We start from the raw sequence: 60,948 nt of genomic DNA, 5'->3' as shown, positions 1-60,948 counted from the left end.
AGCATTCCGAGCATTCCTCGACATACATACACGAGCGGCGGCGGCGGCGGCGCGCGCGCACGCCGTAACAACGACGCGTCCGCACGGCGACTATACGACGAGCGGAATGCATATAATAATAATAATAATAATAATAATAATAGTAATAACAGTAATAATAATAATAATTTCGTGTAAGCCAACGATCGGCCGCCGGTTCGGCGATACACGCGCGGGATCCGGTTTTCCTGTCGGGTCGCGTCGCTCTTGTACCACCGCGCGGATAACCCGTAGGTACGTGGTATTTTCATACGGACACATAACACATTATTCGTTCGCTTGCACACGCACACGCGTAGGTACACGCCGAAGCGGTCTTCTATACCAGTGGTTCCTCGGCGGGTTCCTACTCGTCCGCCACGCCGGCGTGCAACACGAAACGCGCACGGGGGCGCCGATATATTTTTATCATCATCGTACCGGCCGCGGTCGCTGGTGTCTTGTGCGCGCGTGCGATCGTCGTCTCGTCTGCCGCTCGCGAGTCCGACGACGGAAAACCTATAGAAAAGGTCGCGGGTTAATAAAGTCAATAACACCACGTCTCGCGCAGTGCTTCTGGCCGTTCGTCCGTCGTTACTTGTTCCGTTCGGGACGAGTTGGAACATTTTTCGACCGACGGTTAAACGAACGGTCACACGCGCAAACGGTCTCCCGTCGAATGACGGAAACGTGAGAGATTTTCCCGTAAGACATTGTTCAGAAGTAACGAGTGAAAAAAACGTCGAACATTGTGTTCAACTCCTGTTCCACCGAAACGACACGGCTGTCACCGGCTGCCGACACCGCTGCCTTGGAAAAAAAAAAACAACATACATATATATATCTTATCGAGAACGGTTTTTATGTTTCCCTTGTTTTCGTTAGTGATAATAATTGTAATAATATAGTGTAATGGAAAAATGAAAAAAGGTCGTCGAGGAAAATAATAAAATATATATTTATTTACGATTGCTTTCGAACATTTGTGTTAATTAACCGTGCAGTTATTTTTCGACTAGTTTTAATTATCTACTCGTGGTGGGGGGGACATCGGAATGTTGTAGCAATATGGCGGCGGCCATGATAATGGCTCACTCGACAACGTAGACTCTTTGTTTTCGTTTCTGATACATTACAATATTATTATTATACCTTAAAATATTATTAATTTATTTATTTTTCCACCGTGTCTCGAACTCGACGTACGCGATATCGGTCCGCGCTCTCGCGTATGTGACGTGCGTGCGTATGTGTGTGTGTGTGCGTGTGTGCGCCTTTGCTTTGAAGATATCAGATAAGGATAACGCGCCTGGGATCGCCGTTCGTCCGTTCTAAATGTGCGGAAAGTGCCGCGAGCCCTGTGTTCTACACCGTCCAAAGGCTCTTGTTGGTCGCGTGCACCCGAAAACGGGATAGAAATGACGTGCCGCCGGTTCTAAGGTCAGTATACCGCAAATTTCCGCGTACCCGTTGACCACCGTCCACGTTACCCTTGTGTTGAGCCCAGTGTTTGTCTCTTAAAATTCTTCTCGTGGCATTCAGACAGCCTCACACCTTGTAGTAGCTAACGGTTCTTGTCGCATAAGTGTTGCGCTTGATCGTTGGTATCTTACCACCAATTATACCAATCGACTTCCGAGTTAATTGACCAGCTGTCATTTGTCAGCAAAGACAGGACGGTCAGCTATAGGTTTGGTCAGTCCAGTCATCGTGTATGTCATAACACAGTATATAATATGTTCATTGGTATACATCACTGTAAGTTGCTTTATTACATAGGATTGATTTTCATGTTCCTTTGTCGTTCAAAAATATCTGTTAACAATGTTGATGTTTATACCTTATGAAATAGAAATCTAAATCCTAAATTTATTATTAAAAATAATTATCAGCATTTTATGTAATACAGTTTTCTCATTTTATATTATTTTTCTGTTATTTGACCATTTTGTCTATTTTCTTAACATCTGTTGCTTTATCAATTTTCTATTTGTTCTTAGAAATAACTAATTTCTATAATATTTCTCATAACAGCAATATCATTTTGACAATTAATCTGTTGATTATTTTATTTTTGACATAAAGTTTATTGTTATTCTAAATTTCATTATTGTAGCTGTGTTGATGAAGTATTTGATAATCAGTTAGTACATTAGGTAAATAGTTAGGGTTTCTTTTCAATGCATTTATACCACAATTACAAATGTACAGTACATGTACAATGTTAGTTTTAATTAAAACTCTTCATACTTTTTTACTTTTTTAATTTATTGTTACTTTAAATTCTTTGGTTTCATACCTAATTTGTTCTGTATAAAAATGTCTCATGTAAAATTAATATTTTTTTTAAACTTATCTTCTCAGTGCTCAGTTTGTATTTTATAGTCTTGCATAACTTAAGGTGGCATTTATAGTGTGTTGTGAACAATTTTTAATTTTTAATAGTATTAGTCTCTAAATATTTATTTATTACTTAATCATTAATTTTATTTATAATATAAATTAAATTAGTTTTAGTTTAAGTTCCTAAACTACGATTTTTAATTGAATTTTTTGTGAATAGTATTCATGTAGCATTTTTTTTTTCGTGTCAGGCATCATATATTTAAAATTAAAATAAATAAGTAATTTATAAAACAAAACTAAATAATTAATATCAAATAAGTAAAATACACGTAATAGTAACACACTAAAATGATGGTAACAAGTATTGCATGTGTACATTGCATAATAATTATATTTTTTCTTTTGTCCAGTATATGGTTGTATTTACCTCCTTGTTGCTTATCATAAAATCCTCTTATGTATATGGACTTGGCCCTCCTGGGCAAACAAGTAGGTGTGACATTGTCTGCTCTTGTCCACATATACAATTTATGTCTTGATCTCCATATCCCCATTTTCTCATATTTTCTTTTGTCTGTCCTACACCAACACACAGTCTGTTTGGTGTCTTCCATACTGGCCATTTTAGGTTGTTACCAGGAGGTAGTCTTTCTGATGGTTCCATCTATCTTTTACCGTTGGTGTAAGTTATCAGTTTTTTCCACTCACATATCCTGCTTAGTAAGGGTGTTTCTGTTAGCTCTTCAGTTACTTTTAGGAAAGATTTTCTTGATTTCAGACGGGAAGTGAGGTCATTTTGGCCATACATAGGATGCCTTATGTCTGTTTTTTGTTTACCGCGTTCAATTCTAGAGGTTAGATAAGTAAAGTAACAAATTTATTAGATAAGTAGTTTTTTTCTATAATTAATGATTTTATATTTTAATACAGCATTGGATTTTTCTTCAATGTTTATCAGATATGAGCTTTAGAATAAAAGGATACATTTTGAGTATTGATAATCAAATGTTATTTGATTTTATAAGCTGATTCAACAATTATTGCCATTAATTATGATATTATCAACAATGGATTGATAGTTTAATTCTAGGTTTTAAGTAATTTCTTATAGTATATAAAATACATTTAACTGAATATTCTAATAGGTATAGGTAATTATTACAATTATTTTGTGTATTTTGATTAAATTATTAAATAATTGGATTTTATGTTTCAGGAATTATTATTTTTATTTGTAAAGGATCAGAGTACTTATATAAATTTAAGTAACTACATTACTTCAATGTCAACAATGTGATTGGTATCCAAACTGATCCATGTTCCAGCGCATATTGCGTACTATATGTGCGATGTGTGTGAGTGTGTAGTCTGTGTATCCTCGGCCCCCAGTTAGCCATGGGCCGCCCGAGGAAGCTGTCGCCAGTATGAATTCTGCGGCGCCTGCATCGGGCAAACCATCTACCCGATCATCATCGTCGGGCTACCGCCAGAAGGCATTGGCCGAAATCCGCAACTCATTATTGCCCTTCGCTAATATTGGTGGCTGCGACAGCAGCGCTGCCAGCTGTGTGTCAAGCATCTCTAGTGCTTCTGGATCAGCCACTTCTGGTATTGGGTCTGTGTCTGGTTTAAGTTCTCTTTCAAACAATTGTGTTGATAAAGAGCTCAACGCTTTACGACAGACACTTACTCAATTAATCGCGATGGGTTATACAGAAGTAAGAACTATTTTTATTATCCAATAGTGAAGTGTAATTGAGCAAATTGACAAATTCCATAAAATAATTAAATACTAAATTAATAACCGTACAAATTTCAATGTAATATATTGTCATTTTTGTGGCGTTACAATGTTATTTAAATAACATTAGACATAAATTTTAATTTAATTGGACAAAGTCATTTTGTTTTTAATGACACCTTGCCATTGGTATTATCTACATAATAAGTTAGAATATTATAAAATATTTTGATATATTATTCTATATACATACTTAATATATATGTTGTATAAACATAGTGTTATCATAATTTTCATTAAAAGAATATCTGTATTGTGAACTGTGATAAAATAATTTTATTATAACAATATTAATCACAAAATAATTAGATTTTTTTTCTTTTGTAGCAATTGGTTTGATGACTAGTTAGCGATTAGTTTCTTACTTTAAATTTCATATTATTCAGAACGATAAAAGATTTTTACTGCTGGTTTCAAAATTTTGTATTTATTGATACTTGTTATTTGACATTTCCATGTCCTGTTATGTAAGAATCCTTATAACGTTTATAAGAATTTATTGGGTACTATCTATCTATGTAAAAAAAAAAAAAAATTCATTTTTCATTTTTTTCATAAACCTTTTGATATAATTAATATTTTAACTTGTACTTAAATTTTAATTTTAGCCGCTCAAATGTTATTTATTATTTTTTTAAGTCTTATTTATAGTGGGTCATTATTTCTTAGTTTATTAAATAGTATGTATCTATATTTTTATAAGATTTTAAAAACATTAAATTAAATTTATATAAAATAATTAAGTGTGTCACTGAACTCTTATATCATGTCAGGAAACGTATTGGCATTGTTATATTCTTTAAAAATAATTGCAATGTATAATACTAAACATTTAATAGATATCCATTTTGTGAAAACTATGATTACAATATGCAGATATAACACATATATATATATGTATGGATAGATTAATTTATAAATTCAAATATGTAATTTAAGAACTATATTATGGTACAGAAGTATTAAAATCTATTAATTGATTTAAATACTTAATTTATAGATGTATATTATTTATATTATTGCATATCTATATTCAATAGCTATATTTTTGTCTTGTATAAATATATATTTTTTTTGGGATGCCGTGGCACGATCGTAATTGTTGACTTAGTTCGGCACGACCGATCACGGTTTGAATATGTCAGTATCCAAAATATGGTAAGAAATGATTTAGTTATAAATTAGAGTGATCCTACTCTTGTTAAATCTAATTACCCGAATGTTGATGAATGATGAATATTCTTTAATTTTAAACTAACCCAAATAAAAGTGAGTGTCAATATAGAGGAAAAACTTTATTGGTTTAAAAGATTATTATAAAATAACCTAGCTGATAAAAAGTAAATAAAATGTTGATGAATGGGGAACAAAGTATTAATTAGTTATTCTGAGTCATAAATAATACCAGTCAAATTGAAATATAAGGTTAGATTAAGAGGTAGGCAGTAATTTATCAATTTAAATATAAGGCTGTATAAAAAGAAATGAACAAAGAGTATAAATCATGTATGTACTCAAATGGTTGTATGATGTGACTATAACTAATTGAAGAGTGAATGTATTAAAATATATTTTGGGTAATTGTTAATAAAATAAAATGAGAGAATAGGTTAAAATATTATGAAGGAAATATTATATATTGGTTATATTATGAAGGAAATTATAAAGATATTGTTAATGTAACTATAAAAATTAGGGTAGGAGAAAAATAGAAGAGAAAGATGGTTAAATGTACTTAAGAGTTTTGTAAGACAATTTGTATATATATTAATGTAGGAGATCCAAGACATTAGTATATGGAAAACCATGATGACTGACCCCAAACAGTTAAGGATCAACTAACTTGTTTTAAATAATTAAAATATACATTTATATAAAAAAATTTTCTTCTATTTTTATTACTATTTAATGTTTATTAAATATATTTATAAAGTAATATATTTTTATAAGTGGTTTAAACAATTTCCAAAAAAAAAAAAAAATTCATCAAATTAACAATACTTTCATCATATTTTATTAAGAATCATTTAGCATATTAATTTGAAATGGCTTAATAATGAAATGCAGAGAAATATCTTAGGCAATTAATATGTTATGTGTAGAATATATATTATAAAACAATAGTTATTTATTTTAATTTATCGTTTTATTTTTTAACACAATACCCTGGATATACACATATTTTATTTAAAAGCCTTCATTAATCACTTAGTTATTTATTGCTTTAATTGTATAAACAAAACTGGTAATAAATATAAATTGAATATATTATATTTTAAATTCTTGCATATTTTCCCATGATTTTATATTCATAAGAAAAAAAAACACTTAAAATACCTTTTTTACTTTATATTTTTATTAAATTTATAAATATCCAAGTTATGTAATGTTAATAAAAAATATGTATAAGTACATACATTTTATAATTAAAACCATGTGTATGATATATGACCAGTTACTGTTTATATCACTTGAAACTAATTTAACTATTATTTTCCTTAAAATTAATTATTTCTTGTAGAAACCTATTATATTATCAATTTTATATATGTCTTTGTTAACAAATAAAATTAAAAATATTATCCAGTAGTTTAAAAATAAATTAAATATTTATTCTTTAATAGTATAATTTTTATTTCAATTTAATTTGTCTTTTATATTTTATAAGAGTTAAATACAAGAGTTAGGTACAATATAAGAGGTAAATAGATGAAATGCATTCATAACTAACCCAATTATTAACAATTGATATATATTTGATTTTATTTAGGATTTTTTAAAAAAATTAAATAGAATCTGAATAGATATAAAGTAATATATATAATAAAGTTTTAAGTTTTAATTAAGTAAAATAAGTTTAAACTACTTATTAAGCTTATTGCTATATTATTTACTGTTACCTAAAATTATAGTTTATTTTGAATGATCATTGTTTATTCTTTGTTTGGGCATTATCAAATTGTCTACGTTGTTTCATTTTGTTGATATTTATATTACATACATAAATGTTATTTTATAATCTATAAAAAAATTTAAACTTGTTAAACCAGTTTATTATTTTGACAAAAAATGAAAAATATTTATGTTGTCTGGTAAAAATTAAATTGTTTAATTTGTCTGTTTCTTGTAAAGCTTAACTATTTTTTTTGTCTAAAAATTATAAGAATGTAAAAAGTAATTTAATCTCCTAATTTATTTTAATTCAATATGAAACTTAATATATCTAGATGTATTTCTCAATTTTAGTAACCACTGTTGCATGAACACATGTCTCTGGAATGTGAGATTCAATAAAAAGGTGTCAGTGGCCTTGTTCTGTGCCTCTAGGGTGAAGTCTGAGGCCTTTCAAACAAATAAGAAAATAAAAATAAATAATTTTAATAAATAACATTCTTACTGAATATCTTCCAATAATATCGTAAAAATAATACTTCTTTCATTTTTGTGATTTCTAGACAATCATTTTTAATAATTCTTTGTCGTGTCGCATAGGAAATTTAATATCTGAAGACTTCATCTATTTTATTTTCTAATTATACTACTTATAATTTATATTTACTTTAAATTTAAAGACTATTAGTTTTCACATTTTAAGTAGATATTTAATATATTTAGTATATACTTTTATTGCTGATAGTCCAATGATTTTTGCAAGTAATGTCATTTATTTCGTTTAATTCGCTCTTTTATTAATTTTATTAGGTCATAATATTTATTCCTACTTATGCTAAAATTATTTAAAGTAAAAACATGTATTTTATTAATAATTAGAACAATCATTTTTTCTATTATTTATAATATTATGTACCTAACTTTTGTTAACACTTGATTTGAACTTTTTAATTCGAACCATGCCAATTGTTACAACTTTTAAGCTGGATGCGATTTTCGTTATAAAATACTGGTATCATAAAAATCGCAGATTTATTATTACAATATAGTTTGCATAAACGCATTACAAATTATGCACTTAGTGATAAATACAAATGGATAAACCCCGTTAAGACAAACAGGTTTTCTTGATTATTTTAAGAAGATAGGAAAACATTTTGTTATAGTTCAGGTTTTGTGTCTGTATTAAGGAACCGTAGTGAGGTAATTGAGACCTGCGTTTCCCATGAATTTGTACTTCGTGGAAGTATATTGTGTATGTTGTATGCGCGGATTTTGTGATTGATCGAGTAAGAAGGACAGATGAAACCGGTCCGTGTAATTACACCAGTGTAGACACGTTTTTCGATATTAATTGCATTTGATTATAAAGATACATTTGTCCGTGTGTGCGAAATTGGGTATTTGGGTACGCTCGTGACTATAATGCTTGGCTATTATTACTAGAGAGGAATTTCAATCTTGCTTATTACTTATTAATTATTATGCGTTATGTTGTGCTAAAATGAACAAAAATGATGTTGATTAAAATTTAAAATAAGTTTTCTAGTTCAATTAGAGAGACCTACCCAATATTATTGTGCTACTTTCACTAGACTTAGCTTGTTCATTAAATCTATTCGGTCAGATGAACTCCTGAACATTGCATGAACAAAACAAAATTTGAACTATTTTCATTAAATTGTTATATTTTAAATGCCATGTTATCGTTAGACATAAAACCGTTTAATATTTACTTTTCTATTTTGTTATTGACTTAATATTATAGATTTTTCGATTTTAATTTATAAATTAAGATGTATAAATTGTCATTTCACACTGTTAAATAATAATTTTTTTACGTATTTTATAACGTTATAATAATTTTTCTCATTTGTTTTTAGTATTTACAGAAATAATATATTTATTAGCTTCTTTTATCTTTTACCGACCATGTAAGAATGCAATTGCTATCCAAGTACCAGTTGTTACATGACAATAACACATTTTCTTTCACCTCGAAACATTATAAAAAATGCCATTGGTTGACAGTTACACTAAATTAGATAAAAATACAGGCTCCAGTTTTATTTTCACTCGTTATTTTTGTCACAATTTTATGAAGTAGGTATTTGGTAACATTTTCGAATGGGGAACTTATTATTTAGATCCTTTTATTCTTTTTTTTTTTTATTATTAAATAACTTAAAACATAATTTTGTTGTAGAGTGAAATTTATTTTTGATGGATCCTGTTTAAAACGGAATTTGATAAATGTACTAATTTCCTTTGTCTTAATAAACTGTGAATAGTTACTGTAACCTTTTACTGCGAAAATGTGTGAATATTTTTAAAAATTATTCCAATAAATGAGTCTTAAAAAAGTTTCACAGTATGTAGACATTTCAATGTTAAGAATCTGATTTTGGCAAATATTTCATGAAAAATATTAAATATTAAATAATATAAAATAAATATAATAATAATATAAATTTTATCGTATTCTAAATGTTGAAACATATTTTGTTGAAGTTTGTAATGGTTATTTATATATGTTATGTTATATTCTATTTTTTTTTTTTTTTTTTTAATCGAACCCCGAAAATATTTGATTGAATCTGTTATGTGTAGCACAATTAGGATTATGTAATAGAAACAAGTATTTTAATCAAGCATGAAGTAATATGGTTACCTTAGGTTAGGTATTGTAGTCTAATACATTAATAATGAAAACGTCTTGAGTATTCTTTATGCACTTTTATATCAGTGTTGTTGCGTTTCGAGTATATTGTATAATATAATGTAAAATACAATTATCGTTTGACAATAACTAACAAAATATAATATATTTATTATTTAAAATAATAAATCATTTTATGAGGATGTCAAAGCATCTTTTATTATCTATCTGGCTCATTTGTTTTGTTCCCTATTGAAACATTTACTTACAATGGTAGTTTATTAATTTTAAATTATTTTAGTATAGAATCAGTTTATTTTAATAAAAAAATTACAAAAAAATTTCAAGGTTATCACATATATCATTTTTTAAACTTTTTACTCTAATTTAAATTTTCTTTAAACTGAATTTGAATGGCACTATGGAAATAATATTGATATAAATTCCCGTAAAAATGTTGATTTCTGTAATTTTTTAATGAGCAATTTCACATTATTTTTCATTTTCTTTATTTATTTTACATATTTTTTTATAATATGACAATGATTATTTAAAACCCGGTTTTTGAAAATCTATATTTTCTAGGTAAATATTGTGTAAGGATAAGAAATAAATTATTTATAGTATAGCAAATATTATTTAACATTTATTTTTGTTTATTAATTTTAATGGTAGTGATTAATGATTAATTAAATTAGTTAATATTAATTGCTTAGTATTTTTTTGTTAGTAAAATATTTTCGTGATACTTTTAGCTATTGGTCAATTTGTTGTTTCTCATATATTACTTAAGGTAGATCAATTAGTCTACATATTGTTACACTAATGATCAGTGGTCAATCTTGTTCTGGGGGAGGGAAGGGTTAACAAAAATAAATAATCGTTATCTTTTTTTTTTCGTTGCACAGATAAATAACTGCTATAAATAGATATTATTTTATACAACTTTTTTTACCAATTTACAGTTTACTTTAACATTACAGTAAATTAATAGCTATTGGAATATAAAAACAGCATAGTTAACAAAACTTCTAATACCTATCAATATAATTATTTAATTATCATAATATTTGTATAGTTGTATATTTTTAGTTTAAAGCGTAAAAATAAAACTACGAATATATTATACGTCATCAATAATAAAAGAATTTTTTTTTTGGCCCTAGGGAGGGTTTGAACCCGGACCCCTCCCCCGTATTTACGCCACTACTAATGAATACCACGTACCTTACATTTTACATAAAATTAGTTTTTGGTATCAAAATATTTGTTATCTCCTTGCGCACAAAATTTATTATGACTTAAAATATAACCTAAAATAAATTATTTCCCCTCTAAATTGGATACATTATTTAGTATTTTTATAAATGTTAACCGCGTTAAAGTTAAAGCACTGCTCATTAGCATGTGTCTCACAAAATCTTAAGTAAATACTAAGTAACTACACTAAATTTTAAACAGCAACCAAATTTAAAAAAATGTATTAAAATAATGTTAAATAATCATAACATAAATTTAAACTTGATAATAATATGAGATGTATAATATTTATTAATATTTATTCAGTTTTTTCACTTTCCTAAACAATAAGTGAAATGTAGATATGTGGTATTGTCATTAGTGTAACAATTTGTTTTTATAAGAATCATTAACATTTTTATGTTTGGTTATGGTTGTGAAAATAAAAACAAAATATTAAATAGTAGTTTTTATAAAATAATTTTATTTTATATTTCAATTAATTTATTTAAAATTTTTAATAACTGAATTTTAGAATTTGACTGAAGTGAGAGATTTGAAAAATTGTTTTTCAACAAAATCAATACATGTAGATATAATTTTATATTTAACAAAGATTGTACTTGAAAATAACATTTTTTTAATTTTATATAATATAGCAAACATTTAATTAATGGTGATTAGTAACATTTATTAACAATTGTAGTAAATAAAACCAGATAAGTTCTCATTGCAAGAATTGCTATCAATTATTGAAACTTAATGTCTTTTTAAATTTATAATGTGACTTACAATATGTAAAAAATAAAATAGTAATTAATGTGCCTAATATGTTTTAATTGTTTACTACATAAAAAAAACTTGATATATTTTTTAGGAAGCATCATTACGAGCACTTAAAGTATCTGGTGGACGATGTGAGGGTGCTTTAGATTTTTTAGCTAAACAGCAACAATGTGATCTATCAAATGGATGTAGCAAATCTTCGTCGGGTAATATTTTTATTATTTATAAACATTATTCAAAGTGTAGATTCTGAAATATGTTTATTATTGTATTGCAGGATTATGTAGTAGTAATAAATTAATCAGGAAATCGAGTTTAGAAAGAAGTGGAGTGGGGCCAAGAAGTAGTCCTGGCCAAGACAGTGGTGCAGGAAGCTCAAGGTCAGATAGCCCAAGACAACCTGATCTAGTCATCCACTCTCATCCTCCTTTATCTCGTCAATATTCTCCTTCTGCATATTCAGAAACTCCTCCTCCTCCTCCACCTAGGAATAATAGTACACCTCCACCTCCTCATGTGCCAACACACATGCAACAGTTGCTTAAGCGTATGTCACCAGCACCTGCTGTTCCTTCTCGTCCACCTGCACCTACACCAGGGACTTCATGTAGTTCTAATCAAAGAGGTACTTCACCTATGGTAGTTCAAAATGGTCCACAAGCACAGCAACAATTATCTCAACAAATGCAAGCCTTAAGTATGACTACTGCTGAACCTCCACCACCTTATCCATTAGTTGGAGCACCTCCACCGCCACCTTCATATTCTGCTTCAATTCAAGAATACCGAAAATCGCCATCCTCTGGAGTGTTTTCAAATACAGGGTCATCTAGTCCTGTATCTGGTTCAACAAATGGAAGTGTAACATCTTTAACTCGACCTACACCTCTGCAAGCTTGGGGAGCTAGACAAACTAAAACTCAGTCGCCAATTATAATGCAATCAGTAAGAAGTACTTTAGTTCAGAAACCTGTACTTCAAACTGCTGTTGCCCCACAATCTCCAGCACCTACTTCTCCTTCACCAGTTCCACCACCATCTTATGCATCATCTATTCAACAAAAACAACAGGCCCAAAAAGCAGTTCAACAACCTCAGCAAGCATCATTATCATCACCTCCATCAGTTGTACCAACAACTGAACCTCCTAGCTATGCAAGTACAATGCAAGCTTTGGCTGCTCAAAGAGTTATTACCAATCCACTGCCACCTCCACCACCATATGCTGAAGACCATCCTCATAGAAAACCTACTCCTCCATTACCACCTATACCATCGTCATCTATTGCTAAAAATAAAATTATGAATTGTAATAATCACCATCATCACTTTAATAATAATAACAATAGCATTACTAATGGACATGATGAAGAAGATGATAATCAGTCTAAGATTGATCATCAATCGCCTATACCTGAACGTAAACATATTAGTAAAGAGAAAGAAGAAGAAAGACGTGAGTGTAAAGTAAAAAATTATTCACCTCAAGCATTTAAATTTTTTATGGAACAACATGTAGAAAATGTCATTAAGTCTCATAAACAAAGAGTATTTAGACGCGTTCAATTAGAGACAGAAATGGCTAAAATAGGTTTGAGCGAGGAAGCTCAATGCCAAATGAGGAAAATGTTGTCACAAAAAGAATCAAATTACATACGACTAAAAAGAGCTAAAATGGACAAATCAATGTTTACAAAAATTAAACCTATTGGGGTTGGAGCTTTTGGTGAAGTTACATTAGTTAGGAAAATTGATACAAACCATTTATATGCCATGAAAACCTTGAAAAAAGCTCATGTACTTAAACGTAATCAAGTTGCTCATGTAAAAGCTGAAAGAGACATACTAGCAGAAGCTGACAATGAATGGGTTGTTAAACTTTATTATTCATTTCAAGATAAAGATAATTTATACTTTGTTATGGATTATATACCTGGTGGAGATTTGATGTCATTGTTAATTAAATTGGGAATATTTGAAGAACATTTGGCTAGGTAAATATTTTGCCACATAATTTTTATTTTTAATTCAATATTAAAACTGTTTTTAGATTTTACATTGCTGAACTGACTTGTGCTGTGGAAAGTGTTCATAAAATGGGTTTTATTCATAGAGATATTAAACCAGATAATATATTGATTGATAGAGATGGTCACATTAAACTTACAGACTTTGGATTATGTACTGGGTTCAGATGGACTCATAATTCAAAATATTATCAAGATGGTAAAATTAAAAATATTCTATTTGTTTTAATTACTAAATTTTAATGTACAAATTTATTCTAGGCGAACACTGTAGACAAGACTCTATGGGTGGTGAAGAGTGGGGTGTAAATGGTGCAGAATGTCGCTGTCACCAGTTAAAACCTTTAGAGAGGCGACGTCGACGAGAGCATCAAAGGTGTGAAGCTCACTCATTAGTTGGCACACCCAATTATATTGCTCCAGAAGTATTGCTTCGGACAGGTTACACACAATTGTGTGACTGGTGGAGTGTAGGAGTCATTCTTTATGAAATGTTAGTTGGATCACCTCCTTTTCTTGCCAATACTCCCGCAGAGACTCAGTATAAGGTACACTATTATTTGTTGATATATCGAAATTATATTTCTTATAATTATTATGATTAATTATTTGCAGGTTATAAATTGGGAAAATACTTTACAAGTACCACAATCCGCCAATCTTTCTCCAGAAGGTGCTGATCTTATTTTAAAGTTATGTACTTGTAAAGAACGACGTTTAGGTAAAAATGCCGATGAAGTCAAAGCACATTCATTCTTTGAAAATCTAGATTTTGAGAGAGGAATGAGACGTCATAATCCTCCACATGTACCACGCATACAGTTTTCAACTGATACATCAAATTTTGATCCAATTGATCCAGAACGGCTTCAAAATTCAGATTCGTCTGATTCTGATAATCGTATGTCTGATTCGGATGGTAATCGACCATTCCACGGATTTTTTGAGTTTACATTTAGACGTTTTTTTGATGATGGTGGTGGACCATCTTTCCCCACAAGAATTAGTCTTGATGATAATGATGGGCAGGGAGCTGTATATGTTTGATTTTAGTAAATTCTGTGATGTTTGAACTAGGTTTATGTGTGGACATAAATGAATGTTTAATTCAAGCAATTTTCATAGTTTTAATTAAGCATTCATAGTGTATAAACAATTATTTTGCTATAAAAAAAGTAATGTTGTAAGTGTGAGTACAAGGAAAACTAGAAATAAGGTGATAAAATACTACAAGCGAAAGCATAAAGTTGTTTATTAAACAATAAGATTGTATTTGAGACATCTGACAGATACTGAAAATAGCTTGTTATCAGCTTTTTTTTTTTTGCATCACATTTCTCTGTGGCAGCAAGCTCAGTTTATGGCATTTATGCCGTCCTTAGAATATAAGCCTTACTTAGTTACCAAAATGTTCTTCGTATTCTAATAATTTTAGTTCTCTGCTGTTCATAAATTACATCTTTCATTTTTTTAACACCCTCATTTTCTGTTGTATTTATTCTTTTAAAATTAAACTATTTTTAAGTTAACTATATAATTTAATGTGTACCTACAACTACCTTATTATTATGTTTTAATTTGTTTTTCTTTTATTCGTAACCAAAAAGAAAAATGAACCAACTATTTTGATATGGGCTGTGCAAAATTACAGGGATTTAATTTGCTAAACTTATTTAACATACGAATTTATCAAATATATTATCATTTATATTATATATTCAAATAAATATTCTAGGCAGTTACCAACTTAAATTAAAAAAAAAATAAATAAAAGAATTAACGTAATTTGTAATTTTAAACATTTTAAGATACCTGCTCTCTTTATTTCTCTCTTATTATTATAACTACTACTATTATTATTATTTTGTTTGTTTGTTTTAATGATCTAGTTGAATTTGCTCATTTCAATAATGTTTCGGCGTCATTTTAGTTGACTTGTTTGTCAATCGTCTGTGATATACGATTATTTAGAGAAATAAAATCTAAAAATAATTCGACTGAAATGACGCCAGGCTTGTTTATTAAAGATCTGCTTAGTGTTTTTTTTTTTTTATTATTATTCATACATAATATTAAATTCATATTATATTATATTTCTCATGTGTATTGTACAAGTTGACTTACTGTCTTATACTTTTATCACAATGTATATTTTTATTATTATTATTTTTTTTTAGGAAAAAGTGATATGTAAACATAAATGTAATGTATATTTTTTTATTACAAAAAGTCATCAACAAATTTTTTTGAATTTTTACTGACCCTATATGGTTCTCATTTGCCTTTTTGCTACCATTTTTGTTCTTTTTCTTTTTTAACCCTTTGAGTCACACATAAAAATTTTTTTAATCAATTTTTTACTATTGAAATATTAAAGTACAATTTATTTATATTACGAAAAAAAAATTAAAAACAATTCTTTATTGTTATAGGTTTTAGAAGAGTGGTGGTTTTAACATTAAATCATAATACAGGTTCTACGTAACAAATTAATATTAAAAATAATTATTAAATATTTGAAAGTTATTATGATATAACTACTTATTGTAATACTTTGAAACAATTTTTGTGTGGAGTTAACCTAAAGCGGCATTGCATGAGGTACAATCCCATTTTGATCTATGTGGATTAGCAGCCTTTGTGCTGCAATTGTTGCAATTGCTTGATGCACTTGACTGTTGCATGTGGGCTGCATTGGAATAACGTTTCTTTAATGGAATGTTTGGTTTTAATCAGGGCTTAAAACCGTTCCTAATAAAGTTGGTAATCGGCTTCGATAGGAGCCAAAATTTCTTTAAAACCGGTAACCAGGTATCGTTTAATTTTGGTATTATGGTAACCGGTAACCGTTTCTTTAAGGATATTTCAAAAACTATAATAACCGTTAAGCCGGGTTCACACTACACCGTGGTGACGTGTATTTTACCAGATCGTGTGCTTTGAAAATGTGTGATACCAATATATATCTTATGGTGATGCTATTAAATTTTGGTTACATATCATAGCAGTTTTTTATTAGATATGGAATATTTTCATAAGTTTCAAAAAATAATAACTAGGGCTCGGGACTTCTAGGAACTTGCATGTTTTTAAATAATTATCAAAAATATAGCTAAGTAATATATAAATTTGTTTCAAAGCAATACAAGTTTATATTTAAAATTTATAGTTGCATATTTTGCATATTTGACCATTTTTCATTTTATAAATGCATATTTGACAATTATTCATATGAAGGAGTAAGTTTTTAAATTTTATAAAAAAAATAATATGATTTATTTCTTCATATATCACGTGATTTGGACATCAAAGTGTCTTATTGGTGCACTAATTGAATGCATTAAAATAATTAAAACTATAAAAAACGTATACATTCTGCAAAAAATGGAGAATCTGCACAAGCTAAGGCTAACTACAAAAAATTTCGAACATTTTAAATGGAAAAATGAATCTATGGATAGATTGCCTGCAGATAGTAGTGACCAACGATTTTTTAAGTTTGCACCAATAAGTTCCGTAGACGTGTAACGTTCCTTTTCTAAATATAAAATTATTTTAGCTGATAACAGGCAGTCATTTAAATTTTCCAACTTAAGAAAATATCTTATAGTCCAATGTAATGCTCAAGGTTAGAAGAATTATAACTATATTAAAAATAAAAAAAATGTTTTCAATTTAATTTATTTTTAAAACTATTTTAAGTATTTTGTTTTAGATAAAAACTCAATGTAAGATGAAAAAACATTTGAAAAAAAGAAAAAATTATCTCAGATCATCATATCTATCATATATAAAAATATTATTAAATTTATTACTAATAAAATTTTTTTATTTAATTAATTATTACAAATATAATTTTTTTAAATACATATTTTAATAGCATATTTATTGATTCTTTAGGGCATAAATGCATACATATTTTAAGGTTTTTTAAGGGCATGAAGTCCCTAGCCCTAATAATAACTGATGAATATTAAATTATATAGTAGACAGTACGTATTATATTATTATTAGGGCTCCGAGCTTAATGAACTTAAAAAATACTAAATATGCATGCACTTATGCGCTTACAAAAGTACAAATATGCTTCATAAATAAAGCTACTTTATTAAATATACTCGTACATAACAGTACAAATGTTGTTACTATATTATACTAGGCTAAATATAATATCTAGGTATAAATATATAAGATAGAATAAAATAAAATAAAATAAATAGTTTGAAATTTAAAATTTTCTTTCAAAATGTTCCCAATAGGTTTTTCATAGTGTTATGAAAATAATGCAAATGCAACAACTTCCGAGCCCTTTGTTATTATCAAAGCTCGGAACTTATAGTACTTAAAATCATTAAAATAAGCAATTAAAAAAGAGCTTAAAAACATCATAAGCACTAAAATAAGCATTTAAAAAAATTTAAATTTTTATTAAAAAAAAAAAAAACTATAAAATTCTAACTAATAAATTAAACAAAATAAAAATAAATCTTCACTTTCAAGACTTAAAGGATTTTATGGATTTTCTAAGGGATTTTTCTGAAAAACAAAATGTTAACTGTCCTTTTTGTTTTTGATCATTCTGACGTTTGGCACTATTTTCAGCATTTGAATATCTTTGTTACCCTACAATGATGCCTTGGACGGCGACAAACTACGTGACAACGTAGATAAGATAAGAATTATTTTTAATTTTAATTCTATCAAAAAAGACTGCAGGAGAATACTATAAAAACGTAAAAAAATTGGTCAAATAAGCAAAAATAATCAGAAAAACTGAAAATAAGCATTTTTTTGAAAAATTGCTGAAAAAATCAAAAAAAGGCACTTTCAAATTTCATAATTGTACGTGTTATAACTTGACATACACTTCTATAGCACTCTGCTTCACTTTAAGTCAATCCATAAAAATAAGCAAATGCTTTAACTCTGTTTTCGCTGCGACAGATCTTACGATTTATGCAGTTTTCTGGCGCAACTTGCGCAGATGATAGACAGGATCGGGATAACCAACTTATAAATACAGATTAATTGGACACTGAAAATTAATAATATGTTATACAAAAAAATATAATTATATAAATCAAATCAACTGCCAACTGACGTCACCGCACTTTCCGGAACACCGTCACCCCGCACTTCCCGGTTGATCCGCCGCACCACAATAACAACCACCGTACGACGTCGGGGAGTTCGGCACGGAACACGGCCAAATCTTTCTCAAAGCCAATATGAGGACGGCATACAGCTCAAAACAGCTTCCTCGTGGTAGGAAGGACGCATCTGGTTGATCCCCCACGTCTCAAACGTGCGATGACTGGCGACACACACGTGGTTCGGCCAATACAATGGGAATACCTGTCGTCGCGCCTTTCACACTACTGACGCGAACAAAATGACACACGTACGCAAAATTACACCAATAAAAAAGAGTTATAAAAAAGAGGAACGTCGTTCGCGAAAGTTCGGATTGTACCCGTGACAAGCACCTGGGGCAGAACGGTCGTTAACGCTCGACAGTCGCGAGACCCGATCTCCATGCAGGTGGAAAAACGACAGCACCGAGGCGACACGCAGTCTCGCCAGCCGTCCCAAGAACGGCGATCGGGCGGCGGGCAGCTTCTAGAAAATCCTGCGCCCGAAGCGCCATCGTGTAGACCGGTTGCCGCATTTCAATAGGCGCGAAAAACTGGTGTCGCGCGTCAACATCCTCCCCCCGTGAGGCTTGGCGTCACTGGACTGATCATGGATACGTCAACGCGTGGTGGCGATAGGTTTGTGCGAGGTGAAGAAGTGAACAATGTGCGCTACAATGTGATACCAAAAAAAAAAAAAATTTTTACGTTATCAAAATAAATAACAAAATAAACATCTGGAGACAATATAAATTACGATGGAGATCAATAATAATACAAAAATATCATAATAACAACACTTAGTAAGGAACATATGGTGTGGTGATGTTGTATATAAAAAAAATAAGAACAAGTACTAAAGAAAATAAATAAATAAAAGAGGGACTAGTTTGACCACCGGTTAACTAATTAACCCAGTACTGGTCAATACCTTGACGACACGTACTATATTATCATCCCCCGGTAACACCTCCATTACACGACCAAGCCGCCACATTAGTGGAGCACTGTTATTATCTATGATTACTACCATATCGTTGACGTTTAAATTAGGCACGTTGTGAGTCCACTTAGGTCGTTCCTGAAGCGTGGTCAAGTACTCGGCTGACCAACGCCGCCAAAAAGCCTGGTGACGTTGGTCGAGCAGTTTCCACCTATCCCGGAGGTTACGTTTTTCATCGGGACGCGATCACGGCGGTACGGCTAACAATGGCTGGCCGATCAAAAAATGCCCCGGCGTCAAACACTCAAGGTCGTGGGGGTCGGTAGACGTGGGAGTTAGTGGCCGAGAGTTCAACACGGCCTCTATGCGTGTTAGTACGGTGGTAAACTCCTCGTATGTAAGCGAATGAACGCCGATCACCCGGGTCAACAACCTTTTTGTTGAACGAACCGCCGCCTCCCACAAACCCCCGAAGTGCGGGGCGCTTGGCGGATTAAAATGCCATTCGCAAGCGTTGCGCGCATTGGCTTAGGCTACTTTACCATCTGCATTATTAATCAGCGAGTGTAACTGTTTATTGGCCCCAATAAAATTCGTCCCGCAATCGGTGTATACATCAGTGGGCCACCCCCGCCGGGTGACAAAACGGTCGAACACGGCCAGAAACGCGTTCGTCGACAAGTCGGACACCACCTCTAAATGCACGGCCTTAACGGTGAAACAAACGAATACGGATATGTATATTTTGACAATGCGGGATTTTCGAAGTCCAAGTTCGCGCATTTGCAACGGTCCGGCGAAATCAATGCCAACATGGGTAAAAGGCCTACACTGCTGAACGCGCGAGGCGGGCAAATCTGCCATAAAGGGGTGAACTGGTTTTGCGTTTAATCGCACACACACCGTACAACATGATACTATTTTATACAACACCAACCTGATCGAAAAGATCCAATACTGTCGTAGTATGAGCGCCGCCATTACCCGTGGTCCCGCGTGACATGTTATACGATGCCATCTTTCACCTATTAATCTAGCTAAGTGTGACTTTTTAGCCAATAGTATAGGGTGCTTACACTCGTACGTTAACATTGAATGTTTCAAGCGACCGCCTACCCGAATCACCGAGTCGCTATCAATAAAAGGTGACAATTTGGAAAAGGACCTAGACGACACGCGCGCGGTATGTGACAGCTCACGGCGCAGTACGGCAAAATGAACGCGTTGCGATTCTAATATGATAATACGGGTGGCGAAGTCAAGCTCCGACTTAGATAGGTATACGGATAAATTCGGAACACGACCGTCGTTCGAATCGGGTAGATTATTGGGTGGAAACAGACATGAAGTACGATTACGAAGTACGCGAAACCGACTAAAGGTACGGTTTCCTATCTGCGGCTGGCCGCAACTACTGAACGCTGCGTGCCGACTGGTTTCCTATATGCGACTTTACTTTGCGGCTGGTGTATAATAGTTCATTTTATTCCAATATTTAGTAGTGTGCAGACGTGTTTAGCAACAAAACCACCATGCATTATAGAAGAAAATATATAATAATAATAACAAATGTTGTACAATTTTTCCAAAAAACCGCAGTTTTTGATTAGGTACCTAATCAATACATCGCCGGGAATAATATATTTGTCCATCTCGGTCAAAATAGAAGTAAAATTGCGATGAATATCGAATTTATATAATTATACATTCTTAATTTTCATTCCAATTAAGTTGTATAAAAATAAATTATTCTACGATAATTAATATCATAAAGTTTTCCATGTAAACAATAAGTAAAAGTAAACGTAAGGATGCGTGACGTTAATTGCTTTGTTTACTTAGCAATCATAAAGACAGGACGTGTATTTTTTCGACACGACACTACTTGTTTTATCCTCTTCATTGCAATACATGTGGTAAATAATATATATTATCATATGAATCATATGAACTACAATTGAGTCTTCGACTGAAAAAAACCTACAAGGTACGTTTGTATATTCATAAAGAAACCTAACTTAGCATCCGTATTTTATTGATAGCGCACAATAAGAATTCCTTCCAAAACTATTTGTAATATAAACGGTTCAACGTTAAAATATCTCTGTCAAAATATATCCAACACAAAATATCTCTGGTAACAATATCTCCATCAAAATATCTCCGGTAATAATATATCTGGTACAAATAATTTTAAGAGAAAACAATGAATATTTTTAATGTAGATATTATACAACAGCATATTAGTAAAATATAATATAACAAGTATTGATAATATATATACCGAATGAGAGAATTTCTAAGAGAAATTTAGAAATGTATTATGTTTTTAATTATAAATCTTTCGAGGTTGTTTCGTGAAGGAAAATTATCGTTTATCTACATAGGTTTGCCGATAAAGACGAGTTGAATTTAACAATATTGTCAACATTTTAAAACAGTAAGAAGCGTGAGAAAATTTTTAATTTATAATAAATAATAATAAATGTTACTTAATTAATGCATAATTGTGAGATAATTTAATTTTACATTTATAATAAATAATAATAATTATAATAATCAAATCTGAAATATTTTTTGTGGAGAAATTTCATATCGGAGATATTGTTAACGGAAATATTTTTAACGGAGATATTTTGACGGAGACATTTTGTCGGAGATATTATTACCGGAGATATTTTGATGGGACACCATATTCAAAATATGCATAGATGAAAATTAACGAAAAGTAAACGTATAATTATTTATTTATAATTATATCTAATTGTATAAAACATGTCTATACACAATGGTAATTTTTTGAAGTATTTGAAAAAAGTTGCGATTTTTTTTTTTTGCTCGTCATGAGTTCGACCCAATTGATAACAGTGGTTGTGGCAATTGCTGTTTTATCAAAGAAAAATACTATATAACGTTTGGTTTGGACTAAAGAGTGGCTGTCAAAAAGAGAACAATTTTCTCATATCAATGTATTAAACGAGCTGAAGATTGGTTTAATTAGATTCCGGAGATTGGTTTAATTATTTCAGAATGGATTAGCTTACTCATGGTAAAAAAAAAATAATTTATTTTTCTAGTCTGCTTATTTGTTAGAAAATTTGCCTATAATAATAATATTAACAATTTAGGAAATAGGAACTAATATAGGAACATAAATATTAGATATTAGAATATTTTTTGTCCAATCACTTAGGTATATAAAAATTAAATTTTAAAAATATCTTACCATAATGGAATTTTTAGACGTCTTAGATTTGTCAAATTAAAATAAAACAAATTTAATGGAATACAAATGTCAAATATAAATGAATAAACGAGTAGTAAATAAAATAGTGAGAAACCAACGAGCAACGACCAACTATTTACTAATAAGTTATTAGTAATAACTATTAGTTTTACACAGTAAGGTGCTTGTGTCAAATGATCGGCGAGTCGTGAATGCAATAGGTATACCCAAAATAAAATTTGAACACAGACCATGCTATCGCTTTTATCTTAATTATCGGGACCAGCAACCGATTTAGAATCAACCGTTGTAAAAAACCTAAATAATATGTTCCCAACCAAAAATTATCAAAGTAGTAGTAAAGTATCTAAATATGATCATAATATTATGACTTGTGTGTGTATGTGCAGCGTGTGTATAATACGTTTATAGTGTTTGTACAAACTATTAATATGGTTTCCAAGTCAAAATTTTAAAACATAAAAATGTCAAAGAAAAAACCGTGTTTCATGTAAAAGTTACCTTAATTAAGGTAAGGTTCATGGGAGGGGGAGTTCTGACTACCAAAACTACCCCATGGATACGCCACTGATTGAAACCATCTAGTGTTGAGTGTTGTAGAGAGCAATATAAATATTTTTTTTAATAATTAATCAACTTATAAAAATAGTACTCATATAATAATAATATAAATTTGTAAATTGATCAAGCATTTAGATTTTATATACATTTTTCGCTTCGTACTGTTTAATATAATATTTCTTACTTCATGAAATACCAATTTCTCTGTTTAAATTTTCAGACCATATTAATTATTATAAATTAATTAATCTTTAAGGTATGAAAATTACATCCATTACCCTGCCCCCTCCCATCCAGAAAATGTGATTTTTTTCATGTTTATAATTAGTACGTAATTTGTATGAATTTGTACGACCATTTTCAAAATTTGTACAGAGCTCGTTCACCGAGAAAAATTCGTTTTTCGCGGGAGGGGCTAGAATAACATTATTCCAGCTCCTCCCACCAGTAAAAATACACGTTTTATAAAAATGTATTTTGCGAATAATTAGTACGTAACTTGTATGAATTTGTACGACCATTTTCAAAATTTGTACGGAGTTTGTTCACCGAGAAAAATTCGGATTTATTTGTAAATAGTAAATACAAATTTTCTATTACTAATGGTAAATAAAGTAAGAAACTAATAAGAAATAATTATCAATTAGTAATTACTAATTAGTGATTACAATATTAAATAAACTGTCATAAGCAATACAAAATTAGCAATTGGATTTTAAGACATTATCCAAATTACAGTAAAAACAATTATTATTTATACTCTAGGTATGTATAAAAAATATTTAATAATAATTTAAATATTTTATGAAAGAAAAAATAGAAATAACAATTTATACGTTTTATATTTTTATACGTGTATAAAAATATATTATATATATAATACATCATGGTGTATAAAACTTTTATACATAAATTCACCCAACTCTGAGAATAATAGATTATTTGTTTAGTGTTCAGTTCAGTCGATTATTATCCGTCGTTTTTTTTGCGTCTCGCAACCACGCAACGTCGAATCATACGTAAAACGTCGTACGCGTATATTTTGTAAAATTGTGTAATGCCAAAAGTACAACAGTCTACGAGTAGCCGACTACAAAGTTTTGTTTCGGAGTTTAAAAATACATTTAAATTCGATGGACACGTTTTATTTTGTGAACTATGTGGTCATTTTTTTTTTTTTAATGCGTGTAAATGCATATTTTAATGATTTTTAGAAGCATATTTGTGTATTTTTTAGAGCTTTAAGTCCCTAAGCCTACTCATAATATAAGCTCATATATTGCATATTACATATGTTATTATAAAAGGTCCCCACAACAACATACATAAGTTGTAACTCCGTATTTCTCAGGTAGGTTAGGTAAAAACGCTTCATCAACTGCACTAGATTTCAGAATATTGAATCGAAGATTTCGCCAGTGCTTATTTTCGTTGAAATTCTGTTTTGGAAAGGTATGATTATCTTTTTAATAACTTAAGTACTTATCGTAGGTCAACATTTTGAATATACCTATTATTTTTTCATGTGAAAACGTTGAACACGGCAATGATGCAGGATATACATTAGATTTAAAACTATATGATATTCCAAAAGTCATAACCATTAATGAAAAGTCGTATGAACTTCGTGGAGTGATACATTTTCGTAGAGGGAATAATAATTTAAGAAATTCTGTAGGCCATTATAAAACACATGTGAAAAGATTTAACGAACATTGGGAGTTATTTGACGACCTAAAAAAAAACCAATACCTGTCAAAGAAACTACTAAAGTTTCATGCGAAATCATAATGTATACAATATAAAAACTAGTCAGTAAAATTTTAATTTTTAAGTAAAATTTTTGTAAATGGAATATAAATAGTTAATAAAAAATTTAAAAATAGAAATATGTAGTATGTAAAAAAGGCGATTTTTCATATTTTTTAATAATTAATATTCTTCTTATTATTATAATATAAGGGAATAAATAAATGGTATATATAATATGTAGTTATGCTTACCTTTTTATTGTCATTTAAATCTATACAGGGGCGGATTGGCCTATTGGGAAATCGGGAATCTTCCCGATTTGCCAGTCCTTGTTAGGGCTGCTCAATATTATTATATAATCACAAAAAAAAGTTATTTTGTAAAATAAATAAAAATTATTAAAAAAATAAATATATATTTAAAGATGTATTAAGATCAAACTTCAAGTTCAAGTTGGAACTGATTAATCATTTGACTTACCCAAAACTATTATAGATATAATTATAGTAAAGTTATTGAAGATTTTACTAATTAAGGGGTGAAACTAAACCAATTTTGAAATTAATGTAAAATAAAGCATTTCTTTTTTTGGAGGGAGGAGGGGTAAAGTAGTTTAATTTGCGGTTCATGGGCCGATTTGTTTCATATTTCCTGGGTCGAAAATAATTGCCAATCCGCCCCTAAATCTATGGCACGATTTTTGAAGTGCAATATCACGTCAATGATCCTAAAAGAATTGACTGCTGGTTTTCTTTCTGATATCGTTCATAATATTGTTGACGAATTATTATTTTATAGAATAATATTTCTAAAAATTTCTCAGAAGAGAAAATAAAATGAAACATTTACAAAAATACTGCCCTACTTCAAAGTTCCAAAAGTAAACACAATACTGAATAACTCAATTATTGAAATAAACTGTTATTAGTTTATGTAATATACAAGTATATTATAAATACGAGTAAAATACATACTATCTGATATTTCTTAAGAAAATAAAAATAATTACTATTTTTATCCCATGCCATTGTTATCTAACAAATGGATGTTTAAAGTAGAAATAGTGTGTTTGCAATATGCCTTTGTATAAATAATAATAATAAAATTATGAATATAATGATGCAAGAGATTTTAAGCATACAGAATTCTTTTAAAAACATTTTATATTTTATTGATATAACACTTTGCTAATCAATAAAAGTGATAAAATGGTCGTACAAATTCATAAAAATTGCGTACTAATTATATGCAAAATAAATTTTTGTATAACGTGTATTTTTACTGGTGGGAAGGGCTGGAATACCGTTATTCCAGCTCCTCCCGCCGAAAACAAATTTTTCTTGGTGAACGAACTCCGTACAAATTTTAAAAATGGTCGTACAAATTCATACAAATTACGTACTAATTATAAACATGAAAAAAATCACATATTTCTGGATGAGGGGGGATCATTGTGATGGACGTATGAAAATTATTTTTCAATTTATTTTTAAAATTTTTTGATTTTTAGAACCTCAATATTTCACTCTAATTATCAACATTTATTTATTTTTATGTACGAGTATTTTATAATACATTTAAAACAAAACTAAATTTTTAAATTAGCTTAATAATGTTTATATATTTTTGGTTTTGTTAATTTATACACGAGTAATTACATTTTTCTTCAATTCACTTGTGAACTAGGTCATATTGATTTATTTGTATACATAAAAAATGTAATCGAAATTTTATAACTAATGAATTTGAATTGATTAATAAAAAAGTCGGTTATGGAAGTAAAAACAGTATTTAATTTAATTTAATTTAATTTATATTTTGTATAACGTAAAAATTATTTTTGGTTTAAAGAATTGGTATTGTCATATTTTATTACAATTTTGTATTGTATTGATATTTATAATACGTAATATAACGTAATAATCATCGAAAATAATATTAAAACGTCACTTTAACAACCATCATATTCTTACAGTAGAATCTACTAAATATAAAACGTTAAGATTAATATCATCACAAAAACAATAATATAATTACGAGTATATATTCTGTACCATACCTTAAACTTAATTTCAATCTCAAACCTAACCCTATACAGTTCATAGTTTATATTTATATTCGTAATTACGAATAATATGACATTTTTTTAACATACCTGTATAATATCATTAAAATATGACTTAATTAATATTTAAATCCAAAATATAAAAAAATAAATAAAAAAAATGATCAAAATGCATAAATGGTGATAGCTCATAAATTTAAATTTTTGACAATGTTATCCTTCATCTACCTAAGCCTTGAATTTTTATTAATAGATATAAACATATTAGATATGTTACATGACTTAATAAATAAAATAAACGTCATATTTTATTTCACCTTGTTTTGTCACGGAATCCAATCATTTTAACAATTAAAAAAGTCAACTTATTATTTCTTTGACCTACTATAATACATCAAGGGCTTGGTATTACCATAGGTAATAATGTAACTTCAACTTATAATTAATATCTATAAAAACTGATAATAGATATTACCAGTGAAAAGTTGAACTACAACTCTGGCCTAAAGTCTACATCAAAGATCTAAAGGTATTGTATTGTTGAGTAAAAAATATTTGAACATATATTTAAAACTTAAAAAAATCAATACACCGAACGCTTTTGAATGAAAGCAATCATGATTTTTTTAAATGTTAAAATAATATTACTCGACTGAGGCATATCAAGTGTTACGTTCGTTCAAACGTATTACAAATAATAGTTTATTATTATTTGGTATACGGATTGATTGGTCGAAATCACGACGTGTAATTAAATGTATCGTTTCAAATTGTCGCGATAATTATGCGCGTTAACCACTACATACAGGGCAGGTAGTGATTGTCTCGGGGCTCGTAGCTCCGAGAGGGCCCGTCGTCTCAGCCTTTTATACAAAATTATTTTATGATCTCATTTGCCGTAGCATAAGATGCAAATTTAAATATTCTTATTGTACTAAAGTATGTAAAAGTAGTATGTATGTATATCTTGTCCCAACAAGTGTTAGCAAAGGGGATCTGGAACCGATCGGACCCAGGGCCCTTAAAAATTTTCGCCGGCCCTAAATGCTTATGCGTGTGCGTGTACGACAAGTGTAAAGAGCTCAACCGAAAGTTAACCGTTAGTGAGTCGATAAAACAATGCGATCGCGTTCGATTTGATTGTCGACAGGCGCATCGCATACGCAGGAAAACGAGCAATGATCGAAATGAAAGCGGGCAAGGAGAACGATTACGTGTTCAATTTCACGCTGTCCAAATACGTGGGCTTGTATCAAGTACTGCACCCCAACACCAAGACGCTGTTCGGTTACAACATGTATCACATCGTGATCGTGTTCTTCGGGTTGTTGACGCTCAGCGTGTGCCTGTTGTTCCCGATCGGTCTGTACCATCTGATGAACGACGTGACCGCGTTCATCCTGTACATCGGGTGCATCGATAACTTCGTGTTCTCCTGTTGCAAGGTGATCAATATTCTGTACTACATCGAGGACATATGGAAGTGCATCGACGTCACCGGTTTCGGGTTCATGAAGTACAAGCACTACGACGTGAACGTTTTCAAAAAATGGCGGCGGCTGTGCGTGCAGATCACGTACATATGCTCGTCGTTGACGTTCTTCGCGCTGATCTGCTGGAACTCGAGCCCGCTGATACTGAACAACACCAAGATCAGGATACGGAACCTGGATGGGTCGTACAATACGTACCGGCTGAACGTGTTCAACGTGTACATCATGGCATCCGAGGAGACGTACAACGAACACTTCTACGTGTACTTCTTCATTGAGACGATAATCGGCATTTGCTTCACGTACTTCACCGTGATATTCGACATATTCATGATAACCATGTGCTTCGCGCTCACTTGCCAACTGGAAACGGTTTGCCACGCCATCCAGTCGTTGGGCTACGGACGTGCGATGGACCGCCGTTCGAGTACGTGGTAATATCTATCCGTCGCTAGCCCTTACTCGGGGCCGTATCGGACTTGAACTCCAGCTGGTTTTGTACTCGTCTAGAGCAGTGGTGTTCAACCTTTTTCGGATCGTGACTTCCCATTTTTTTTAATTAATTTGTAGTGCGATTCCTTTTGTTTTATTCATCAAAATTTGATTTAATTACTAATAAAATATTTACATGATAAACAATTTTGATTGATTTACACCTAAAAAATTTCACAAAATGAATAATCAACTTTATTTTATTTATAAATAATATGGAAAAATCATTTCATTCATTATTTTTAGCGACCCCCAAATCTATGATTCGCAAGCCTCTTGGGGGTCGCGACCCCCAAATTGAAAACCACCGGTCTAGATCTTCGGAATAGCAAACTGCGTATCCGGTGGTAATTATTTATCTCGGTTCGATTAATTCTTACAGGTACCAATGGTTTAACGACGTCAGAGAAGAAACGTAAAGTTAACGATGACCTAAAACAGATACTTTCAGACCACAAAAATATCTTAACGTAAGCGATCTAATTTTATTCTTGGTAAGAGAATATTTTCATTTTTTTTTTCAACATGAGTTACCAACGAGGTTTATTTTTGTCCTTTCGAATAATTTCAAAGCTATTAATAATTGATCGACAATAGTTGGTACCTTCGTTTATGTTGTACCTGTTCCGAAACACTGGGGTTTGTTTTTTTATTATTTATTATTATTATTTATTATTTATTATTTATTATTTATATTATAAACGCTCTTGAAATGGGCTCAGTACAGAAAATAAAAAATATTTAATAACTTAATTATTATACAAATTATGTTAATAAATATTTAATAATTACACAACGAAATTAATTATTTATAATAAGAGAATAGATTTTAACCTGATTGTATTATAATTGAATACAAATCAAAATGTTTTAACGAATTGCTTATAGTTAGCGTTCCATTAATCGGAAAGTAAGATTAGTTTATTTCTAATTTAATTTAAAATTCTAACTATAAAAATAGCACAAGAGAATTCGTCTAGAAAAAATTATCAATTAATTCACTGTTTTTAAAGCGAAAATTGTAAATTTTCAAAGTTCAAAATTTACACTGTAATAGTAACGTATAAATTGTGTTCTTAAAATAAAAGGTTAGTAAAATTAAAAATTAAAAATTATACCATCATATCAAATTTTTAATCGGGTAAATGGTGTTTTATTCTAAGTTTGCCAGAGGCGATAGCGAATCTTCCTACGCCACTGGTTGCGTGAGGTTTAGACATTGTACTTATTTTGTATTATAACTTTAAAGATAAGATGTTGGGTTCAATATCAAATTTTCTTAGATTTATTTTTGTTATAGAAAAATGAATGACTATTATAAGATTGTCCGAACAATCACGTTATCACAAATTTTCGTGGCGGCAAGTTCACATGTTTTTATTTGGTTTATTGCTGCAATGGTGAGTGAAATACTAATAAAATAATTATTTAATAATTCATCAATAATATTAAAAAAAAATTGTTTTCATAATGTTTTGAAACTATCTAATTTCATAATATTGTATTATAATGATTTCATGCTGGTTTAGAGTTTTGATGAAGGTGATACTAGAGATTCAATACTTTCAATAAAGCTGTTCATTGTACTTCCAGTATTCACTTTTCAGTTATATGTGACTTGTGTTTTGTTTGGAACAATCAATGAAAAAGTAAAGATTAATTTGTAATAATTTTATTTGACTGTTTGCATTAAATTTGAATATTTGTTTAACTCATCAGTTATCATAATAAATACATAATAATGTGACGTATTGATTTATACTTAATATTCAAATAAATTAATACATTATGAAACATATTGAATTTTATAATGTTTTTTTCCTTAAAGTTAATATTATAAATTACCTCGCTAAATTAATTTTTTGCCAAACTAAACATTAATTTCCTGTACTTGCGGTATAGAAATAAAAAATATATCAGCTATCTTTAACTAACAGCATAAATTATTAATGTAATTATTTTCAAATTTCTTCAAAACTGAAAATATTTTATGAGTTAAAAGATATACGTTTGAATTAGATTGTATAAGAATAAAAATATGACATAAAATAAATAAAATTTAATATTGAGTTCTTAATTTAATTCTTAATTTAATTATTTAGAAAGATGCAATCATTTTTGCTTTGTATAGCAGTAATTGGATGGATATGAATATGGAAAGTAGAAAACTAATTGTGTGTGCTATGAATATGAACAATGCCAATCAGCTGAAACTGAAATTTACAGACACTAAGATCGTCAATCTGGAAATGTTTTCTCATGTACGTATATTAAAGACTAATTTAATGAATAAATACATTTATTTTAAATCAACATTAAAATTAAGAATGCGTACTAGTTATGAGGTATGACACACACACATACAGTTCTTCCATTGATGATTAGAAAATAGAGTAAATAGTTACTTTATCAAATGTTTTATTTTAATTAATGAATGGTTAAATATTAACATTTATAATTACATTAAATATTCAAATTTCATAGAACAGAATAATATTATACTATTTTTTGTATTTATTTTTGGTTTAAGACTTAAGTGTATTTCGATTTTTTGTGGATAGTATCTAAATATTGTATCTTTTTATAGACGATGCGTCTATGTTATTCGATTTTCTCAATGTTAATAAACCACAATAAAAGCAAACATAAATAAAAATGTTATTTTGTAAGTAAGTAGTTTAAAAATGATTTGCTGTTTTATTTTTAATCGAATGTTATTAATATGTTTTATAATTTAGTTTTGTTAACAAAAGCAGCACCAGTTATTTTGTATAGTTCAATTCAGTTATAAAGAAGTAATAATTGATCTAGAACATTTCAACGTGGCCGTTTCGGCATATAAAAATATTTCAATGTTTTAAAATTAACTATACTCGTAAGTATAAATATTTATACATACTATTCACATTTATTGTTATTCAATTTTATACATAGTTTAAAATATTTAACATATATATTTACTCGTAAGAATAAAAAGAACTTATCGTATTAAATAGATCCTTAATATATTTGAATAACTTATAAATTCTTTCTGATTATCTTTAAATGTAATATAATTTTTCTTTTTTATAATTATATAACATTAATTATTTATAAATAATCTATTTATTATTTTGATCTCACCTGATAAATCAAATTTGATTTTACTATGTATGTATTAAATTTTTTTTTTTTTACAGATTTCTATGAATGTCTTTAAGTAAAACATTACACAGTTAATTCAACAAATTTAAATCATTTTTTTTTTTTAATTTAAAATTCAAACACATTAATTAATCTATAATTCCAAAAAATAAATGTATATAAAAATGTTCTTGAATAGTCTATATTTTTGTTTTTTTACCCCTACCTAATCTCAATGAAACTGAATTAATTCAGGGTAGTTTAGATTCATTAAAGCCGTTATTTTCAGTAGCCTTCTCCTAAACTTTCTGAAAATTGTCATCTTTTTTTAATTTTTCAAAACTTCTGATAGTTTCTTTAACCATTTGACTTACTAAACCATAATTTAATGTTGATGATGGAAAATATTTGGTTACGACTAGGGCTCGGAAGTTGTAGGAGCTAAAAAAGGCAAAATATGCATGTAAATATGCACGAAAAAATTGTAAAATATGCATGAAAAAATGTTAAATATGCAAAAAAAATTATTTAATATATAAACATTTTTTTATTAAATATTAAAAAAAATGTACTAAGTATACAAAATAAATTTTTTTTATGTTTCTATTAAATTTAAAATTTTTTGGGGTGATTTTTATGAATTGTAATATTTTCAATCTAAAAAAAACAGAATGAAAGTTATTTGAAAATTATATTTATTTATTATTAATTCAATAAACATACCTATAAGTTATTGTAACTGTCATACCTGTAAACGTATTGCATTGAACAATCAGAACTTTCTTTATATTTTCCATATCAAACGAACGACGATTGTCTGAAAGTATATTTTTGTAGCACGAAAAACTTCAACATGTGAAGTTATGGTTAATGTATAATTGTATATAATGTTAGTATTAATAATACACTTGCCATTTTGCTATTGGATTAACGTTAACGTCGATAATATTATATAGTGTTCACCTTAGTGCTATCAAGATAAATCCACACCATTAAATTAAATTGATATAACGACAGTAAGGTATGGCGACTAGTACGTTAATTAATCGAAAATAAAATAAAAGAAAATTTCAAATTGTTTAGAAAATATTACACAGGCATATAAATCTCAAGAAAATTAAAAAATATGCATAAAAAGCATATGTAAATTAAGTAATATGCACTTTTTCTAAAATTGCCAAAATATGCAAAAAAATGCATTTTTAATTTTTGTACTTAAACTCATTTTTGTATGGAACGTATTTCTACCTTGGTCTGCTATAAATCGAGAGTATACAGAAAAATATATAACTCCTACAACTTCCGAGCTCTAGTTACGATATTTTTTTTACTAAACATATTCCAATAATATTAAAGAAATAAGAATTTAATGGCTTGTATGCTTTTTAATAAAATACCGGTATTAAATTCAAATTTTATATTGTTTTCTGCTATTTCGGCTAACGTATCAATTGCAACAGTTAGATTATGGATTACTGATCATAATGATTCATAGTGGAAAGTTCAGCATGTATTATATAGTGTCTTGATAATTATAGGGACTTTGTCAGAACTCAAAATTTGTTCAAAATCAGCAAAACTTTGATGCAACCATTTCGAAATTTCAGGTCAATACATTATACTAATTAAACACCTTTAAAAGTTAGTGGCCACTTAAACGACCTGCGAATACTTGTAAATTAAAAATAATAGTTTGGTATTATTTTCGAAGGACAACTTGGGTGGGCTAGCTTCGTAATTTTGAAAGTTCTTACTAGCCGCCCGGTTCACTTACAAATTCTTGCTAATCATTAGCTTACTTTTGACACTTATTTTAAAGTTTTGGGTTAAAACAGGTGGGCTTAGTGAAGTTAGCCGAAATTTAAATTTTTTGGTTTCATGGTGAAATATTAGACTTGCAAATTCTAGAAATTTACATTAAAAAAAAAATTGCAATAATTTGGTGGGCCAACTTACGAACTAGATGACGCATGCTCTTTATTTTATTCATTGTAAATGACTGATGATTAAATCGTGTGTTTGCAACACAATTGTATGAATATCCAACAATAAAGATTATTTTTTTATTTTACTGCATTGAAAATATAATATAGAACACGACTTAAACGTTGCGTTTACAACAATCATATAAAATGAGTCCCCGTCGAGATGTCCGACTAAAAATATACAAAGGTAGACAACTAAATATCAAATTGAATTTACAATGAAATGTTAATACTAAATTTGCTGCGTAATTTTATTACCATATGATTTAAAACATGTCTCTCAAATTCAAGAATACCGATGCAACTTAAAAAAAATAATAATTGTGTTATTCAGTACAATATGAGGGAACTTTGTAAAAAAATTTTAACTATAACGGTATAAAAAAAAGGTATTCGGAAAGAATTACACAACATTTTAACATAAAAATAAATAAAAATAAAATATAACTGTTAGAGTAACGTGTTAAATCTGTAAAACTTGTTAAACATCTGTGATAACCGATAGCCGTTGAATTTGATCAAATAACTTGAACAAGTCCTATGCACACTTATGTCCTTAATAAATATGGAACCCTCACACCGCAAGCAATATGAATCAGCTTGAAAGGGTCCAATGAAAGTTTTTGTGTTTTGCAGCAAATTTATTAAAAATAGAACATAGACCTTATGTTTATGATGCAGTACTAACGATTTAGGACAAATAGCCGTTTGGACGTGGGGACAAATAGACGTAAAAAAAATAATATATAAATCAGTAAATAAAATAAATAAGTTATTTATTTTTATTATAATATGTAAATTTTAATGTCATAAATATTCATTAAAAAAAACTTCATCGCAATTTGAATTAATTAATGACATCTTACATGTACACTTGAATGCAATTTCTACACGACTAACACGGTTATAGATGTGTATTGTCGTGTCTCGTGTATTACCGTGTTTCGATAAAGTGTGATAATTATTACAAGTTAAACCAATAAGTTTTATAAATAGATATAAAAGGTAGGTACCTATAAAATTCGAGTGATTGGCACTTGTCCGAAAAATGATAAGGACCTAAGAAATGATAAGGTCCGAAATTTGAAAAAGCAGTACCAACTGACTAAATCGAAAATTACCAAATCCAATTATATAATTTTTATCAATAAAAGTTTTACAATATCCCCCGATTTTCAAAGCGGGAAAAATACTAATAGGTTATACTGTTTTCAACAAAACTTTTTATTCTTTTTTTACTTTTTTGTTTGCATATTTTCAATAAAAATGGATCAAATTTTAAACAACTATGATAACATATAATTATGTAGGTATAACATTAAATGATGGATATGTTTTCGAGTTAAAACTTTGACTTGTATTATTTTAGTAACCAATGTAATTAGAGAAGGGTAATGCTTTTCTGTTCATGCAATTCTTCTTAATATTCATCTAAAAAACATATTCATGTTATAAATCTATGTAATATATCATGTATGTTTATAAATATCTAGCTTAATATTTAATTGTATGTGAACCTTTTGAAAAATATATATGTTTTTGATCATTTTTTTTAATATTCTCTGTACTAGTACGTAAATAGTATAAAATATTACATATTTTAGTTTTAAGTATGTAGTAAAAAATAAGTATTCAAAAATGTATAATTATTTCATATAATTGATACCTGTGTTAATTTTATATGTAACTAATTTTGTTATTATTATCAAAAATATAATTATCATTCAAATGAAACAGTATAACTTCTTAAACAAAAAAATAATTTTATAGTATAATTTTTAGAAATTTTATGTTGACAACACATTTTATGCCGTCGTCTTTTGATTCCGGTACTTATTATTTTTCGGACAACTGCCCCCAACTCATAAAATTCGATAAGGTTTGATATTAAGATACAATACCATTAGTTATATTATGAACATAAAATATCAATGGTTTTATAACTTATAAATGTATAAATTTTTTTTTTTTGACGTCCATTTGTCCCCACGTTCAAACGCCCACGTCCAAACGGCTACGACCATTTGTCCCTATTCGCAGTACTATATAGGTTAGGCTTACAGTCTTAGGCCGATAGACGTATTACCATTAACAAGTTCTTCCTAGTTAAACTTATCAATGGGTCTATCGATTGTCCTGAACTTTTATCCAAGGTCAGCTTTAAAATTTCCTGTGCCCAAGTTCACTCTTCCTATCATTTCACTATTCCACTGTGTACGACAAATTATTTCCGTAACAAACCGCTAAATAGAATGATGTGTATTGTCAATGATGATCCATCTTTTAGTTTTTAAGTTAAATTTGTAATTCTTTTATTTTTTTATTTTTTTTTTTGGCTTATTTCCTTTTTTTATTTAATTGTTATATTTAATAGTTACACATTTTGTATTGTTAAATTGTATTATATTAAATTTATATTCTGTACTTTGGGCTGCGGCCCGTATTAAAATAAAATGAAATAAATATTGTAAGAAGAATAAGAAACTCATAATATGATGTATTTGTATTAGAAGTAGAAGACATACACAATAAAAACAGTAATAATGTGAAAATATGTAGACCGTAAATAATATTTTATGAACTTTATTTGAATTGTATAATCAATGTATGATGCTATTACATGGTGGAAAAAATTAATTTAATAATTTGTTGGTAAATGTACATAAAAAAAAAAAAAAAAAAAATGAATAAAAGTTTTATAAATTAGTTAATATAATACTCATAATTTTAAAATTATACAAAGTGTCCTGCAATATTTTTGAACGAGACAGTAACCGTGAAAAGATTATTTTCAAATTTTTTGGTTTTTTTAAATTTAACTAGATTTCTATAGTATCTGTTTAACGTTTATCAAGTATGCAATTATGTATTATTTATTATATACGTTACAAAGTTCAAATAGAGTATAACTTAACTGTATAAGTAATACAATTCAGGTTTGTTAAACTCGCGTAAATATAGATTTAATAATAATCAACCTCATATAATATAGATATAATTGTTGATCTTTGCTTATTTTAAGTACTTTAAGGTTAAATACATTTCGTTATGATTACAATTTAAAAAATAACTATTCATACTTGATTTATTCTCATTTAATGACATTTGAGAACACTTTGTATAATATTTATAATTTACTATAATAATAAAGCAACAGAACAATCAACATTTTACATAATGACAATATTATAATATATTATGTTTTATTTACAATATATATTTTTCACAAATAAATTATTTTTACAATAATTCTCTAAAAAATAAAACGCTGGCCTAAAGTAATTATTATAATAAAAAAAAAAAAGGTCAAGCTTGTGTGTAGCTTGAAGGTAATTAAGATATAAGATATTAAGATTATGACAATCTAATGTAAATAAAATTGTGTAAAAAGGATAGTAAATAGTTGTATTATGTTAAAAAAAAATATACAAAAAGCTCATGGTACATTTTTTCCTAAATAGGTGTATATAATCGCTAGAATTAATCTAATATCGCTACGTAAATAGTTTGAAATAATGAACATTAAACAGAAACTTTGAATAAATATAATAATTTTGTGGCTCTATCTAGAAGACAGTATCATTGACCGATTTATACTTTTGGTCCCCATTATTAAATACCTAATACACAATATACAGGAGCACACAGCAATAACAATACGTGCAAATACGGCAACATAAATATATCAACCAATTCTATAAAAAAGAAAATTGTACTGAGAAAAATATTTCAATAGTTAGGTGGGTTTAAATAAGCAAAAATGTTCAAACTTTGGTTTTTATGCGTTCCAAGGTTGGGCGAGTCGACGAAAAAAAGTTAAGTTAAAATATTTATAGGTCACAGTTATGACTTATACAACTATCACAGATTAATGTAAAAATAATTTATCACGATTTTAAAATTAAAAATAAATTCATAATTTTAAGTTCACGTAACCCAAGTATTACAATGATGTACTTGGTTGAAATATGTTGAACTTTTAGATTTTAAACAATAAGTTGGTCACTGGTACACCTCGTAATCTTTGATGATTAAATAATTAAGGTGCGGCCCCACTGGAAGCGATTTGCGTTTTAGCGATAGCGTGTAGCGATTTTGCGTTTTAGCGATTTTAACAAAAGTATGTAACTCATATATAGTGGCCCCACTGAGCGCGTGTCGCGTGTCACGTGTAGCTTTACACGCGCGGTAATCGCTGAAAGAACAAAATAGTTTGATATTCGGCGATTAATCGCTGTCAAAATGTCTTCCGCATCGGTTGTGTCCGAACAAATAGCTGCCGCTGTCTTCGTACAGGAAGCTATTTGGAATCCTAGACACCCAGACCACAGTAATAGGACTAAGATCCAAAAATGTTGGTCCAACGTTGGAAAAGATCTCGACATGGATGATAATTTACTATAATGTCAATTAAAGCAGCACATTCAGCCAGCAACATTTTTCTGAACGTCATCTTGGTTGAGGATCGAATAAACTAATGAAAAATAAAACGAACACGCGTGACGTAAAATTGTAGAAACGCATGTAAAATCGCTTAAGTGTCCCGATCAAAATCGCTAGTGGACATCGCGCGTGTAAAATCGCAGAAACGCTCGAAACGCAGAAACTCAGAATCGCTTCCAGTGGGGCCGCACCTTAAATATTATTAAATTATAAAGGAAAAATAAAATTAGTTGTTCGTCATTGAAAATAACAGGCATGGCCTTCGAGAAGGGGGGCATTGGGAATATTTTACCCCAGGCCCCAAACTTTTGGTGGACACAACATCCATTGCTTTTTTTTGTTGACCCCATAACCACCCCTGGTTTGCCACTGTATAGGCCTCATGCTTTAAGTTGCTCCTGGCCTCATTAAACTTTATGACGGCCCTGATAACAAAAGAAAATTGATTTAATTTCATAATACAGAACAATGTATTTCAAATAAATATTGTTTATGAAAATTTGAAAAAAAAATCAATTAAAACCTATGTTCTAACGTTGAATATTTTAATACGTTGATGCCCAGCCTTGTCACAATCTGTATCAGCTATAAACTCTATCTTAATAATAGTTTTAATTTACATGGCATGATAATGTCTAATGATAGAATTCTCAATAAGAAAAATAAGAAGAATTTACTATGTAGAGTCCTTTACTTTAAATCTGTAATTGCTTTATTGACAGTCACTCGATTATTTCCATTGTTTTATTACACAGGGTTTGAGGCGTAATAACAGTTTTTGATTTTTACTGCTTCACTGTTAGTAAATTCTTCTATTCATATCATATGAGCTCAAAACAATCGCAGTTTTCTGGATTTTACAAATTCAATTTCACCCTGATGATAACAAAAGAAAAAAAAAAGTAAAAAAAATTAATCACAACTAAAACTCGGTATAATATTATATTGACGTCAGTCTTTTGCGCAGATGAATCTGTTTATTATTATTAAATTTTATTTTATTTTATAATATATCTAATTTCAAAAAAGTTTTAAATTATTGACTCTTTGTTTCTTTCGTTATCGTCACAACTACTATCTGCACTGCTCCCGACGTCTTTACAAATTTGTAGCTCGATTTCGGCGAGTCTGTGGTCCATGTCCCATCGCTGTTGAGTGACTTTTTTGTTGAGGTACAAATTCTCCGTTTCCACGGCTATCAGACGCTCTTGGAGTCGGTTGATTTCCGCTTTCAGCGCGGACACCATTGACCCATCCGTACCCCCGCCTGTGTTGAAAAACAAACATTAGAAACGTAAATAACAACAACCCAACCTAGACAATGGTCACCTGAAGTGGTGGCTGAATTTTTCTGAGTTTCTTGGACATGTTGATGATGGTGTTCTTGGTCCAGCGAGTATTTACTAGATAAAGGCGATTCCAATGTGGCCGCGGCGTTGGACCTAAATTATAAATCAGTAACACATTATATGGTTATCGGCATAGGCGCACATTATGTGTAAGTTCAGGGGTGCTGGAATAATTTATAGTACACGAGTCCGTGGGGGGCTTTGCCCCCCACACATTCCTAATGCCACAATCAACTGCGTTGCCATAGTTTTTAATTTTTATTAATGAATATTTAAAATTAATTATATTATAAGTTATAATAATATTTAATTATTAATAATATATTAAACAAGATTTAATTTCCTGTTGGATGATGCAAATTATTCCAATATAATTTCCCCATCTATTTTATTGGTAAAATCTCTCCCAAACACCCCCTTATGTGCTCCTATGGTTATCGGTCGAATTTATACCTCAATATGAATAACCTTTTAACCTGACTTGGTGTAATCTCCTACTCACTTAATTAATGAGTGGTGATGTCTCAAAAAAATGCATGTACCTACTGTTAAACGCCAAATACTTATACTCGATAAATTAATTTAATATGACTGATTTATATATTTTTCAATTATTTGTATTGTTCAAAATTTATTTTTTATTTAATATTTGATAAGGTTTGCAAGGAGCAAACATTATTTCATGTTGAAGTTAACTTTACATTTCTGTAGGAGATTACCTACTTTTATAGCAGTTTATCACTCTTAATTGTGTCGCGTGCATGCGTGTGTACGTGGTCGAAGATTATTACCTGAAACTGGGGCTTGCGGTGGGACTGAAAGAAGACCTGTTGTTGATGTTGTTGTTAAACGTTGCCACCGGTCTCAAAAGAGCTTCACTGGATTGCATCCACATTTCTTCTTCTACTTTGATTTGGCTTTCCACGATCCCAGGGGTCGACTTACAGCGTCGTCCGACTAGACCTGCACGAATCGAGCCGGAAAAATGCGTTGCGTTTATTAGTACGTAATTTGTACCTACCATCTTCAGTTGTGATTTGAGTGTCCTGTACTACTTACCTTCTAGTTTGTCATCTGGACTAGGATCGGTTTTGTACTTTTCCAACCGTTTGGTCGCTATTGCTTCGAGCCTGATCCTCGCAGTTGGGTATTCCTTGAGCACGTCCCACATGTCCTTTTTCGACAGCACGAACAGGTCGCTGTAGCCCACCGATCTGACTGAAGCGGTTCTTCTGTTTCCTATAAGCAACAACATTAAGCATTTAAGAGTGTGAAAGAGTTGCAGTTCCTTTTTTTTAATTTTTAATACACAGCAATATTATATATATATACTTTTTATACTTAAATTTTTTTCCACGTTGTATAATATGATTCATAACGTAATTACAACTGATCTAAAAGTTAACTTATCCAGTAGTTATTGAACATGAAAAAATTAAATTAAATCTAAGAATGATTTAACTATATTGCATATAGATTTTCGCTACTCAAACAAAATATTATTTATATATATATATATATATATATATTAGATAATTGAGGCCGAGAATCTTTAATTCAACACTGCACACGTATACGAGGGTATTTGTAACACTTACTTTGTTTTTTTCAATTCTAAGACGCTTTCTCAAGTTTTATATATTCCATTTATAACACTTACAATTAATATTTTAAACTAATTTTTTATTTACCTGCTGTGCCCATGTTCAGTATACTGATTTCTCCAAAATAAGACCCTGCTCGAAGAACAGCTAGTACCGACTTTCCGTCATCGGTGACTACTTGCAGTTTGCCTCTGCTGACTATGTACATTTCTTTTCCAACTTCCCCTGTAAATGAAATAGTATTAGTTTTCAATTCTTACAACCACTGTGCCTGCGACAACATTACGGTGGCACATTTTGTTTCTATAGGCCGTGCATAGGTTCATACCTTTTCTGCAGATATAATCTCCAGGAGAAAAAAGTACGGGTCTCAATTTCAACACTAGCTCACATAAAAATCCAGCTTCGGTGTTTTGAAATATCTCTACTCTTTTCAATGTGTCCAAATGTACATTTATCGCAATCTCAGCTTTAAGCTTATCTAAACGAATAAAATAAATAAATCCAAGGTATTGTATTATGTATTCGTTTGAAGTAAACATATTTTTAAACCGTAATTCAAAATAGTATTCAAAATTCGTAGAGATATATGAGTTATATACATAATAAATAATTAAATAATTGCATATGTTCTTATGAATTATTTATATCCGAATCTCTCCTATTTACGTTGTCACTAATTATACTTGTTTTTGTCGACCATTTTACTAAATATTAAAACGCTCTATATCTGTTTAAACAAAGTATCGCAGAAATTTCAACAAAATGCAATGTGATTGTACGCTATTAGACGGGTTTCAAATAAAAACAAAATAATGAATTTCATAACTACCCGGTAAACAGCTAATAGCTTTCTCTTCGTCGGAACATTTTTGCGTCAACCAGAGGTAATCAAACCATTTAATAACTTTGGTCTGTAAATGATTCGGTACTCTTCTCATTCGCATGTATGTTTTAACGCCATCCAATTTTGCTAAAAAAAAAAAAAAATTAAAAAAATGAATGAATTATAATTCTCATGTATAAGTGTATATATTATGATATATATATGTATACATATTATGAAATAATAAATATAAATATGATTATGCGGTAAGTATTACTTCGAAAAGTCTATTTAACAATTTATTTATGACGCCCGTCATCTTATACACTTTACAGAATCCGCCACACAGAATGGCCGAGTTCTAATACTCATTACGATAAAATTACACTACTTAATCTAATTATTAAAATGTAACAATATAATATATAGAAAACAAGAATATAATCAATAAACTCAATAAGCAGAATGCATCAAGTAGGTAAAGACATATAATTGTTCGTAATATTTTTCGTTTACTTGTAAGCACCATTATTGCGGGGTTATACGAGCATCATGCTAGAAAACTAATATGGGTTATATCAATATAATATATTTTGTCTAAAGTTATATAGTATATGAATAGTTCATAATCGAGTCAAGAGAAGATAAACAATATAATAAAATGTAAGTACATATTATACAGTATATAGAGTCATTTACATTAGCATTCACAATCAGCTTTTCAATAATAGTAATATTACATTTCTCCTGTTTTACGTGAAAATAAAAGAGAGAAAAAAACAAGGATAACAAATAAATAAAATAAAATAAAAAAATTACCGTCGTCCAATAACTAAGTACGCCTTCCACGGTTTTATTGTACATTGAAATAATAAAACAATAATTGTGTTTATTTTGCGCGAAGGCTTTATACAATTTAGAAAAGAATTGGACCGAAATTCAAACTATTATTTGGTCCATTGGCAAATGCGTTTGGAAATCACATGTTATTATAAATTATAACGAATTATTTTTTCAGTTGGTTCAAAAAATACAACAATAATAAAACTCTATGGGTGTTATCGTCACGAACAAAGAAGAACAATTATTATCTTAAGTATACCCATTCAGATAGCAGATAATTAGTTAGAAATCTACAATTGAAAAGAAAAAGGAAGATTCACGCACAAGACCACAAAGTGAACAAACGAAGTAACTCCAGAGCGTCTATTGGAACGTATAAACAAGACAACATACATTAAGTGCAAATTATTGTTTTGTTGGAATACAATACCAAAGGAAAAATTCCGAACAGCACCAGCTGTAAACCAACCGTTCGTATCACATTTTAAGGATTTAGGCCTACATTGTCCAAAAAACGTTTAGTAGATAATATTATTACAGAAATATCTTTTATGAGTAGCATTTTAAGTTATAGGAGAAAACAAAAAAACACAATATGTAGCATATTGGACGACAGCTCGAAATAAATACGCTTAATAACAATAATTTAATAGTTTTGAAAGCATTACATGTCTTTACTTACATTGAGCAGTACCATCTGCAAAACAGAACCACATGTTAAAAATGAATTAATATATATATATATATATATCAGAAGGTATTTTTATCTGATAAAAATAATATTAATTAATATTTATTATAACTAATACTATTAGAATTCTAGTTTTTAAAGTTTTAGGCAAGAGTCGGTTCGTGTAATTTTGAACATCAAAATTTATTTCAATTTTCTAAGGTAGATATCAATTAACTTAATATTGGTTACTAAATATATATATTATTTTTAACTTATTGATTAATTAAAAAAAAAAAAAACTATTAAATCCCCGTACTTTGAAATAAGATCATATAATCGAATTTGAAATTAGTTATACTTTTCAATAATTGTATGCCACTACTGTTGTTATACGAGTAATATTTATTATATTTCCAAACAAATTTCTAATACCAAATTATATTTTTTTAACGTATTACGATAGTACATAATACTATTTGAAATTTTGTGTAGTTCAGACCAGTGGCGTATCCAGGATTCATTTAACAGGAGTGTTTTAAAATTTAATATACTTATGCTAAGTAGGGGGCTTTGCTCCCTCTCATATTACATTGATAGATACCATGTATTTATATAAATGAAAATGATTATATTAAGACGGTATATGTAAAATTTACAAGGCAGTGGCGTATACAAGGGGGGTGTTTGGTGGATATGACACTCCCCTTGAGCCGTATCATATATTACATTATATATATATATATTAATACAATATGAAATATAAAATAATGCACAATACTAATTACATATATACAGGTTAACATTATCGCGATTACGGCGGTAATGCGGTATTTCGATATACGCTTTTGACGATGGGGACTGATATGTGATAACCACGCGTCCGTGGCGACCATTTGAATATCAGTATTCGATGCTAAAATACAATACGTGAAAATTATTCGTTTATGTTTTCACGCAACACAAAACGTTTAACAATAATAGGTATTGTAGCATCGAATACCGATATTCGAATATTCGAATATACATTACATCTATATTACAGACAGTGGCGTATCTTTTTTTTTTTCTAGGAGGTGATATAATCATAACTATTTTGTACATTTGGAGTCAAGGGGGCAAATATCTTCTAGGAGGATTTTGTTATCATACTTTTCCAGTTTCCGTAAAGTGCATTTTTATATAACATGATTTAATTTAAAACTATACCAACATTAATAATATTTTCACATTTATTTTCATAATAAGTATAAGTCAAAACACAAAATAATGTCAAAATTCTGTCCACCGATCGGTTAATTTTAAACGAGACACGATTACACGAAAGGACTGAGAGCAAATGTGAACACTGAACACATGATTTACGCACTATCATTAATACAGTATAAATTAAATAATCACAGATATAATTGATTAATAGATATATAAACTAACTATGAACATTAGGATATTAAACTATAATAATAATAATAATTCATCATAATTATCTAATGTTCATGATTTTCTTGAAACTAATAATAATTATATTGTCTACAACTGTCTATGTTTATTATTAACTTCTATTGATAACGGACTGATGGAATACTAAGAAATATTAAGAATCCAATATGGACTTACGGCTCAAGCATTTAAAAGAAAAATAAGAAAAGTGAAATGAGTAAAAAAAAGGTTCTGGGGGGTGATATATCGGCTGCATACTAATTGTGTCCCAAAGATATCAACGAAAAAAGGTTTAATCCGAATTGCGGACAGAGTTTATTTTGGGTACAGACGAGTTGCGGCCCGGGTTTTCTAACTCTAGATAATTTAATCTTGACTGATAAAATATAATCCAGTATAACGTAGATATCAATAAGTATACCTTAGTCTCCGCTTTACTACTGCTAATAACGTTCTGTCGCTTTTCTGTGCTGTTTTATTTTAATTTATTTATAATGTCGAATGTTGAGATTTTGAGTGAAATGTTAAGTGAAAAAAATCGTAGTATATATGTAATCGATGGATATAAATTTCGTTTCCATAAAAATTTAAAAAATGATATTGATCGATATTGCTGTACTAAAAAGATTTGTAAAGCATATATTCATTTAAATAATAACGTAATTATTAAAAAAGTTTTAAATCACGAAAACCACGAAAAAGATGTGTGTTGAAACATTAAATAGGCAGACTGCAAGTAATCAAGTGAAACGTAAAGCTGTTGATGATATTAATGAGAAGTCATGTAAAATTATTCATAGCCACCTTACACAAGACGTAAACACTTTGACAACATACGATTTAACATTAATAAGAAAAAATATTTACCATGCTCGATCATCTATTATGTCAAAGTTACCTGTGGACTAGAATGAATTACACATCTCTCTAAATAATATGAGTCATTTATTAGTTACAAATCGTAACGAAAATTTTTTACTTGTAAATGACAACACATCAAACATTTTATTATTTTCTACTGAAACTTAAAATTTTTGAGTAAAGTTGATACAATTTTGTAGATGGGACCTTTAAAAGTTGTCCGAAATTATTTACCCAAATGTTTACAGTTCATGGTTTACAAAATGGTTATTATTTACCACTCTTATTTTTATACTTCCCAATAAAGAAATTAAAACATATGAAAAGGCGTTTATGCACATCATATCTGAATGTAGCAAACTCAACATAACATATTCACCAAAAACAGTTTTTGCTGATTTTGAAATGGCGATTCATTTAGCTCTATTAAAAGTTTGGTCTTCTATTAGTTTAAAAGGATGCCGATTTCACTTAGCCCAGAGCTGGTGGCGAAAAATACAGACAATTGACTAAGTAGTGAGTATAAAAAAAAATTCCGAAATCGGTAAATTTTTAAAATAATTTTTTGGTTTACCGTTTTTAAATTCGAACGATGTGAGTGATTGTTTTACAGATTACATAATGGCTATTCAACCAAGAAATGAAAAAGTAGAAATATTTGTTGATTATATATTGGAAACATACATTTCAAACGAGTCCAATTTTCCTCCTTTTTTATGGGCAGAATACTCGGCGTCTACTATGCGCACTACTAATAGTTGTGAGGCTTTTCATTCGAAATTCAACGCTTTGTTCTACAGTGCTCATCCTAATATTTTTGTGTTCATCGATGTTCTGAAAAATGTACAGAAGGATACCTATATAAAATTAAGAAGCACTCACTTAAATACTTGCAGAACAAATATTATTGAAAAAGAAACATTTATTAGAAATACTATGAAACGGTTAGAAGAAAACCAAATTGATAAATTTGAATTTATACAAATACTATCATAAAAGTTTTTTACTAGTGCCATAATACCTAAGAATTATACTAAATTATACTAACATTTTTAACTTCAATAAATATCATAAACGTTTTTATTAGTGCCGTAATTTTTTAATAAAAAAAAAAAACATTTTAATATCAGATTTTAATGTCAAAAAAATTTTTTAACCTTTAGAAATATCATATATGTTTTTACCAGTGTCAAAATGTTTAAATAAAAACAAAACATAATTTTTAACCTACCTGCAGTATCTACAGATGCTGCAGATAGTCCTAATTCTGTATAAAACGCGAAGGAAAATGAAGCTTTTTAAATTTAAATTTCGGGCCGCAATTCGTATGTAACTCAAAAAAACTAGGGCCGCAATTCGTATGCACCCCAAAAAAAAAAACTCGGGCCGCAATTCGGAAGAAATTTTTACCACGGGACGCAATTAGTAGCCACCGGATATATCACCCAGATAACCCCCCGTAAATACGCCACTGATTACAGATATTATGTATACATATTAATTAATTAAAATAAATGTTTTAGTTTGTACGTATTATATATAATACTTAATATTTATAACTAACACCCCCCTTCAAAAAATCCTAGCTACGCCACTGCTACAAGGTGTATACAACGTTTATTCAAATTATACTGTAAGTTGGCAATTTGGTGAAATACGATAAAATACGTTCGATGATGGGTGTTCTAACACCCATATCAACCCCCCCCCTCTAAATACGCCCTTGGTTCAGAATATCATCGTTGCAGAGTTTAAACACTTTTTGTGCTTGATTTTAATATGAAAATCTAACTGCACATCAGAAGCATACTAATTTTACTGCACTCATAACGTATAAACTAGTAACATATTTAATTAAATGGAGTTTAATTTAAACAACGCGATGAGTATAACTCTGTTTATCTATAGCGTCTTGTATCTTGAAACACACCGGGAAAGATCATGTGTGTGTATCGGAACAATAAAATGAACATTATTTTATGAAATCGACTTACAGGTTAGGTTAGGGTAGGTCAAGGCTTTAAATTGTGCTTAATACGACGCACTTAATGTCGTACAAAATGTGAAGCCTGTACTTTGGAAATTGAAAGCATGTTAGAAAATCATATTCATTGGATTTATTAAAATAGTGATAACTCATATAAATAAATAATACTGAAAGACCGGTTCATACTGCATATGAAAAAAATATTACATAATCTTAAAAAATGTTCAAATAATGAATCTCATGTACAACTGCAGATTACGTCACGGGCTACAAACATTTATTATAAATTTAGTGTGCAGTATAAAAAATCGAACATTTTAGTCCCTGAGTTGCGCTCGCAGTGTACACGTAAATTTAAAAATGTCTCTTGGACCAGTGGAGAAGTAAGTAGGCGGGGTAGAGGGAGACAAAAGACGAAATCGATAAATTCTGCAAAGGTTTTTCCTTAATGTTTGAAAACGCGTTGCTGGCGCAAATACCAATCCTCCGTAGCACCGTCCCATTTACTAACTGGCTATGTACCCACCATCTCGATAACTATATAACATAACCCTCGTAGGTCGCACCGATGAATTAATCTAGTTTTACTACGTAATACATGTATACTCGTATGGTATAAACCTGAACGGATTGAAACGGATATTTATTATAGAGGCTGTGTTATTAAATCCATGGCCCACCTTGACTGTAGATACGTGCACGTCACGTTTTCGGAATAACAAAAAAACAATACGTAACACTATTGAAATCATTAAAAAAAAAAAAATTAAAAATTCACCAAAATAAGTCGTTGAGGGTACCTGTAATATACCTAAATTTTTCAAACGCTTATTTTGACGAATGTGAATAACGTATATCACTCGGGGTACAGAGACGTGAAAAGTAATCGTAGCGTGTATTAACTATTGGTATTGTTAGATATTAGATGAAAATATATTATATTCACTGGAAATCAATTTTTAATTTTGATTATTACTTTTTCTTCCCCGCCCATCGCACCTAGAATCACATATATTTTAAAGACCAATCAAAAGACATGTAGACTATATTCATTGATCAAGTATTTTCCATAAAAATAGGTATTAATGTACTGAATAAAATCAGAACGTGAATTATTATTAAATACCTTTATACCTTTATAAAATGGTTGTTTCGTAAATAGAATGTATCGTATATGGCTGTTAATTCAATACGACCCGATATCGTTTAATCTTGTTAATTTAAGCTTATAATTTAAGCCCAAAAAAGCTTTATATTATATCTATATGCTATTATAGATATATTAAATTTGGGTTTTGATTTACTATCTTTATATTAGGCTCTAAGTTCAACAAAATAATATATACTATCATTGGAAATAACAATCTTATGAACAATAATAATAATAACTGTAAGGATGCGGTGAATGTACCTAAGTTCAGTAATTTTTTCTCACATTCAGTGACCAGAGTGTACTTAGTCTCATAATGGAGGATTCTATAATATTTGGTATGCACAAAAGCATAAGTCAGACTTTGAAAGCTTTAATAGATTTGAATCTATAAAAAAGATTTCAAATCCTCTTCACCTAAATATTGGGATACGTGTTCTTCGGTTGGAATATTAAATATCTATAAAATGTAAGAACGACTTCAATATTAAGTTGAGAATAATTTAGGCAATTAATATGTTTAATTATATAAAATTATGTTAACCGAAGTATTTTTATATTTTTTAAATTATTGGATATTTTGAGAATTAAGTTCACATTTCAGATAAATTTTATATTTATTATATCTAAAATGCAAAAGAAGCTTGATATCAAAATATTAAATGTATACTTAAAATTGAATATGGTTACTATAAAATATTTAATCTTGATCAGAGCAGATTAAATCAATTTGAAATAAGATCAGTAAATTATACATATTATGACTGAAAATAAATATGAAATACTCAATTTAAAATAAAATAAAATAAATAAATAAATATATATGTTTTTATTTTATTTATTACTATTAAATAAATATCGTAATACTCTTAAATTTATAAATTTTAATTAAAATAAAAAAATATTTATAGAAAAAAAAAATAAATAAAATAAAAATGCATTTAATGGATTGATAACATTTACTCTTTGTTATAACGTTCTTGAAAATCGCAAAATAACAAGTATGTCTCATAGTACAACTCAAGTTAATGAATATTGAAAAAAAATGTATTCATTATAATATTTATTTGGTAAAATAAAAAAGTCAATGGGTTTTAAATTATCGAAATAAGACTAAATGCCCGTTAATGTACTGATACTAGTGTCTCTGACCCGAAAGTTTTTGTTGGACAGTTTCATCAATGTCAGACACTGGGCAAGGTCCCCTTGACCAGTCGACATAGCTACTTGAGTGGCTGTTGTCTGGAAATCTTTAATTGTTTTTGTATAAAGAAACCCTTATAATGTATAAGAGTCCCTTCGTTAACCACTGATCCTACCAAATATTGGTAGTGGCTAGTTACAACACATGTTTACTAAATAAATTGTTTTTCGTTTGTTGCCAAATTTAATGTTATGCAAATTAATTCAGTATGGTTGTATTAATTATTATTCATTGTAAACACGTACCATAAAAGATAACTTGAAAACTAATTCACATATTGGAAGTAGTCCATGGGAGATTACCTTAGAAAATCAAATATTTTACAACATTGTAGGGCTATGTGGTATACATGTGTATTTATGCAATTTAATAGATTATTTTCCATTGCATACCATCAACTACTTTAACATGTTTAATATTTAATTGTTGGTATACTTTTTTCACATTTATCACTGCAGATATTTCTTTAATTAGAAATTTTGTGAAAAATTATTATTATTATTATTACTTCTGTTTTAAAATGCGTATTTATGGATTTATAATTTTTCAAGCGTTTTATTTGGTGGAAAAAAAAATTTATAATTAGCCTGGTTGAAAATACGAAAATGATTAAAAGCTCTTGGAAACCTTTTTGCGGGCCATTAAGCCTCAACTTTTATAATGCGTTTTTGTGACGAAGATCATTACTTAGCCTCACATAATGGACACCAATATATATGTATCGTTTTTTAATAGGGTACCTATACACTTTGTATAACGAGAATTAATCATAAAAACTTAATATTTATTTAAATTTAAGTCTCTTCTGATTTATATTTTTAATACGAATAAAAATTTTTTTTCATTATTTGTTATAGATCTACGCTGATAAGTAAATTATTTATTGCGTTAACCAATATTAAGGTATTAATATTACACTATCCATTATTATAAAATATAATTTAAAAATTTAGAGGATTTAGGGAAATAATAATGCTTTCATTGGAACTATATTTTATGGGACCAAATATTGTTTATAATTTACATATAGTCAATGTATTTAAATTTAAAACTTATCATAAATTAGTTTTATCAGGTCTACGGGAATATTTTTGTATCTTTATATTAAAAAAAAATTAATTTGCATACAATGTGTAGGTAATTAAGATAAATTCAAAAAATGTGAAAGTTGTTTTAAAAGTTGAAGTCGTTGAACAGAATTTTTATTTGAATAATAAAACTTCGTTTAACAAGGAAAAACTTTTTGATTAGGAAACGTGCAGGTATATACAAAGTATAATAATTAAATACCGTAACAATATAAATTACAGAAAAATTCCAAGTTGATGATTAAACAAAATCTAGATGGTTAGGTATAAGTGAATAATTAATGAAGTGTAAAATCCTATTTAATCAATTTAAAATAATGTTTGGAAAAATATATACTCTGCATATACTCATAATTTGTTCTAAATAATAGCTTTGTCGCTTAGGTCATTGCTAAATAATAATATTTTTTAGTTAATTTATAAAAATATTGAGATTTGAGCATGAGCCATCGTTTCTCCCTTAAACAGCATAAATAATAAAGTTGTAAAGTTTTTTAGTTAAAATATATTCATTCTACGACTTGAGCGCTTTTGTGCTTAAACGTATTTTAAACAAATACTATTTAGGTATCATGTAACATTAACATTAGTATTGTCTACTAACCTTAACACATCAAAACCACAACGATTAATTCAAGGAACTGTATTATTTTTATATGTTTGAAATAAATGTAAAAATGTACCCTATGAGTCGTTCTTCGTTCTCCACTCGAATATTCGGTAAAATGACAGTAAAATGACAGATAAAACACCACGCCAATTAAAATCTATGGTGCATAATATTATTTGTGCGATTGTGCTGGCGACGGCCACAAACGGTATTTTGTTGAAACGCAATAATAAAAAAAAAAATTTAACCGCCTTGTATGCGAAACGATTTGTTGTCAGTTTCGAGAACTCGGCCGATAAATCGTCAAACATCGCTAGTAATTCATAGATAGAAACGATTTGTTCGTCGATTAATCAACCGACATCATAGTTGTACGTCTAGGGTTTAGAGGTATAAGTGTGATTTCAGAGTGTTGGGCCATGAAAATCAAGGAAGGAGTCTCAAATCGATGATTCTTGATTTAATCAATTTTTACACCACATTGATACACACGTGTTTACGATTGTCAGGCCGGTTGGTCGATCGTATTGATTTGCCTGTGTGCTGAAAACCACTAATTTACACGTGAAAATTTGGTCTGTTGGATTTGATTAACAACAAATCGTTTCGTTTCGAATCAGACGCGAGTCATGAGACTGTGTACTAGAAACTGGCAACACAATCGTTACGATAATGTTATTTCCGATCACGCAAAAGTAAGAGAAAAAAAACCGATTCAACCCGATGCCCGGAAATCCTAACACTAAGTCGAACAATAAACTATGTCCATTACAGATTTATAAATTGAATATTTTTAGCATGTTTCATGGTAATAAATAACAGTAAGAATATTCCTATATCACCCCTTCTCTTTAAATAAGTTTCCGATACGCCTCTAGGGTAGACCAAGGACGCAAAATAGTTGGAATTATGAGGGGTGGGGGCAAAATAAAAATATTCAATTCACACACGCGAAGAAAAATTGGTCGCCGCACTCGCGTAACATAAATTATAATACAAGTGCGTTGATACTCGTTGTTGTTTACAAATCGATTTCTCATCCACTTACGAAATCGAGGAGAATGATTTTTACTCCATCCCCCAACCACTGACTCGATTTTTGCGCCCCCGCGACAATCGACGAACGCCGTTCGAAATAGCGACGACGCGATCGCTTGCCGCGCGGACGACGGGTGGAACGTCCACTCACCTTGGAACTCCTTGCGGCCAGCGCTCACACTGACCACTATGCTGGCCACGTGGCCGAGCACGGTGGCAAACAGCAGCAGCCCGAATAGCAGCTGGCATATGACGAACGCGTACTCGCCGTTGCTGCGCGGCTTGGGCAGGTCGCCGATGGTGGTCAGCGCCAGCGTGCACCAGTAATAGCTCTGCAGGTACCGCTTCACCGTGTCCGTCTCCTCGGCATCCGAGCCCGTGTACACCCAGTTCTTGCTGCCGAACCCGTTGTTCTTGTAGATGATGTGGTACAGGCACCCGTTCCAGTGGAATATCACCAGCAGGTAGTGGATCAGGCTGCCGGAGCGGATCAGGTTCGGGTAGTTGGTGTGCCGCTCGGTGCGGTCCATGAACGCCCAGAACCGGTAGATCTTAACAATGCGGAACGATCGGAGTATCGAGTTGAACCCGATGGACAGGTACAGGAAGTCCAGCGGCAGCAAGCACAGGCAGTCGATGTAGAACGTAGTCGAGTTCATGTAGTGGTTCCGCAGCTTGGCCGCGTCCGTCTGCAGCACACCGTCCTCCAGGTACCCGGTCCGGAAGTGGAACAGTATGTCGATCACGTACAGCAGGTCACACAGGTAGTCCAGGCAGAACCACACCACAATCGTGTTACCTGTGGGCCAACCAACCGTTACCAACGACCACGGATGATAATCACGATGGTCACATGTTACCATGCATAGGGTGTCCCACCACCATAATATGCGTACCATTAAGTAAGTACCATGCGTTACCATAATATGCGTACTAAAGCTACCCCCCCCCCCATCCATCGCTTAACGATATCGACATTACGAGGCACTGTCCAGACGTAATCGAATTCCGTTTGGCAGTTGCGGTCATAACGACTGCGATAAAATTCATGTTTCTTTATTTCGATTTAAATTCTATTCCCCTGGAAAATGTTGATGTTTCAACTTTCTATTTCTATTTCCCTCGTGATTTAAAAATTTTATTTTTTTCCTTTCAGAAAAATCGTTTATTATTCAACGGGGCATAACGACTAATAGTATTTAATAACAACCACAAACGACAGTTTAAAAAACTAATATGTTTAATGAAATTTTTGTTCCTGTTAACTAAAATAATAAAATATTAAAATACCATGTGGGTTGTGAAAGTACAAAGTTGGAACGTCAACGTTTTCTGAACTATAAACATCCGTAATACGGTCATCTTCAAATATTTCAAAAATTACGAAAAGTTATTTTATTTTATTATTATTAAACATAAAAGTACAAACAAAATATGAATATTTTGTAGTTGGCACTTCCCTGTAAGTCATGTAAGAAACAGAATTCGATGACCTCCATTATTGCAATCGGCAATGTGTCGCATATAACAATCACGCTCACGCTTTTGATTTAATGTTGTCGTCGTACGCGCTTTATAATGTTATACACCACTGCATTACCATGGTATATACCTACGCGTAACGCATATATATATACATACATTTTACTCCTCATCATGTTCCATTTCATTGTATAATCTATGATAATATTAATTTACTAGTACAGATTATTGTGATCTCAATGATTCTAGTGCACATTCGTTTTAAATTATGAAAATCAGTTCGAATTCTTATTAAAGTAATTTCAATAGACGTTTTTGAAAAATAATATTAAAAATCTCATTGTTTAATCTAAAGAGGTCGCCAACCAGTCAATCTTTCTAGGAATATAGATCGAGCGTTATAAAAGTTTATTTTTCTACTGTCAGTCGATCGCGTGATAAATAGTCGGATAATGGGAATATTAGATTATGATTATGAAAGAACAATAAATATTTTAATTATTCTTTGGAGTATTCAATGTACCTTTTTTTTTTGTTCATCAAACAAATCTCATTCTAAATACCTTAATTCTCATTGATGTTGGTCACCAGGGACTTAAAATTTAAAATGTAGCTCATTTGTTTGAAAAGATTGGCGACCCTTGGTCTAAATAGATTAATAAATTAGCTGAAGACTTTTAAACGACTTAATTTACTGTAAAGTCTATGAATATAACTCGATATGTTTCCAAGTACATGTATTTGATATCGACATCGGAAATTACTGAAAGTTATTTTCGATGTCCGCGTCGTGTCTAAAGTGTGTCAATATTGTTGTGTAGTGGAGGGAGAGGTTTAGGGGGGTTCAAACCTTCCCCGAAATGAATGGATGATTAATTTCAAACGTAGTTATCCTATCTTATATACTTTAAAAAAAATGAATTGTTCAAAATACAATTAAAATATGCTAGAAAAAAAAATATTTTGTTAAGAAAAGTGAATTTTTAATAATTTGTGATTTTCCAAACGTTCTAAAAGGTATTTGTATTTAAAACTCTAATTTTTGAAATTCCATGATGGCAATACTTCGTGAAAATAATGTGTATTTGTAAGTCACTTATTATTAATAAGTAAAAATAAGTAAATATACATAATCGATATAATATTATTTACAATGGTACATTATGATTGACGGGTTTCCCTAAATTTTGTGTTGTACGGTCATGTGATAACGATCGACAATAGTCAATCTATAGTAAATAGTCAATTATTTCAAAATAACGGTAATCAGACCCGTATTTAGAGGTTGTACGGGTAGGCACATGTCCGAGGGCGTCAAGTCTCAGGGACGGCAAAATATTTTAGCAAAATTAATTTTAAAAATGATGTACCAAATAAAAAAACAAAAGAAAAAAAGAAAAAAGAAAATAGTATGTTTTATTATGTTATACTTTATTTAGTTTGTTAATTAAAAAAAGTATTAAACAATTTTAATTTATAAGTTATATTTTAATATTAAAGAATCTCGATTATGGACGAAATAATAAGTGTTATATTATTATTATTTATTTTTTTTTTTTTTTGGGGGTGGGGCATAAATAATATACCCGAGGCGCCAAATTTTTAAATACGAGCCTGACGGTAATTATTTTTATTTCCCCCCCTCCGAAATTTGTTTCTGCGTCCGCTCCTATCGTTGTGCAACATTTGTGAAATTCCTTTTCGGAAACGCGACATTATGACGATACCGACTGTGGTATGCCCAAGGCATGTGTGGGCAAAAAGGATGATAAAAGGGTCGATTCTCTTATCCACTCGAATCGAGTGACTGTAACACGATAGTGAAGATAAAACTATAAAATTATCTGAAAGTTAGTGTAGGCTAAATAGCTATCTAATGCTCTGATTTAAAATAAAAATACACTATTTAAATATTAAATACCTAAATTACCTTTTGTGTAAAAGTTGTGTACTTACTATTAATTTAATAGCAATAAAGTTTTGATTTAACTACAATGAATGAAATCAACACGATATGAACAGCTCTTGTTGTATAACTCAATATACCGTAGAATTCAAACATCAAATGTACTGACGAAAACCGAGAAAAACATGTTTAATAATTATTGATGTATGGATAATGTTTCTAGACGATAATATTTTATGTTATTCTAACTTTTTCTAGGAGGATTACATCTATAACGTTATTTGAGACAAACATAACGAATGGTTAGATCGAATTTAAATGTGTTGACAATAATTTGACACTAGAAGTGAACTCGATCATGATGTACAATAGAGTATTTCGTTTCTTTATAGACATGATGAATTCCATGTCAGATCCAAATACAAGTCGCATCAATATTTGAAAAAGAGCATTATTGTAATAAAAAATTTGCGTTAGATAATCTTTTTATTTTATTTTATTTATTTATTTTTTTTTTTTGTACGAGTTAATTTAATAACATTCATAGAGGATTTAAAATGGGTATTAATTTAAACTCTTGATTGGAAGATTTCTGCTGAAGATTAATACTTTTATATTTTGTGATATTTTAGTATTTGTAGTGCGTTAAATTCAGTATACACCATAGAATAAGTTTTTAGTGGATATTGTACAAAATACAGATAGAGTAATTGATTACTACATTTAAATATTTTATTTTGATATGAATTTTATACGTTATATTATAATAATAATAATAATATTATATAATAATTAATATAATAATTACGAGTATATAATAATATTATACGTGAGGTATAATTAATAATTATAAAATTTAATCACGAATAATAGTGTGTTACCTAAAGTATACATAATATAGATTTTGGTAATTTGTAAATTTATTACTCTTACACTTCTATAATACCCGTTGATATACGCTACTGACCGTAATTAATAGTGTGGTCTACAGAATTTTCAACTGTAATCTTCATAAGGGCGGCTACACATAGCTTAACGCGGCACTGCTCGGACAGCTTTTGAGTAGGTTTCGTCCCTCAACCCCTTCCACTCCCGTTACCACGCACGCCGAATCGGCGAATTAGCGGCGCGTACTTACGGTTGATCTCACTGAACGCGAATCGGTAGATGATCACCCAGAAGTTGTAGAGAAACGCCAGCGAGACGACCATGTTCCAGTAGTAGCACAGCTGGCCGGCAGGGTCGAACACGAATGACCACCGGATGCCCTTGACGCGGTCGGACGTCCGGTCCCGGTACTGCCGCGTGCCGCCGTTTTTCTGACGGCCACCGTCGAAGCATATGGAACCGCGCGCGTTGTTGTACGACGCGCGACCGCTCGTGCCTCCTCCGGCCGTGCCTCCACCGCCGGCGTTCCCGGAGCCGCCGCTGCCGGCCGCCGCGGCCGCCGCGGTCGCCGAAGCGCCTACGAGACCGCCACCACCTCCACCGCCGCCACCACCGCCACTACCACCGCCGCCGCCGCTGCCACCGCCGCCGCCACTGCCGCCGCAAACGCCCGTGCCGGCGCCGTCGAAGTTCACCCGGCTCGGTCGGGGCTGCCCGGACGACGAACGGCCGCCGCCCGCCTTGGCAGCGATGTCCGAGTCCGAGCTGGCCACGCCGCCCGGAAGGTAACCACTTCGGTTGGTGTACGCGGGCGTCAACGAGTCCCGCGAGTTGGAGAAACAAGTGTGCTGCGAACAAGCGGACAACGTTATCGGTACCGTTGCGTAACGCGTGACCGCGCGCGCGGGGACGGACCGAGGGCCCCAGCGGTTTTCGCAGCCGCCGCTGGCCACCGCGTTCGGAACCCGTCCGATCGCGATATTTTTTGCATTCGCTCCCTTCGTCCTTGGCCGCCCGTTAACGATTGTGCGATGCGCCTTCGGGAAACGCGTCAGGTGTAACAAGCGCAGCTCGAGGCCCGATCCTAACGTTTCTGCAAGGTCCCCGGGGTGGATACGGCCACTTACTGCACTCTCCCTGTCGGTCTACCCCCCGCGTGTGTGGATCACTCAAATGTCAGCTGCAACGCTACTGTTCGGTATTCGTTAACTTTCGTCAAGCGAATGTCCGCCGACATAGTTATCTAGTGGAACACCTACGGTACAACTGACTGGAGTTTATAGTAAAGTGATTTTAGTCTAGCCGCTAGACTATCCCTGCGCTAGATACTTTAAAGCAGCGTTTCTTAAATTGTATTCCGCGAAGCTTAGGTAATTATTTCAACATTTTCAGGAAAATTACTTTCAAACTTAGTATTTTTCAAAAAGTAAGTATTTTCCAAATAACTAACAAGTGAAATTCAAAAATTAATTGAGGATTAAAAATCCATTTATTGTCAATACATGATCTTCAGCAGTGTCAGCAATAGAATATGAAACTTTTATTGAAATGACATCTGATTCATCGCCACAAGAAAAATGTATATCAATGCCATTAGTAGAATTTTGGTTTAGTTCAAAAGATGAATATCTTAAACTGTCACAAAAGGCCGTTTTGGAAATTTTACTATTTGCAACTACACTTTTATTTATTTTTAACACTTATATGTGTGAAACGGGGTTTTCCATCTATGTACCAGTAAAAACAAAATACCGCAACAGACTTGATACCGAACCTAATATGATAATACAACTTTCATTAATAAAAGCCCAATATTAAGAATTATCAATCTATCTATCTCATTAAAATGTATATTGAGTTTTAACTCTAATTAAAGTAATTATTATTAAATTAATGTTATATACACAATTTTTATAATTTTTATTTTTATTTCAACATATTTTTGGAATCAAATACCTTTAACATAATATTATTATATGGTTATAGCTGACTTTGGTGTTGATTTTTTGCTGAATATCAGTGCCTATTGGTTGTGTTGATACATTAGTTATTTGCTTGATCACTTGGATATCAGCGGACTAACGTATGCAGAGAGGGCTACCACCATTTTCCCCACCATCGCTTTACCAAAGTAAAGATCTAAAGGATGGTAGTGTATCTTTAACCAATGATCAAAAGGTGATGAACACATATTTCCGCATATGGCGCTTAAAGCCGAATCCTGCGAAAACTGAAGTGTGCGCATTCCACCTCAAAAACAGACAGGCTAAGGTTAAACTTTAAATAGATTTTGACGAAATAAGAGTGAACCATAATTTCTGCCCAAAATACTTCGGTATTAAGTTAAATCGCGCACTTACATTTAAAGTGCATCTAAGTACCTTAAGTAAAAGGATTCGATCTTGGTGCAACCTCGTACAAATAATAGCTGGTACAGGTTGAGGTACCGATGCAAAAACTTAAAGAATAGTAGCACTGGGCTTAGTATACAGTACAGCGGAGTTCGGGTCCCCAATTTTGTTGCAATAGTGCGCACGTTAATAAGGTAGATACATAACTGAACAGCGTTATGAGAACAATCAGTGGAACTGTAAAATCTACACCACTTCAATAGTTACCAGTACTGGCAAACATTTAATCTCTAAATATATGAAGAAAAGAAGCGCTTGTAAAAACTGTTGAGAAAGCTGAAGACCTAAAACGATCTCTCCTGTATCAGATGCTACTTCGAACTCCGGAAAAAAAGATTAAAATCTAGGAGTCCACTTGATGAGACTGCCAGGAAACTGATCAGTTCAAGATATAATAGTGCTGAAGATTGGCGTCAAGAGAGGGTTAGCTTCTCTGCACCAAATCAGAAACTAGTACCTGCCCCTAATGAAGGAGGCCCAGGGATGAATATTCCTCGTAGCACTTGGTCTATATTAAACTGGCTTCGAACAAGTCATGGCCGATGTGGCGTTCTTTTACACAAATGGTTCCAAGACAGTCCAGCCTG

At 30.5% G+C, this 60,948-nt stretch overlaps 3 protein-coding genes across 3 annotated transcripts in view; 2 read left to right on the top strand and 1 right to left on the bottom strand.

Annotated features, from left to right (window-relative positions):
• Positions 1-264: 264 nt before the first annotated feature.
• LOC112679299 (serine/threonine-protein kinase Warts-like) lies at positions 265-14,846 on the top strand. Its single transcript, XM_025549048.1, has 7 exons — positions 265-1,458; positions 3,581-4,082; positions 11,833-11,947; positions 12,019-13,735; positions 13,792-13,967; positions 14,030-14,316; positions 14,384-14,846. Exons 2-7 carry the CDS (start codon positions 3,789-3,791, stop codon positions 14,813-14,815), a joined length of 3,021 nt encoding a protein of 1,006 aa, XP_025404833.1. The 5' UTR covers positions 265-1,458; positions 3,581-3,788; the 3' UTR covers positions 14,816-14,846.
• Positions 14,847-21,777: 6,931 nt separating this feature from the next.
• Positions 21,778-32,204, top strand: LOC112679375. The gene is made up of 8 exons (XM_025549158.1): positions 21,778-21,830; positions 28,619-29,388; positions 29,836-29,923; positions 30,754-30,853; positions 30,983-31,102; positions 31,556-31,714; positions 32,041-32,118; positions 32,192-32,204. Exons 2-7 carry the CDS (start codon positions 28,647-28,649, stop codon positions 32,104-32,106), a joined length of 1,275 nt encoding a protein of 424 aa, XP_025404943.1. The 5' UTR covers positions 21,778-21,830; positions 28,619-28,646; the 3' UTR covers positions 32,107-32,118; positions 32,192-32,204.
• A 7,610-nt stretch (positions 32,205-39,814) lies between these two features.
• LOC112679295 (cyclic nucleotide-gated channel rod photoreceptor subunit alpha) overlaps positions 39,815-60,948 on the bottom strand; it is a 164,039-nt gene continuing 142,905 nt past the window's right edge. Inside the window, exons 5-14 of the mRNA XM_025549043.1 lie at positions 58,561-58,798; positions 58,201-58,527; positions 53,826-54,473; positions 42,790-42,930; positions 42,286-42,438; positions 42,045-42,182; positions 41,413-41,592; positions 41,145-41,316; positions 40,334-40,446; positions 39,815-40,271 (exon numbers count right to left, since the gene is read on the bottom strand). Coding sequence (XP_025404828.1) covers positions 40,036-40,271; positions 40,334-40,446; positions 41,145-41,316; positions 41,413-41,592; positions 42,045-42,182; positions 42,286-42,438; positions 42,790-42,930; positions 53,826-54,473; positions 58,201-58,527; positions 58,561-58,798 — 2,346 coding nt within the window. The 3' untranslated portion in view covers positions 39,815-40,035. The remainder of the gene's footprint in view (positions 40,272-40,333; positions 40,447-41,144; positions 41,317-41,412; positions 41,593-42,044; positions 42,183-42,285; positions 42,439-42,789; positions 42,931-53,825; positions 54,474-58,200; positions 58,528-58,560; positions 58,799-60,948) is intronic.

The sequence above is a fragment of the Sipha flava genome, unplaced genomic scaffold, assembly GCF_003268045.1.
Source record: "Sipha flava isolate LNK unplaced genomic scaffold, YSA_version1 134_pilon_pilon, whole genome shotgun sequence".
NCBI classification, from domain to species: Eukaryota; Metazoa; Arthropoda; class Insecta; order Hemiptera; family Aphididae; genus Sipha; species Sipha flava.
The sequence above is the reverse complement of the archived record's forward strand: the minus strand, read 5'-3'. Positions and strand labels throughout refer to the sequence as shown.

What these genes read in the sequence shown, in the direction of transcription:
- LOC112679375 (XM_025549158.1), top strand. Translation starts at nt 28,647, where the DNA reads ATGATCGAAATGAAAGCGGGCAAGGAGAACGATTACGTGTTCAATTTC. An exon ending in TGCGATGGACCGCCGTTCGA is followed by an intron (nt 29,389 to 29,835) that starts GTACGTGGTAAT and finishes TAATTCTTACAG; the next exon opens with GTACCAATGGTTTAACGACG. An exon ending in GACCACAAAAATATCTTAAC is followed by an intron (nt 29,924 to 30,753) that starts GTAAGCGATCTA and finishes TTTTTGTTATAG; the next exon opens with AAAAATGAATGACTATTATA.
- LOC112679299 (XM_025549048.1), top strand. Translation starts at nt 3,789, where the DNA reads ATGAATTCTGCGGCGCCTGCATCGGGCAAACCATCTACCCGATCATCA. An exon ending in TCGCGATGGGTTATACAGAA is followed by an intron (nt 4,083 to 11,832) that starts GTAAGAACTATT and finishes TATATTTTTTAG; the next exon opens with GAAGCATCATTACGAGCACT. An exon ending in ATGTAGCAAATCTTCGTCGG is followed by an intron (nt 11,948 to 12,018) that starts GTAATATTTTTA and finishes ATTGTATTGCAG; the next exon opens with GATTATGTAGTAGTAATAAA.